This window comes from Phragmites australis, chromosome 10 (assembly GCF_958298935.1).
Source record: "Phragmites australis chromosome 10, lpPhrAust1.1, whole genome shotgun sequence".
NCBI classification, from domain to species: Eukaryota; Viridiplantae; Streptophyta; class Magnoliopsida; order Poales; family Poaceae; genus Phragmites; species Phragmites australis.
The window spans coordinates 28312480-28384302 of NC_084930.1; the positions used below are offsets into that span (position 1 = coordinate 28312480).

The 71823-nt window shown below is 43.4% G+C and overlaps 3 protein-coding genes and 2 long non-coding RNA genes across 8 annotated transcripts; 2 read left to right on the forward strand and 3 right to left on the reverse strand.

The window, feature by feature from the left end:
- Positions 1-19602: 19602 nt before the first annotated feature.
- On the reverse strand, positions 19603-22693 carry LOC133930571 (probable auxin efflux carrier component 1c). The gene is made up of 6 exons (XM_062377240.1): positions 21368-22693; positions 20997-21279; positions 20789-20874; positions 20504-20661; positions 20166-20242; positions 19603-20048 (listed from the first exon to the last, which is right to left on the reverse strand). Exons 1-6 carry the CDS (start codon positions 22488-22490, stop codon positions 19982-19984), a joined length of 1794 nt encoding a protein of 597 aa, XP_062233224.1. The 5' UTR covers positions 22491-22693; the 3' UTR covers positions 19603-19981.
- Positions 22694-34605: 11912 nt separating this feature from the next.
- Positions 34606-39533, forward strand: LOC133930769 (uncharacterized). 2 transcript variants are annotated; one of them, XR_009911800.1, is made up of 5 exons: positions 34606-35217; positions 36096-36160; positions 36311-36377; positions 38961-39070; positions 39168-39533. It is a non-coding gene; the product is annotated as an uncharacterized LOC133930769 (long non-coding RNA). The 2 variants fall into 2 exon arrangements; XR_009911801.1 differs by lacking the exon at positions 38961-39070.
- A 2450-nt stretch (positions 39534-41983) lies between these two features.
- Positions 41984-44527, forward strand: LOC133930750 (uncharacterized). 2 transcript variants are annotated; one of them, XR_009911797.1, is made up of 3 exons: positions 41984-42932; positions 43015-44285; positions 44359-44527. XR_009911797.1 is itself a non-coding variant. In XM_062377473.1 (2 exons), exons 1-2 carry the CDS (start codon positions 42061-42063, stop codon positions 43706-43708), a joined length of 1566 nt encoding a protein of 521 aa, XP_062233457.1. In that variant the 5' UTR covers positions 41984-42060; the 3' UTR covers positions 43709-44323. The 2 variants fall into 2 exon arrangements, 1 of the variants encoding a protein (XP_062233457.1); XM_062377473.1 differs by lacking the exon at positions 44359-44527 and having other exon boundaries at positions 43015-44323.
- A 2108-nt stretch (positions 44528-46635) lies between these two features.
- On the reverse strand, positions 46636-47922 carry LOC133883458 (uncharacterized). Its single transcript, XR_009902882.1, has 3 exons — positions 47678-47922; positions 46955-47053; positions 46636-46875 (listed from the first exon to the last, which is right to left on the reverse strand). It is a non-coding gene; the product is annotated as an uncharacterized LOC133883458 (long non-coding RNA).
- A 19173-nt stretch (positions 47923-67095) lies between these two features.
- LOC133930572 (probable fructokinase-6, chloroplastic) lies at positions 67096-71790 on the reverse strand. Of its 2 annotated transcripts, none has more exons than XM_062377242.1 (7): positions 71485-71790; positions 70064-70281; positions 69568-69780; positions 69247-69444; positions 69039-69176; positions 68638-68754; positions 67096-67521 (listed from the first exon to the last, which is right to left on the reverse strand). In XM_062377242.1, exons 1-7 carry the CDS (start codon positions 71642-71644, stop codon positions 67387-67389), a joined length of 1179 nt encoding a protein of 392 aa, XP_062233226.1. In that variant the 5' UTR covers positions 71645-71790; the 3' UTR covers positions 67096-67386. The 2 variants fall into 2 exon arrangements, with proteins under 2 accessions (XP_062233226.1, XP_062233227.1); XM_062377243.1 differs by having other exon boundaries at positions 71478-71608.
- Positions 71791-71823: the final 33 nt, after the last annotated feature.

The window sequence follows — 71823 nt, forward strand, 5'->3', positions numbered from 1 at the left end:
GTCCGTCACTTTCTGTGGGCGGGAGCTCTCAACACACCCGCACGGAGAATCCATCTCACATGTCGGCCTCGACAGCCCCACGGCCGATGTGGCTGGTGCGGCGCCCGTATTTCTCTGCTCCACAAGGGCAGCTTGCAAGACCCGTTGGCTCTCAAGTGAGCGTGACAGGTGACACCGGCGACCCGTGCTACAACTGTGGCCAAGTTGGTCACTATGCTCAGGATTGCCCATATCCGAAGCCGGGAATCATGGTGACTGCTCCAAGGTCACCACCTGCTCAGTCTGCACCGCAGTCCTCTCAGGCTACGCACGTTCCCAAGTGTAGCCGAGCACGTCACACCACTGCTGAAGGAGTTCACGAGGGTGATAACGTACTGATGGGTACATTGAATATGAATTTTAATTCTGTCATCATTTTTGCATTTGTTCTATTTGATTCTGGGGCTTCACACTCCTTCATTGCTACGAGTTATGTTTAGCAACATGGGCTAAAAGTTAGTACCACTTCTACGGTGTATGTTATAGATGCCCTCAGAGCCAAGGTTCTAGTTAACCAGTGTGTGACCAAGGCATCAATGATCATCAATGAAATGTCATTTGTTGCAAATCTGTTGGTGATTGACTCGAAGGGGATAGACATCATATTGGGGATGAACTGACTCTCTAAGAATAAGGCTGTCATGGATTGTGTTCAGCGGACAATTACTCTAAATGGTTCGTCCGGCACCCGAATTCAATTGAAGCTTGAGGGTGTCGATTCTTGTCTTTTTGCCTTGAAGCATGTCCCCACTATAGATCTGTTGAGTATTCCTGTAGTGTAGGAATTCCCGGATGTCATCCCGGATGAATTGCCAGGGATGCCACCCGACCGTGCAGTGGAGTTCTCGATTGATCTCATGCCCGATGTGGCCCCAATTTTGAAGAAGTCGTATAAGATGTCGTCAGTGGAACTAGCTAAGTTGAAGAAGCAATTAGAAGAGTTGCATGTGAAGGGATTCATTCATCCAAGCTCCTCACCCTAGGGATGCTCGGCACTCTTTGTGAAGAAGAAGGATGACACTCTACGGATGCGTGTTGATTACCGTCTATTGAATGAGGTCACTATCAAGAACAAATATCCTCTCCCTAGGATTGACATCTTGTTCGGTCAGCTAACCAGAGCCCGGGTCTTCTCGAAGATCGACTTGAGACTGGGCTATCACCAGATTAAGGTCCGGTCGAAGGGTATTCCAAAGACGGCTTTCTCGACCCGCTACAGGCTATATGAATTCACCGTCATGTCCTTCGGATTAACGAATTCACCAGCATTTTTCATGTATTTGATGAACACGGTGTTCATGGAGGAATTGGATAAGTGTGTCGTGGTTTTCATTGATGACATTCTCATATACTCCAAGACCGATGCAGAGCATGTAGAGCACCTCCGTATTGTTCTTGGCCGGCTTAGAGATTACCAGCTTTATGCCAAGTTTAGCAAGTGTGAGTTCTGGCTTAGGGAGGTAGCTTTTCTAGGTCATGTACTGTCAGAAAACAGTGTTGCAGTTGACCCAAGCAAGGTGCAAGATTTGCTTAAATGGGTACAACCCAAGAATGTCATGGACATCCAGAGTTTTCTCGAACTTGCGGGCTATTACCGCCGGTTCATCGAGAATTTCTCCAAGGTTGCCAAGCCAATGACCGAGTTACTGAAGCAAGGCAACAAGTTCGAGTGGTCAAGTGAGTGTGAGTCCGCTTTCCAGACTTTGAAGAAGTTGCTCACGACCGCTCTAGTTCTCACTCAGCCAGATATGAGAAAGGGTTTTGATGTCTATTGCGATGCTTCTCGCATGGGCCTCGGATGTGTCCTTATGCAAGAAGGCAAGGTTGTCGTTTATGCCTCACGACAGTTGAAGCGCCACGAGGAGAATTATCCGACACATGACTTAGAGCTGAATGCAGTCGTGCACGCTCTAAAGATCTGATGTCATTATCTGATGGGAACTTGTGTCGTATCTATACAGATCACAAAAGTTTGAAGTACATTTTACCTCAAGCCGATCTGAATATGAGGCAGCGAAGATGACTCGAGTTGATCAAAGATTATGAACTGGAGGTTCATTATCATCCAGGCAAAGCGAATTTGGTCGCCGATGCACTAATCCGGAAGGCGCATTGTCATTGCCTTAGAGTCGAGCCCGGGAATGCCACACTTTGTGATGATTTTCGCCGGCTTGGGCTCAAAATGGTTCTGGATGGCTTCCTTGATAATTTGGAAATAAAATCCACTCTCCTGGACGATATCAAAGCACCTCAAAAGGATGATAAAGGCTAAGTTAGAATAGTGGCTAAGCGAGAGCCTTCACCGGAGGATGGTTCGGATACTCCAAAATCCGGATATTCTGGATTCACCCGGATACTCCGGGCCAGTCAAATAAAAAGGCAGCAACCGAGCGCCTCTTTCGGAGGTTCACGTGGAGGGTCCGAGCCCGGATACTCCGAACCAATCTGTATACTCCGGATGGCTGTTATTTTCAGGTTTTTATTTAGATCATTTAGTATTGTATTGGTTCACATATCTTATACTTCTAGCATGTTGTTAAGCGTTGTGGCATGTCTTGTTGCAATCATTCATGCTCATCATTGCACGCATTCTTGTTTAGCTAACAAGGAGCCGGAGTGGGAGGCGACCGTGGTCGAAGACAACTCCGATCTTCCGGATTTCAGCGAGTGTTGCGTGGGTAGCTATAGGCAGCTACCTGAGCAGCAAGGCAAGCATCTATCATATTGCACCTTTGTCAAATTGAATGAAATCTAAATATTGATAAACTATGCTTATGTATAGGTTTGCATGTATTGGGAGTCGATGTCGGGTTTTTATGGGTAGAACCGATGTTGATTGCATAATCCCTACCTTGAATTGTTCATCTATATCTTTTTTGCCTTGGTAACGTGGTAAATGTCTAAGAGTCGATCGAAATGCTTAGCAATGCATAGGTCCTCGGTAGATGACGAGCAATGGTTCGACCGTTGTTCGCGAGCTTAAGGCTTACTATTTGTTCACGTATATGGTTATGTGGATGTTGGTTGGATGAGTGGTGAGTATGAGACGAGATGTGAGCGCTGTTAGGGGTGACGTCTGCCTCGAAGGAAAGTCCTGGGGGCAGTTCAGGAGAGGAACCCAGGCACCGTAGAACGCTTGCATCGTTTAAGGCCGATCGTCAGGGTAGTTGGCTTTAGCACTTACCTTACTCACCACATGCTGATCTAATGGTAAGGCGAGCTGAATACCTTCGCAGTTGTGGCTTTGTGGGCCTGAACATCGATGGTGTGAGCAGATGGGCTTGTAAGTGGTACTAGTTTGCTCCGGGAGTAGTTGTAGTACCACCGCGCCGAGCGATGCACGATCCACACGGTTGGGGATGGTTGGCAAAGGTTGTCACGAGTACCCCTTATATGCTCTTTAGCGGGTGGCACAAGCCGTATGGTCCTCGTGTCGTGTGGGTCCAGGAGTATCCCCTGTAGGGTGTATAAACAGTTCGAACTGCCACGCTCTCGGTCATAAGCATGCTATTGTTTCGGATATGTGATTGATGGTTCGGATATGTGGTTGTTGGTTCGGTTATTATGGTGATGGTTGAGTTGGTTCAGTTTTCTTATACGTTCAAATACTTATGTTACATTTATGTTACAATTTCGCTTGTGTTCAGTTGGTCATTGCAGGGTAGAACGGCATGTTTGGTTAAGTATAGGTGCTCACACATATATTTTTGGGTTGCCTACCGCATATGTTTGTCTGTCCTTGCTAACAGCTCAATGCATAATCCTTGGAGTCAGAATATTATATATCCATATTGTGTAAGTCTTGCGAGTATCTTCGTACTCAGGGTGCTACCCTTAAGTTGTTGCAGGTATTGCTACTTCCGAGGAAAAGGCTGTCTTTGGCTACTTCATGCCCGCCGATCAGGGTGGCGGGCAAGAGTAGTGCATCCTACTCTAAAGGTGGCATGTTGAGACGGTGCCTACGGGCATGTGGCGCCGTTCTCTTTTGTTGTTCATAAGTTTAACTTTCCGCTGCGTAGTTCTTTTGTGGTTAGGAGTTGAGGGGTTTTGTCTTCTTCTAGCTCGTTTTTGTTGTAAATTTTTGTAATCAGTTGCATGCTTAATACTTGTAATATAAATGTTTGTTACTCGCTCTTTATTACGCTACGTTGTGATGTATACGTTGGAAGGCATGTGTTCCGATCCTTGGGCACAAAACACGTGTCGGGACTACCGGAGCGGTATTCGGGTTAATTGTTGAAGTTGTGATTAAGTAAATAATCGACTTAATGATTAATTCAAATACTGTTTGGACGGTTCCTCACAATTAGATAGAGAGCTTCATAAATCATGATTCGGTAACAAATGGTACCATTTGTAGAAATGCAATTGAAAAGGTTATGTGAATACCAATTGAAGATAAAAATAATGGATCAAAATTTATGAAACTCATATAACATGATCTAAACTCCCTCTATATGTATGCATATATATGATAAGGATGTAACATATATATAACTAGACAATATATCAAGGTATGAAGTTTAAGTCATATTATGCATGAGGTAGCTTAGAAATACAAATTAATTGATAATAATACTAATTGAAGCTTTTAAGCATTGTATACCTCTAGAGACTTGAGGATTACTCTATAAGACTACAAAAGATACAACTTGCAAGACATGTTAGTCTCAAAATCATAACCTATAGGCAATGCTCCCTTTAAGTATGTGCATACAAGTGTTGAATACTTATGAGAGACATGCATATGTCATTGATAACAATAAAGGTACCATATTGGTTGATTCAAGACATATAAAAGATAATAATTGTAAAACTAGTGCCATTATAAAAAGCCTACAATTAATAAACCATACAAGTTGCTCATGAATTAGAAAAAAACACAAGCAACCTAACATATGATAAACCTACACTAGGTAATGCAATAAATTGAAATGTGCAAATGCAATCCTAGACAAGGTAAATGTGTATCAATTGAAAATATTTTGCATCTAGTACCATTACCTCATTTATCTTTGGATGGGGATTTGGGTATATGATGTTCAAGGTCTCCATCAATGCGTCCAATCTTGTACACTTGACTTCTTTTCTTGAAACCTCTCTATCTTGTGAGCCAAGTCTCCAAATACCCAATACCGACTCGGGGCCTTCAAGTATTCTTTGAAATCCAAACCGATTGGAGACCCTTCATGTTGGTGATGACTTTCTTGGACACTCAAATAGGTTTGTTCCACTTCTGGTCCTTTCTCCCAACCATGTGTGCAACCACTTTTCCATTGCCCTTCTTCTTGAGCTTATAGTGATTGCTCTTGATCTTGATCTTATAGTTGGGCTTGGTGTAAAGGTTGGAGATTTTATTGGAGAGATTCGTCATCTTCTTCTTCGTCTCTTTGGTCTCCTTCTTGACTTGTTTGCAATTGAAGGACTTGTGGCCTTCTTGATAACACTTGAAGCATGTCACGGTAGACCCCTCTGTAAGTTTATTCACTATAGTAGTACGGTTATCTTGAGAATATTGAACATGTTCTTTGCTTTTAATCCTACCAATTCCTTCTTGAGCCTCTTCATTTCTTACTTGTGCTCATTGTTTTCTTGTGCAATGAGATTATTAGATGGTTCTACGATAACGTTCTCAATATATGTCTCATTGCAAAGGAGTGAGCTAGATAAATTAATTCAATTATCACAAGAAGTGGAAGGATCTATCTTAAGATCAAAATTATATAGAGATGTAGATTGCTTCAAAGGAACCTTAGATTGAGATTCATTGCACTCAAATTTTGCCTTAAGCTCTTCATGCTTCTTATTTAGCAATTCAAATTTGCTCAATGATTGTTCATAATTGAAAAAAAAAGTAGCATGAATGTTATTGAGAGTATTGAATTTCTTAAGTTCTTTATATTGTTTCTTTAAGACCCTTTATTGCTCATTGATCAAATCAAGGAGATCTCCTTGAGAGGGTGAATCCTCATCAAGTTTATCATCACTTAATTATTTTTCATACCTTTGGCCATAAGACACTTGTGAGATGACTTGTGTGACGACTTTCATGATGCGTCCTTGAGGAAGAGCTTCTCTTAGAGGAGCAAATGGTGAAGCTCAAGTGATAAGAGCTTGAATCATCTTCACTCACCTATCTTCCTATGCTTGCGAAAGTTTTACCTTTTTCCCTTGTCCCCCTCTTGTTCTTGGTCTTCTTATCCTTCTTGATACGATCAATTGTATTAACTAAGTATTTTATGGAGATTAGATGATCAATCTTGGTATTAATCCTCTTGATGTTTTCCTCCACTTGTGAGATGAGCTTGGTGACCTTATGGTCAATCTCTTTATCACTTGAGATATTTTGTTCATCTTCTTCATTGCTCTCTTCATCTTGATCACCATCATCTTCGCATGAGCTTGACTCTTGCTCTTACCTCCTCATTTTTGCCTTCATATGTGGGCATGTAGCTTGCTTGCTTGTGAGATCAAAGTTCTTGATGTCGGATGAGGAAGAAGCTTCAACCCCAATATTCATGGTCATCTCATGGGCGGTGATCTTGCCGAGAACTTGACTTGGAGTCATCTTCTTAATATCGGTATTATCGTAGATGATGAATACTATCAACTTGTACTTTGGAAGAAGAGCTTGAAGTATTCTTCTTACTATTTGGTCATATTCAATTGGCATTAAACCTAGCCCATTAATCTCATTGACAAGATTATTCAAATGTGAGTGCATATCATTAACACTTTCATGGGGAAGTTATTTGATGTCATTGAGTTTAGTAACTAGCACATGATATTTTTCATTACGTATATCCTTTGTGTCTTCATTTATTTGAATGAGACTAGTCCAAATATCATGTGTATTGGTGAGAGAATAAACATGATTAAATGTATCAATATTTAAAGATCATAAAAGGATACACTTCGCTAATGAATCGAATCGTCTCTCTTTGTTGGTGATGCGTTGTCTCGTCCCCTCCTCGGTGACTCTAAACATCTAAACCTCGGACTTACAAATAATAAGACATCTAGTGTGTCTACTTTACCGTTTAAAAACTTTGCAACCAACTCTAGAAAGGTAAATTGTAAGTATGTAAATGTAGAAACGTAAATAAGGTAGAGAGAGCAAACTCGACACAAGAAATTTTTATCTTATGGTATCGATGGCATGAATATCACCCCTAGTCCACGTCATAGCTCTTGAGTCACCAAACCACAAAGGCGAGGTCTCACCACTAGTCTATATTCTTGACACTTGTCTCTGTCTTCACTTCGGAGCTTAAACTATCAAGGTAAGGGTCTCTGTATCCCTATACAAGCTTATTGTCGTCGCTCCACACCAAGTCAGAGTGCCAACAAGCTTGATCCAGCAAAGCCCAAGGTGTTGACAAGTCACCAGAACTCCAAGATGCCTTGACTATGAGGAACATTTGAAATAGATTATGGCGTTGTAACTGTTCCGCTTGCTCCATTTGAGTACTTAACACTTGCTGCACAATGAGTGTTCTATAATTCTCTGTAGCAACTGCACTCAATTCTTCCTCATGATCGTTATCCGTCTCAAATTCGTCCTGTTTACCTGCAAGGTTAGCTGTAAGAGCATATTCATCCTCAACATCACTAGCACTTACATATCAACCGTCCTCTATTGCAATGCATGCTCACTGACTTGGGCAATCCTTCATGACGTGGCCCATTCCCTTGCATCAGTGGCATACAATCCCAGTCGACCGGCCTGTAGAGACAACCGAAGAAGAGCTCTTGGCTGGACCCTGCACACTTACGAATTTGCTTACCTCATGAGTGTGTGACAATGTTGAGGGTACTGCTGAATGCACCCTACTCAAGAAGGGGTAGCAGACCGTGAAGCTGAATGTGGGGCTATTTTGTCGTGACCCGGCGTTGATTCTAAAGAAGTCGAGCTTCCAAAATTGTTCCTTGACCTCTGTTGTCGTCCTTGTAATTCTTTTTCTGCCAAACATGCAAGTTGGAACAATCTAGGAACACTATCGTATTCTTTGTAATCAACTATATCCTGAATTTCACGTCTTAACCTTCCATAAAAGTGTGCCATTATAGCCTCTTCATCCTCAATAATATCACAACACAACATACTAATTTGTAGTTCCAGATAATGTTCTTCTACAGATCTATCATCTTGGTTTAAGCGCTGTAATTTCTTATGCAAATCACGTTTAAAAGAGGGTGGAACAAATCTGTTATGCATATCAACCTTTAAAGCATTCCATGTCGTAGGTGCTAATCCATCGATGCAAACTCTATTCCATCAGATGATTGCAAAATCTTTAAATTCACTAGTGACTTGCCTAACTCTATGCACTTCAGGAACTAAATAAGCATTAAATTTCTGTTTGACCGTCATCTCCCAATCTAAATACTTTTTAGCATCATAAGCACCCGCAAAAGATGGTATAGTAAACTTCACCTTAGCAAATAGATTATCATTAACACGTGGGTTATGTTGCTGAAAATCATTACCTCTCATACCTTGACGGTTGAAGTTCAATCGATTTTGTTGTCGTGCATCAAAGGCGTCATGTTCTTGCCTCAAATTTTCTTCATCCGCAACGGACTCCTCTTGTTCATGAACTGCAACATGAGGATCCAGTCGACCATTGTTCGGTGGCAGATTAACTAATCGATCAAAGCGTGTATTGAGTCGTTGCAATGCTTTCATTGTTCTTCATCCAACAACATTGTGAGTTCTTCTCTCAAAACACACTCTTTCGCATCCGATGTTTCACCTGCCATGGTTAGTATTAGACAGAAGATAACAAAAGATATTATCCCTATCGACTACTAGGTGGTGGAGGTAAAGTCACACACTCTCAAGCATCTTACCACGCTCTTTCAAGTGTTCTTACCATACACAGCAGTTGGTACAACCGGTGGCTGGTTCATGATACCTTATCGGGTGTGAGTGAGGTAGTTGCAAGGGAAGAAACCGTTCTGATTGAGAGAAGGTATATCTTGGACAGATAATATTTAGTAACAAGGAATAACAATAATTAAAATCAGATTAGCAAAACTGAATAAAAGTCCACAGTACTCGTTACAGTTACTGACTCGAACACGTTCCTAGAACTAGCTCAAGCAAGCCGAAAACTATAACAGACAAAAGCACAATGGAACAAAATTTGCAATGCAAACTGTTTCCTTCTTCTTCTTCTTTTTTAATTCTCTCTTCTTCTTTTTTGCACTCTTTTCTTCTTCTCTTTTTTTTTCTTTGCTTTTGCTTTCTTTTCTTTTCTTTCTTTTTTTTTGCGAATGTGACACAAACTCAAAACTCTTCTACTGACTTTTCTAAGTCGAAAGAGGTATATGGGTCACAAACTTTTTCCGAAGAGCAGTGGTATAAAGGTAATAAAAAGATATTCTCTCTCTCTGAACTCTGGCTACCTCTGTTTCGGCTATGGTGGTCAAACCCGAAGGGTGGTCGGAGTGACTGGTAGGGATCCCGAATGGGTGGTCGGAGTGAGTGGTCGGGACCCGAGGGTTGGTCGGGACCTCGAGTGAGTGGTCAGAGTGAGTGATCGGGACTCGAGGGGTAGTCGGAGTGAGTGGTCAGGGCCCCGAGTGAGTGGTCGGAGTGAGTGGTCAGGACCCGAGGGGATACAAACTCGGCTATAGCAGACTAGGCAAGCCGAGTAACTCGACGACTAAAAAGTAGAATACAATGACTCGACCAGCAACAAGACACCGATGATGGACTCAAACTCAACAATGCGAAAACTGAAAAGAAAATTGCGAAAGACACAAAGTAGTTTGGACAGCGGAAAACTAAGATCTAAATCCTTTTTTGTGGGGTAATTTTCTGGACTCTGGGTAAAGGAACTCGACGAAACAAAAAGAGATAACTGAGATTATCTAACGGGCAACCGAGGCTCTGATACCACTTGATGCGCGTTTGCCCGATCTTTCGAAGATAATATGATAAATCGATTAGTGGAGTTTCGACGTTGATGATCCAAAGGCTCCGATCAGAACAGATCAAAAACCCTCGCAACCATTACATCACTACTCTGTGGTTATCAACCGTGCCAAGATGTGGTTGACCTTGCCAAGAAGGCTTTTCCTGTAAGCGAATCGAGAACACAAGCAAGAACAGGTATATACAATCTGAATATTGCTAATTACCAATGAAGCACTCGAGTTTGGGGTTCCACAAACCAATAAACGGCGAAACTGCATTAAACAGAATAATCTAAGCTAAATCCAAGCCTAAACTACGACGGCTACTGTGTATTTATAGGGGGGCGTGAGGAGGTCGACCTAGGGTTATGCAACTATGGAGTGAGGCGTGCACAACCTGGACTCAGACTCCGACACGATTACAAAACCCGACAGGGTTCAAAACACTAACGCAACATCTTATTCCTTTGACTCTGACTAAACTATAAGAAATATTTGGTCAAACTCATATCCATTGAAAAGGGCTTGTCGTAAGCTTTCCAGAATGTCCAAGGTTGCCTAAAACAGACTTTGTATGAGAGAGTTATGCCCGTTTTACTAACGTGCTGTCCTGGAACTCGACCACGACCACGACTAGAGCTCAGCCTTGAGTCCGAGTAGATTTGGCCTTCGAGGAGTGACATCCGAGTGAGGTTGTGGTGCTTCTCCCACGTTTCTATGCAATAAAACATCACAAGAATTTAGTGGTAATCCATCCAAGGAAACACGAACAGCGAGGAACAAGTTCACCTGGTGGTCTAAAGTCGTGCACGTGCTCTTGTAATTGGACCTTGTATGATTTGAGGATTATTGGTGGTATTAATCGTATCCTAAGGAGCAATGGGCTCATCAGTTAGTCTCATTAACTATGTTGTCATTAATCACTAAAATCACATACATGCCCAAAAGGGGTCATGTTCGCTACAAGCGGCGACACGTCCTACTGCCCAGCCAAATAAGAAATCAGTTATTCTCAAATCTAGTACCCCAGTCGATGGAAACAAGCATCAAAATTGAAGCAGGAAGAGTTGGGGTGATACGCAGCTCAGATTCAGCTGCGTAACTAAAAAAATAGTCTAGCAGCACGTGTGGGCAAGCGTGGGGAGGACTGCAGTGTGAGTGCGGAACCAAGGGCGGCATGAGTGCAGCGGCCGGTGAACTCCCCCTCCGGTATGTCTCTCCCCCTCAGATCCGGCAAGCCTAGGCAGATTCGGCGAGCCTCCCTCAAATTGACGCATATGACCACAAATCAGGAAGAGGGAAAGAGGATGAGATGGAAACGGACTTAGCAGGCGGTGGCGCAAAGGGAGGATTTTGTAGCGGCGGTCGGTCGATAGCGAGGATGCGTCGTTTGCCAGATGTGGCGACCAAAGCCACGAGGATGAAGAGCAAAAAAAAGCGACGTTGGTAGCGAGTCAGTTCGAGGCCGTTTTTATCACTATTAAAAAAATAGAATAAAAAGCCGAGTAGCAAATCGGTTGAAGTTACTCTTAGCCGGCCACCACCATAGCCGTAGAGAATAAAGCTAGTTAAGCTACGTTGAGGTTGCCTTGGTTCCGATTCGATTCGCTACACTGCACTCATTATGGGCAAGCGCTGGAAAGATTCAGGCAGGTGCTCGATTGCTGATGGCCCCGTCAGGTCAGGGCAAGCATGTGAAAGATGCGGTGGTAAAGTGGCCGCCCTTTACCACCATGCGATGCAAAGGTTGCGTCGTGCATGCATCGCCGTTGCCATTGGTTCGTGAGCTTGCTGTATCGTTCCAACTTCTTGGAAGGTTGAAGGCAATATATACTTGCGTACATCTCATATAACGGCTCCCCAGTATCACAGGGGTCGATACGGACCCTCTATATTTATATTCCTATGTGCACTGCCGGACAAGAATCTCCCGTTTCTTCACTGCATCTTAACAGTAGTAGCACCGTGAAATCGACACCATTTTAGAGACTGTTCAAGAGTCTCCAGTTTCTTGATCACCTAGCAACGAGACTCGCAGCATTGCCCAGTATCTGACCTTTCCAGTTGTACCTCCACTAATGGGACTCCAGCTTGGCCTCTCGGTATTGGTACGTACGTGCCCATCCTTCCAACTTGGCATGATGGATGCGCTATACACCACTCAGATGCTCTTTCAAGTTTGATTCGAGTTATCTACAGAAAAATTGACCGGTACGACAACAAGCCGTTGATGCGTCGATTGTGTCACCAAGGCATCAGGTTCAGATCTTCCTTGTCCAAGTCCCATCCCATGGTGTCGAGACTCGAGCGTGACAGTGGAGCGAGCATGCCGGAGCTCTGAGACGTGATGGCAGCCATCGCAGCATCGCTTATCGACAACGGACGATCGAAAGGAAAAGAGGAGAGAATGGCAAAAAAATCTTCAGTTTAACGAGGAGCCGTACACCGGAGGTAGCTTTAGCGAGCCAGCCCCGTCGCGACACGCCCAGCATGGCGGCAGCATCTGTGACGTGCCGTGGCAGCGTGCGGCCGGCGCGAGCGCGACACCCCACACGCGCGCCACTGGCAGGCAGACAAGGCCCAGCGCGCCAACTCAGATGCCGGCCCGGCCTGTAGGCGCCTTTGGGCGCCGCGCGAGGACCACCCGGCGCGCCGGGGGCCACGACCGCACGGCGCACGCACCCCTCGCACTCCCACCACCCCGCGCGCGGCAAGGCAAAGGCTGGTGCCAACCAAAAAGCCGCTGCCCCCACGTACCTCGGTGCACGTACGCGCGCGCCGTGCCGAACTGAACTGCGGCTAGTGCTCGGCCGCCCGGCGCGGCCCCGTGCCCGCCCCCACCCTGCCCGGCTGCCTCGCCCGGGTGGACGCTCGGCTGGTTCGGGAGCCGCGCGCGAGGGGTGAGAGGGCGCGCTTGGCCCCGCGCCTTTTGCGTTGTTTATTGGCTGGCTCCCGTGGCTTTTCGCGGTGTGTGTGGCCCGTGGCCGTCATGAGTGGCCGGCCATCCCGCCGTGCTCCTCCGTGCGCCATGATGCCGGTGCCTACCGCCCCCGCCCCCCCCCCCCCCCACCGACGCCGCCATGCATGCCGCTGGGAGCTCCAAAGCGGCGAGGCGATCATTGCAGTGTTTGCCGCATCGATCGGCCGGGGGTACGAGAGTACGAGTACGCTCGCGTTATTTTACTCTGCCCTGGCTAGCTAACCCCGGCTGTCACGTCCTGATCATCGCGTTCTTTCTCTCGTTGGTGGACCGGACCAGCATGGCATGGCGTTGTTATGATGTTATCGCTTTTGTTGCTTATGGCATCCCGATCGACCGGTCGACTTGTCACTGTGATGTCGATGCTGCGCCTGGGGCTGGGATACTATCACTGCATGATACTAACGTCTATCACTCATGCATTGTAGCAAAAATCCACCCAACATAACACAACCGAAACTGTTCATATCACCGCAGAATGAAAAAACTTGCATGTTCGATCAGACGTGTAGGCTACCTTTCTTTGGAGGCTGGAGTTGGCAAGGAGTTTCGCTAAAGTGGTTAAGGTACATGTTTCAGCATCCTGTGTTTGCCCTCCACTGAGGATCTGAAAGGTGTTGCAATTTCGTAAAATCATAAACAATGAGTGCGCGAATGGCCGCCTTTTTTAAAATCTTGCTCCATATACCAGATAAAAAAGTTATAAAACATTTCGGCTAGGCTGGTGGAAAGTACCTCGTGTCGTCATTATTGTGAAATCATTTTTTTTTTTTGTGGCATGGATTTAACACGAGAAGAAGCTGAGGTGATCTGATGTCTGTGTTGAAACCCTGACGAATCTGCGGGTACTTTTGCTCCAACGTGCTAGTGCAAAAGCTTTTCCCGGCCGGTCTCATGAGAAATCATCACCCGCTTTTCCTTTCCCATTTTCTCTTTGGAGAAGTGATCATTAGACCGGTTAGGCTACGTCCTGTACATACATGTGTTTCCTCACTCCTGAGTCCTCATCGTACAGCCCGACAGTGCTCCAAGAATTGCTGCGAATCTCCTCTGCAAATTTTTTTAGGGAACCTAATGAAGATTTGCTAACCTAAATTATGAGCCCAACAGCAATACTTAATACGGAGGGCGACGGCCCCTGAAAAACGTATATAAGTCCAGGGAAAACATATTGGTTAGTACATCGATTTGTTATACCAACCGTCCTCGAATTGCATGGTTTGGACTTTGGACTAGACACTACCAAGAAGAATTATGAGTGCTGCCGTGATACCATACTACATGCCATTATATTGTAGGCCCCGTGAACTCGGCTTCGGAAATGTTATACTGCATGATGCGTACTCGTTTAAGAAAGGGATTAGGAGGAGGAGGAGGAAGAGGGGAGCACAGGAAGTCCGGCAACGAGGGTCGGCTTGTCGCTGGATATGCCTGATCGTCCACGTCATATCCCACAATACATAATACCGTGTAGTGGCCGGGTATAGAATGTGGGTCCCACACGCCCTGGAGCTAGAGGCTTGGTCGTTCCTAAACTGCTACATACACCACCAGTTCAGGCACGAGGTGGATACAAGTACATGTGTTGACTGCGCACAGTAGAATCGTGTAGTTACTTGCAGAACATTTTTTTACTAGTTTACAGAACCACTCGGGTGTTTCTCAGCATCAAGCACTCGATTTTTTAGGCCCTTCGATTAAGATCAATCACTCCTTTCTTCAACCTCTGACCGTTCCCTGACCTCCCTGTCCGCAAGCTGCTCGCCTCCTGCGAGCCTCTGTTGCACCCTCGCCTTAGTCCTGCCCTCCTCTGTTTTCTCCGGCAGCCCACGATCAGCTCCCGTCGCTACGCTAGTCCGTCTCCAACGTATCATCCCTTAATCTTTTCTGCCGCTGGCATCACTCACCGCTCTCTTGCCACCCGCAGCTCCAGCAAGGCCCTATCACCTCGTCACCGCAGAGTCATTATCCACCGCCAGTTCAACCGTCACTGTTGACCTTCTCTCTAAGTCCACCCCCACCACCACAAATCCTAACCCTCAAATCCTAATCCTAGCCACCGCAGAGCCACACCAGAGCGTTGTCAGAGGTGGAGGAAACCTTCCTCAGCACGAATCAGAGCAAGGATTGGGCAGCTAGAAATTCAGGTGTGGAGGAGGGACAGAACACTCAAGCAAATTATAGCTTCTCCGGTTTAATAAGATTTTGCTGTTATAGTTCCACGTTTCTTTCAACTCTTCGTCACATTATAAATACAAATGGATAAGTGATATTTAAAACGGAGCTTAGCAAGGTTACGAAGAGAGCCATTTGGTCATGTCATTTCATTCTTCTTTGCAAATGGTGTGATGAAGTATCAGTGTATCACTATCATGATTAAGCGTGTGCAACTGTGTCTGAGCACATTGATGCATTGCAAGTCCAATTTTTATCTAGTTTTCCAATATCATCAATCAAGAAGAAATTTAATTGAAGACATTGCAACCACCACATTAGGCGATCCTTATTTTACTCCTTTTATTGAATATATAGCAGTAGTTTCGTTTGGGAACAAAAAAAAAATAACTGTAATTGAAACATAAAATATTGCCATCTTGAGACTTTTGGCGATTCAACAATTTGGTGAAAACATCTCGAAGAGAAAGAAACTAAGAAAACGAACAACCAATTAATTGAAATATTCAATTATAAAATGACGTTGGTTAGGTACTTGTGATGGAATATGTTCAGCTACGTTAGAGTCTCAGACTCGATACGGATGCTCACATTTATAAAACTAGTCCATCAAACTTTGTATTTGTACGGGCTAGAAATAGTTTTAGAAAATACATGAATAATAGAATTTTATGAATACCTATAATTTAAGATTTAGAGATGATTAATGTGTGTATATTAACCATGTTTCCTAATTATATTCCGGAGTAAATTTCAAAAACTTATAACTATTTTAACATATGTTGTAAAAAACTATAACTTCTGATGCTCATTTAAAAAAACTACAACTATTTTGACACATGTTATAAAAAAACTATAACTTCCTCACCGTGGGCTCACCTACTATCCTCTGGCAGTAGGTGGACCTACGATTAATCTTTCTATTACATGATAGAGAGGATGACAGGTGGACCAACAGTGAGAAAGTTGTAGTTTTTGCAACATGTGTTAAAATAGTTGTAGGTTTTTTAAATGGACATCAAAAGTTGTAGATTTCTACAACATATGTCAAAATAGTTGTAGTTTTTTAAATTTACTCTATATTTCACCATTGAATCAGAGTCTTACACAAAGTTATTTTTTCTCACATTCTTGGTATTCGGTAATATGTTTGTGGACATCAATGGTATAATATTTTCTTTATTTTTTAGTGTCTCCGGATTACATGATATAATTGGGAGAGAGGTCTAAATTAATGTTTAGGTGAAAAGTATATCGAACGTTGCAAGATAGCAACACTTTGGGTTAATTTTGTTATAATGGTATATGTGAGTAATTTAAAATTAGATATTTGGGTTTGTTTGGTTAGTTTTCATAATGGCAAAGCTGAGTAATTTAGAAGTAGGTATTAGGGGTACTTTGTGTTAATTTTTTATAATGGTAGAGGTGGGTAATTTAAAAAGCATGTATTAAGGTATTTTGAGTTACTTTTCATAGTGGCAGAGGTGGAAAATTTAAATCATGCGTTGTGAGTACTTTGTGTTGATATTTTCATAATGACAAATACTAATTCAGAACGGGTTATTACATATGAATTTTAAACTCTATCACAGATGAATTTAGGTTCTATCTCTATAAAATTGTATGTAATATCGATCTTGTTACAGATAGTTTCTGCTCCGTCTGTAATAAAATTACACATAGATAGATTTTCTATAATACTGTTTGTGCGTAATAAGGATCATAGACGGTTTTTGTTGAACCTGTCTGTGTTAATTAACACAGACGGGGGTTTTTAAAAAAATAGTCTGTGTGACACTTTCTTCCTTATAAGCAAATTTACTTCTTGGTTATCTTCATGATATAGCATACATACTTTACGAGTCACAAATTAAATAACACATGGACACATTATTCAGAACATCGATCACATATTGATTATAACATCCATCACGCATTATTCATAACACAAAACACAAGTATTTGCATATCACAAGGGGTAAGAACATCATACATTGTTCAGAACACATAAACATAGCTAGCTATACATCATTGACGATGCTATCTTCAAAAAGATGAGATGATGGACATCATGGCAACGCCGTCTTACATAAGGACCAAATGTGATCGATATCATTGGTCAATCGACATTGTCTTCTAAGAATATGAAATAATTGACATCATCTCAGCCACTTGCGTTTCAGCACAATATCAACCTAAGTATCATCTTCAATGAGTAGCTCGCAATCATCCGGATTAGGCTCCATCTTGACTAGCTCATGCATGATCCAAAACCAGACTGCATTGCTGATAAACAGCCAGCCGTAGTTACGCAAGAAATGCTGGTTCGAACATATTTTGCAGTTGACGAAAATGTCTCAGTTGTGACGAACAACAATGGAGAAATTTCCATATGGAAAAACAGAATAGAGAACGCGATTCATAGAAAATACAAGATCCATGGAGAGGGCCATCACAATAGCGAAGAACACAAATTCCACCCGACCGAAGTCGATGCCAAGCATCCGCACCATGGAAGCAGCCATAGGGACAACTCCATCCTGCCACCGTCTGATTAGCATGAACTTAGCCATTACAGATTTACGACGAAAACAAGACATTGCCCTCGATTACAAAGATTGAAGCAAAACCTAACAAACCCTAACTAAACTGCAATGGAAAACCTATGATACTCACCTCAGTGCAGTGAAAGTGATTCAGACTCCAGATCTCACTTCTCCGGCGAAAAAACCTGTAGTAGAAGATATGAACACAAGGATAGTGACTGAGGAAGATGGACACTCCTCGTCGCTTTATATCGAGGGGAGACGAGCGGGTTGTGGGGGGAGGGGGGAAGCCAAAGATCCAGGGGAGACGAGTGTGTTGTGTGTGGGAAGCAAAAAACTTAGAGAAGATGAGCGGGTTATGTGGGGGGAGGCCAAAAGAGTTAGGGTAAATGAGCGAGTTGTGTGGGAAGCCAAAAGAGACAAGGAAACAAGCGGTCAAATTTGAAATAGTTCGCGGGTCTTTAAATACGGACGGGTTTTCATAAAATCCACCTGTGTCTATTGTACAGACATATACGTATCTTAAAAAAACCATCTACGACAATATCACAGATGAGTTTTTTCTAAACATCGTTTGTGTCTGTATAATAGAAGTTTATGGATTTGTAAAAATCATATGTGAGTTCAGGCACAGCCAGACAACAGTCTTGTTAGAGGCACACATATCTTAGCAACCGTCTAAAGGTATTTTATCAATAACGGGTCCTAAGAAACCATCTGTGACATACCGTCTATTTTTACTGATTCTACGGAAATGAAATGTGGGTAATTTAAAAATATGTTAGATCCAATGACAATTGTTGTCAATAATAATTAGAGTCTATCAAAATCGATGGTCGAATGTTTTGCTTTTTATAAGAATTTCTAATATTTCTCTCTTTTTTTCTAGCACGTCTCATCAGAGGTTAATTTGGAGCCTTTAAAAGGAACCTCTAATTAGTAATAGTAAGATAAGATGGATGTATATATTTTTGACGTCTTATTGATATAGAGATCGAAAGTTATACTCCTGTCATTTGAAAACTATTTGAGTTATTGTTATGTGGTTTGACCCTTTTGTTATGACGTGGTGCATGATCCCTTCTTTCACATTTCTAAACAGCACCAGTCACACACACGTTCACATTAAGATAACGAATAACAATTGGCCTCACTCAAGTGAAGCCATGTCTTATCAAACGAGCCAATATAGTTTTAGCATGATTAAGACTGCTGTGAGCCACAATTTAGACCTTTAATTCCGTTTTTAATGATATTAACCAGCAGTGTTAGAATCCAACGTAATGAAGTGTGGAACCCAATGTGTGGTCAAATTCTCATTGACATGAAACTTGAAACATAGTTCAGTGTGCCTGTGCTTTCTTCCACTATCCACATGATGTTTATTTTTAAGCTTGTTAATATTCTGAGCCGAGCCTGGGTATGAAAAATTCTTATTAGGAAACTCAGGCCTAAGCCCAGCCTAACTAGGACGTGTTCCAAGTAACTAGCCAAACAGTCTGCGCAAACATACGGCTATAGTACTCTAAATACAGGTACCCCCTAAAGATTGGCACATGGAATTGCAAGATGAAGCATTACGAAACCTAACTCATTTATCTGCATTGCCAAGAACAAGGCTGTTGAGTTAGGGCTTGTTTATTTGGTAACTAGCTTTGCCGTAAAATTTTACGTAAGTTTAGTCTTGCTATACTTATATGGCAAGAAAAATGACCGACTAATCTTAGACAAGTTTTGGTAAAAAATTGTTTCTACAACAACTAAAAAGTTAGGTAAGCTGAAATTATAACAATCAAACACTAAGTATTATTAACTAACTTTAGACGTGGCAAACTTAGTTGATAACCAAACATGTCCTTAATTGCCACAAAGTCCATGTCAAATGCTGTTACTGAAGCTAAATCGATCGTGTCATGCCAAGTAGTTGGTACCCTAAGATGAACAAGAACTCTAGCATTCCATCAAAGTGACATCCATCCATTGTACAAGACGAGCCCAACCATCCATGGCAAACTCCCCATCACAACCTCCTAAAACCTCAAATCAACCTTACAGCCTGAACAACCGGAAGCTCTGTACCTCTGTCAACTCCCGGGCCCTCCTTCAACCCAAGTACCCGACTCTTGTCCTGAACATTTTTCTTCTCTAATCGCCTTCCATGATCTCTACACCTAAGAATAGTAATCCTAGTTAACCTCCTCCGTGTCCTCCCCTGCACGCACTTGCAGTCGCTGCAGCTCCCATGCCCCCTCCTGTCACCTAACCCATCCGGCATGGCTAGCTGTGACCTGCAGCAACAGCTTGGCTTGTTGTTTCTTTACAGCCCCAGCAGGATGTAGTACACCAGCGTGATGGGCAGCGCGATGAGCATGCCGAAGATGACTCTGCAAGAACGCAAGCAAACGGCAGGTGAGACAAATCCCTGAGGCTCGGGGGGGATGAGAATCTCGGCGTCGCGAGACGGATGGAACACAAAGCTGGGCATGGGGGCAAGCGCTTACGCCGTGCTGAGGATGTCAGGGTGCACGCCGTACTCCTTGGCGAAGACGAAGGGGACAATGCCCTGCGGCAGCGCTGCCTGCACATCCACCGTGGAGTCATCGAGTAAACAAAACGAACGTCCAAAAAATGTTCGAGCATTTGTGCGTGCAAAGTCTAAAGCGAAAGCGAGCGGTGCTGCGCTTTAGCGGCACAGGGGGGCATATCGATCGGCATGCCCGGCCAGCCACTTGACCGCTGTTTTCTTTTTTTCAAAAGGCGGTTCTTGTCAGTGGCATGCATGAGCTTGTGCCGGTTTGTTTGTGCGGTTGGTTGGTTGGGTTGCGAGGTTTTTTTTTACCTGCACGATGGCGACGTGGAGGAGCGTCCCGCGGAGGCCGACGGCGAAGGAGGCGGCGGCCATGACGGCCGGGCCGGTCAGAAACCGCACGGCCATGGCGAACGTCGCCACCCTGTTCCCGCACGCGATGATCCGCGGCTGCAGCGCCATGAACAGCCCTGCATTTCGCAACGCATTTCGCAACGCACGGAGAGAACGCATGTGTCAGTACAAGATTCACTGTTCCATCGGAGGAGGCTAGGAGAGTTCGCGCGCGCTGGGAGAGGAGAGCGGAGAGGCACGAACCGAGGCTGAACATGGCCATGCCGAGGCCAGCGTCCGACAGGATTGAGATGGACTTCAGGATGATCGCCGGCATCTCGAAGTTCCACCTGCGTGCCGAGCAAGGCGGCGAGAAACGGAGCGGATTAGTGAACGATCGAATCGATTGCCCATTGATGTATGGAACCTTGCCGGCGACGTGAGGATGGCCATGGGGGAGGGGAGTGGTTACCGGAAGCAGACAAGTGACCAGATGAGTCCAATGAGGCTGGAGTAGGTGTTGGGGTTGCGGATGAGCTTGCGCCACACCATGATCAGGATGAGCCGCGTCATCACGCTCGTCGGCGGCATCGCCGCGGGCGCTGCCACGCCGGCCCTCCCCTGCTCGATCGCCGCAGCCGCCGCCTTCTCGCTGCCGGCCTCCGCGTCCCTCTCCCCCATGCCCCTGTTCCCGAAGCTGAAGTCGTCGCGCTCTGCGTACTCCTCGCCCCTCTCCTTCCTCCCGTCCGTTGCAACTGACCATCCAAGAACAGACCAAGTTAGAGCAGCGCTGCAATCACTAAGTAGGAGCTCAACTGGAACGATGGAGCGGAAAGCTGCTACCTTTGCGCGGGGAGGCGACGGCCATGCGGACCTCCTTGACAGCGGCGGCGTCATTGTACTCGGTGGCGCCGTTCGCGAACACGTCGGACACGGGCGACGCGCTGGAGCTCCAGACGAACATGTGCAGGTCCTTGCCGTCCTCGCCCTTGGCCTGCCCATTCGCGGTCTTCTTGGTCTTGGGCGGCGCCGCCATGGCCGGGTTGGGCGCCGGGTACTGGCCGTACTTGTTGGCCTTGCCTGGCGCGTCCTCCTCGTAGTTGGACGGCCTGGGTGTGGCGCCGGTGCGCACGCCGAACGCGTCCCCGGCGGCGAAGTTGGAGCTGCGTCCGACCATGGAGTAGAAGTCGGTGTGGTTGAAGCTGGAGCCCCGCGGCGTGGGATTCCGCGACGACTGCAGCGAGTAGATCTCGGCGTTGGTCAGGTTGCTAGGCCGCGGCGTGGTGCTGGAGAACCCCATGGACCGGCGCGAGTAGATGTCCGAGCGCGACGCGTTGGAGCGGCGCACGGTGACGTGTATCTTGCCGTCCTCCTTCACTTCGGCCTCCGTCTCGATGGCGTCGTTCCGCCCGTCGAGCGACACCACGTCGGGGTCCACGACGATGGACGCGATGGCGCCCGCCGTGTCCGGGAACTGCTCGGTGATGAGGATCCTGGCGCCGCGGTACTCAAACATAAAGAGCATGAGCGTGTACCAGATGATGCACTGGAGCACGACGATCTGCACCATGAGGCTGCCGGAGAAGTCACCGTACATGCCCTTGAGCAGCGGGATGCCCATGACGAGCGTGTTGGGCAGCGTGGAGAGGGAGAAGAGCGTGATGGTCCACTCGAGGCAGCCCCGGCGGGAGAGGTAGCTCCACACGGTGAGCAGCGCAAGGACGATGAGCTTCTGCAGCGTGTCAGCGGCGATGAAGCGGAGGTTCATGGTGTAAGGGTTGTTGGTGGAGATGAAGTGGAAGGAGAGCAGCGGCACAGCGAAGAGCGCCACGAAGCGGTTGATCCCCGAGCACTGGTCCGGCGTGAAGATGCGCCACCACTTGACGGAGCCGTACGCCAGGATCATGGCGACATACAGCGGCACCATGGCCGTCATCACGTGGTAGAAGTCCGTGCCGGTGATCATCTTGCCGTCGACGCGTCGCCGCCGCCGCCGCTTTGCCAAGAAACGCTTGCGAGCTGGTTTTAGACGCGCGTGTGGCCAAGAACACACTTTTATGGGGCGGTGGTGGCGGTGCGGCGAGGTGTGGTGCCCCGGTGTGGTGGGGGGAGTGTGATACTGTTGAGTAGGTGAAGCCGTGGAGGGGAGGCAGGCGAGGGAGCCAATGAGGGGAGGGAGGAGTGGGCTGTGGGCATAGGTGCGTGCGATTATTTATACACATCAGATGGGCACTGCACACTCCCGATATTAGAGGCAAGATAATAAGAAAATAAATTTTATAGTATGTATTTCACGAAAGATACTTTATCATGTGATGATATATGTTTATTCTTTTTTTCTATTTTTCAGCTCAAGCCATTAAACTGAGAGATAAATGATGTGGATAAGCTCTTTCTAGATGAAGCATTGTTTGGTCTTAACAACCCTTAGCCTTAAGATAGGTCTTTTATACGTGGGTTTAGTTTAAGATCTGTTTGTATTACATTTGAGATTTAGATTTAAAAATAGATTTTACTTGAAAAAATTGTATGAGAGTTTCGATTGATGATAGTTGGTAGGTGGTGAAGCGAGGAGAGAAGAATGAATGTAGAGATAATAATTTTTTTTACACACTGCGGATGCCTAAGCAATGTAAAAAATTGGTGCTCACATGTCCTCAAATATAAAGAAATTGAAATTGCTATTTTTTCTGGTGTGACTAAAAAAATCCCCAAATGATCACTTTATTATCTCACCACACGATCACACCTTGTGATTCATGCATCGTCTGGGATTTACCAAGGGACCAAGGGTAATGGAAAATTTCCAAATTTTAGTGATTTTTTTCAAAAAAATTCAAATTTTTGAAACTCTTTTTATGCTTTAAAAATTACTAGAAGTTCTAAAGTAGTCATCTTTGGAGTTTTAGGTGAATTCTTTTAAAATGGATTCATCATGAATTATAGGATATACTGAAAAAGTTTTATAAATTTTAGAGCACGGTAACCCACTGTTCAAATAGAGAAAGTGTGATCGAGAAAAATTCAAAAAACAGGTGGGTTACTGTTCATTCGAGGAGGTTTGGTTAATCCTCCTGTTACTGTAGTAAAAATATTAAAAATGTTCGCTCACTTTTTTTTCACCATGCGGTTTGACGAAAATATATTTTCGCCTACCATAGAGCGAAAAACCTATTTTCGCTAAGCCGTTTGACGATTAGATAACATTTTTAGAATTTTTTCATTTTCTATACTATTTTTGTAATTTATATAAAAAAACTAATATTAAAATAATTCTGCAAATTCGACCAATGTGAGCCACTTGAGATAGGGGACGAAAAAATGGGAGGTAGGTAGGGGGCGGGACAGTAGAGGAGGAGGATATCCATAGCAAGTGTCATTTCAAATATTGATGCAGTTCTTGAAATGACGCATTCAACTAAAATTAGAAAATGAAATACACTGAGTTTGAACATCCACGCATGAAGGCTGAAATGCAAATGTGTATCTTTTTCTCTTCTTTAAAACGGGACTAAAGTGGCAGAGATGCCAACTAGCTGGGTGGCAGGCAAGACGGAACGTCCCCAGTGCAAGTGTGAAGTGTTGCATGATGGCACATCTATGTTTCTCTCAACCTCACATTTGAAGATAGCTTAAAGATGTGTTTGTTTAGTGTCTGTTTTTATTTTTCTGAAACATTGTGCTTTTGATTTTTTTAAAAATTGTTTTTGAATTTTAGTTGTTAGGTTTTATAATAAATTTTTAATTTCTCAGCATATCGCTTTTTAAAAAAGTTACTTTTAGCTTCCAGTTAATTTCCTTAAAAGACGAGAAATTATTTTTTAATAATCCTCTCAATTTAGATTTCTAACTTCTAATAACAGAAAAAATCAAAAATAGAAACTCAAATATTCAGACACTAAATATGCTTAGCAGCTACATCTTTACCACACTAGCCTGCACTAGTTAATCTGCATCAGCGCTTCAGATCTTACGGTGAACCAAGCTCCACGCAGTAATCCGCGAAAAGAATTCGCGACCGAGGAGCAAAACTCCCGTACGGCTCCCACGCCGCAACGCCGACAGGGCAACCAAAAAGCTGCGGAGCAACCTCCAAAGACGCCCGAATAATCAAAGCGCCCAGTCGCCCGCCTGCCGTCGGGTCGAGCCCCGCGTCGGGCGCCGCACCGCCTGCTCCCTCCGCACAGTGGCCGTGGCCGTCGCGTCACGCTATTCCTCGCGGGTGCGCGCGGTGGAAAAGAAAGAGGACGCCGGGGAACAGGAGGGTTGGGAGGGGTGATTAGGGAACATGCATTCATGGCTTGCAAAAGCTAGCGGCAGGCCGGGCGGACGAAAAGCGGGGCCGTTTATCACATCCGCGCTAGCTGCATGGGCGTCCGGGCGCCGGCGAATATGTTCATTTGAGTTGACATTTATATTAAAAATATAGATAAAAATATAAAAAATATTAAGATTTAGTACATGAAAATATAGTAATAAATTTGTCATTAAAAATACTTTGATATCATCTAATTTTTATCAAATTTTATTAAAAGATATTGTTTTAGAATACGTATAGTTGTTAAAAGTAATAGTCAAATATGCTTGTTAGGAACCGTATCGATTATCATTTATGATAAATAAAAAAAAATATTAAATATAAAAAATAGACGAACAACATACATTATATATGTATTTTCCCGACGCTAGCTGTGGCTCGGCTAGCGCCGTAACTCCTTTCCCGTTCCCGTCCCCGCGTGCGCCTCACGGCCATCATATCCTGGTGCGCGACGCATGGAAAGAACGGAGAAAGGGAGAGGCGGCTGGGCGAGCAGGGGGGAATGTATCATGTGTACTGTGCTATCTGGTGCTCTGGCGTGGTGCACCGTTAGAAACCTTTTGGTATACTTCGGCTCCATCCATGCAGCTACAAAAGCTGGCTAGACCTCGGCAGACACAAATGCACGGGCAGATGGGTTTACTATTGTATGTTGGTGGCCCTGCTGAGTATGCGGCAGTTGTTTATTGTGGGTTTGAGCTTCATTCTAGTTTTAGCCGTGCTTTTTTCTTGCTCTGTGATTCATGCTACTGGATGTAGCACATATAGCTGAAAGAAAAAGAGGGAGGGATAAGATAAGCGATGCAAAGTAGGTCCTCGAATATAGTAATATACCCACCAAAAGTAAGAATTGTGTGGCAGGCTTTGTGCTTGCATGTCTGCATAAATCTCATCTTAAATCTTTTGTGATGTCTCTTCGTACATGAGAATATGGTTGAAAATCGTTAGTCACGACATCCAACGCACATTTTCGTCTTGAGATATTTCGGCATCATACACTCTTTTTCAGTGAGAGGGCATGGGATAAAAGTATACATCATCAGCTTGTGTTAGAGTATCATAGGACGTGTTTGGATGGGTGGTTCAGCTTGTGTATGCATCCGTCGATGTAGTATGTTTACGGAGACGTTCGTTTAGATGCCTGGATCAGTGCTCAAGGTCTGCACCTGCTCATGCAGCTGTATCCGCCCAACTAGGCTCGGGGAAACACCGGAATCGGCCGTTTCCGTCGAGTCTGGTTGGGGAGATGCAAAATACTGTGCATACAATTTTTTTTATTTAACTTTTGATTTTATTTAGAGGTCCAAAAATTCTAAATATTTTCGTGAGCAAATTAGAGGTCACTACCAACCTATTTTAATTAGTTTGATCTAAAAAGTCTAAGTCAATATTTAATTAAAATTCTCCAAAAATCATAAAAAAATTCACTAATATTTTTATCCGGTGATGTACTAATTTATAAAAATATTTTCAACCTAGGTTATTTGGTAAAAAAAATGAGTTCCTTTGTAATACAATATATACTCATACAGACAACCAAACACAATCTCTTCTCAACCAGACTGAACACATGCAGCCAACCAAACAAACCCTACTGCATCTCCCCAGCCTGTCTCAACTCAGCCTGTATGACTCATACAGCCAGGCTGAGGGCATGCGTGCAACCAAACAGGCCCATAGTGGCAAGTCTTTAGCTTGTCATCGCACGCTCTCTCGCCGGTTGCTGACCCCGCACGCCCCCGACCGCCGCGTTCCTAGTGCTTTCCACATATTGGGTCTCGCCGCCAAGCAAATTCTAGAGATGGTCTAGTGATATCTGGCCCTAATCTCAACCCTAAGTCTAATCTGTTGTCGTCACCAAAGAAGAAGCCTGCTGCAAAGATTAGCCAGTAATCTAGAAGGAAAATTTAAAGTTGAGGATTTCGAATGACTTGTTAATACAAGAAATTACTTTAGTGATGTAAATCTACGGTGCAAACTAACAAATGAGTGTAAATGTGTAAACAATAAATAACGTCTGTCCGATCTCCATCCAAAGATTGCGTTTGATGCCATCATTATATCAATAGAGTGGTTATTTCACGATATTTTATAGTCACACAAGGTTTTATGCAAATCAACCCCTCCACTAGTGGGATGATGAGAATAACCGCAGCCTTCGGATGATGATTGGACGGGATCAATAGAGTGATTATTTCAGCTTGTGGTAGAGTACCATAATGGCAAGCCTTACTTGTAATCGCACACTCTCTCGTCGGTTGCTAACCCCGCACGCCTCGACCGCTATGTTCCTAGTGCTTCCCGCATACAGGGTCCTGCCGCAAAGCAAATTCTAGGGATGGTCTAGTGATACCCGGCCCTGTTGTCGTCACCAAAGATGAAGCCTGCTGCAAAGATTAGCCAGTAATCTTGAAGGAAAATTTAAAGTTGAGGATTTTGAATGACTTGTTAATACAAGAAATTACTTCAGTGATGTAAATCTATGGTGCAAACTAACAAATGAGTGCAAATGTGTAAACAATAAATAACGTTCGTCCGATCTCCATCCAAAGATTGCATTTGATCCCATCATTATATCAATAGAGTGGTTATTTCACGATATTTTATAGTCACACAGGGTTTTATGTAAATCAACCCCTCCACTAGTGGGAAGATGAGAACAACTGCAGCCTTCGGATGATGATTGGATGGATGTCTTTTGTTGTTTGCACCAAAGATTTTTCCCTAAATCCAAATGTCTAGGCTTAGGATGGCAATGGGTACCCGTTACCCACTACCCGACTAGTAATTACTCTATTAGGGGGCGGGTATTGAGTATTTTTCGTACCTACGGGTCTCATGGTACCCGAAGTCATTTACCCATGGATCCAGGGTCCCTCACCAATCCACTAGCCCAGCTCCCTCTTCCCGCCCAAACGACCCACGAAATGTAACCTTAACCTTGTGACCCGTCGCCTAGAGCCCCAAATGCCCACTCATGACTCCCCAGTCGCCCTCACCCAGTAGCCGCATGTTGCCACGTCTACATCGCAACGAGCCAGTGATGAATCCCACATCACGGGGACGCTCTCGCTGCTGAAGGCATTGCACACCACGCCCCAGACGCCCATCGGCCTCTAACCTCCTCCAGCTCATCGAGATCGCCAGCTACTCCGTGCCAGTGTTCATCCTGCACAAGCTCTATCGCATGACCCCTCGGGGTCTTCCATTGGCGGCAACAGTCGCTTAACAAGCGGCATCGGGTTACATGCAGCCGTTGTGGTCTTCTTCTTTGATGGTGGTGATGACCAAGAAGACCTAGCTTACGCAGCATGCATGGCGCACCACCCTATAAGGACAATGATGTCATCTAGAAAGGGATGAATAGATATTTTTAAAAACTTCATCCCCTTATTCAATAGTTGGTCTAAACTTACAGTGGAAATAAACTAACAAATTTTTCACAAGTGAAAAACATAAATATGCTGACTCAACTAGTGTAGCATCTAGGCTGCTAGATAAGTGGTAAGTGTTTCGGTGATTAATGATAACTATATCATTGTGACTAATAATTTATTTTGAAGGGAATCAAAAATTTAGTTCGTAATGATAATTGGGTATGCTTGGTCTCTAAAGCGATTAAATGGATGATCAAAAGACATATGTGTCAAGATTAAGGATCTTCTAGTTCTAAGTGTCACAAAGAAGATTAATGATACTTAGAGTAGTATATAGATCTATTTTCTTAGTCTTTTGATCGTACTATAATGATGTGCTAAGAGTAGTAGCTTGATCTAGTGAGTCTAGATTTAGTTTGATACACACTTATAAAATTCTTGTACTAGGTAGCTCAGAGAAGCCCATACTTGAGATGTTGAGAAGTTGAAGCTCAAGAAAGTTTGAATTGGACGAGCTCAGAGTCTTTTTAGTTCATTGGATGATCCAATCTTGTGAAGCTTGTTCTCACCGGATCATGTTTGGTTATCAAGTCAGAAAACACATTTCATACACAGGATGGTTCGGTGATTAAAGTTGTGGAATCACCAAATGCTTTTCTAGGTGACACGTGTCCAGAAATATTAGAAGTGTTACACCAGATAATCTGATGTTAGTTTACCGGATTATCCGGTGATGCAATGATAAAATCACCATACTATTTATTCTAGAGGCGATTCCAAGTGATGAAGTATGAGTTTCAGTTCACCGGATGGTCCGGTGATCATGATGTATACACCGGACTGTCATCACCAGAGCAATATTTTCAGAGAGGGTTCCTTTAGATGGTGTGAAGGAGTTCTACTCACCGGATAGTCCGGTGATGGACAAGAATGTACACTAGAGTATTTCATGCAGAGAAATTTTTTAAGTGCAGAAGAAGTTCAACTCACCGGATAGTCCGATGATGGAAATAAAATCATCATCAGAGCATATTTTCCAAAGAAGGTTGCAAAAGGGTAGTTTTGCTATGTTGTACTCACAAGATGGTCTGGTGTTAAGTGTGTGCTCATCGGATAATAACATCGGACTATTTCTCAGCAGTAACGGCTAATGATAGCTGGCATAGTGGGGATTGAAATTTGTACTCACCGAATTATTCGATGTCAGCAAGAAGATACTCACTGGATCATCTGGTGTTAACAGAAAAAGTGGGTGGTTAGACAACGGCTAAAATTTAGATCTCTAGCCTCTATGTCGGAGGGTGAACTCCTGTCGCAGGGATCCTGGGGGATCCCTTTTTAGAGATTCGGCCGGGGGGGGGGATGATCCTGAATATGTTCGCCGGAGAAATAAATGGGTATGAATGTGATGGCCGGTGGTGCGGAGTGATCTAATGCGGAAATGAGTAAATGCGCTGGTGTTTAGACAGGTTCGGGCCGCACAGGGGCGTAACACCCTACTCCTGTATGGATACTATAAATGCCCTGAGAAAGTCCCTCAAGGATGTTGCTGGTTACAAGAATTTTTATCTATCTTAGAGCCTAGGGCTCTTTGTTCTTCGGCCTGTGATCTTCTCTTCTCTGCTTATGAGCAATTGTTTCCTCTTTCGAAGCTTGTCTTTTTTCTCTCTCTTTTTTCCCCTTCTTCTCCTTCGCATTGCCGGCTACTTTTAAATACCCACCGGCAGCAGCGTGCCCCGAATGGGAGGGGGAGCACGAGTTCCGAGACACCATAAATGGAAAGGGCGTCATCATTTTCTCTGGGCGAAGTGACCGGGGGTGAAAAATGCGTCCCACGCCCGGTCATCCGTCACCATAAATGCACTGGCAACGGACGCCGTGGGGAGGGCCCACCGGGTAGCCGCAGAGCGGCTCGGCGTGCCCGCCCTGTCTTGTTCCCCTGCCACAGCAGCGCGGCAGACGGAACGTCTCGGCCCTTACGACGTTATCCCGAGACGGGCCGGATGGCACGGGATGGGACCCGTGCATTCAATGACCCCACGCCCTTCTGCCAGAACGTGGCAGGAACTGACACCAAGCGCAGCGGGAGCAGTTGGAGGTGACAGGCCACGCACGCTCTTTAAATGCGACCTTGGGCCTTTTTACTGGCTGACACCTCATCGGTGGGCCCCTCGGGGGCCACTGTCAGGGGCTCCCTGAGTCGTCGGGGAACCGAGTGCTCAGGGGTCACTGTCCACCTTCCCGAGCACTCTCTCCCGAGAATACCCTTTCTTGTCCTCGGGGAACCGAGTGCTCAGGGGTACTGTTCACCTCCTCGAGCGCTCTCTCCCGGGCACACTTGTACGGCTCCTCGGGGGACCGAGTGCTCGGGGGCTGCTGCACGCAACCTCGAGCACTCTCTCCCGGAACTTCCTTCAGTGGGTCCTCGGGATACTTGCGTGCCCAGGGGGCACGTTTCTCCCGGTACTTAGTTTTCTTGACCGTCGGGGGACTTGGGTGCTCGGGGGCCACCGCATACCTTCCCGAGCACTTTCTTCCCGGCACTTAGACTTCGTAGGTCATCAGGGAACTTGGGTGTTCGGGGACCACCGATCGTGGCCCCGAGCGCCCTCTCCCGGGACTTAATCTTTTCTACCTTGCGGAGAGACTCCGCGGAATGGTGCCACATGGCGGACTGCTGGCCTGGCCTCGGGATTCGGGGACCCCCGGTTCCTGATACACCAACACTCTAAATACCCCTACACTTGGTTTCATTTGGCTCTCTTACGACCCAGAGGAGTTCATATACTGTGTGTATCATCAAGAAGTAAGAGAGAACACTTGAGTTGATTTCTAAATCCCTAATTGAAGATTAAGGACACAATTAGTGCTATGAGAATAGCAAGTATGCATCTAGCTGTAATCTAGGCTCGATCTTGGTCAAGTGAAGCTATTAGCTTGTTACTCTTAGCGGTTGGTAACACCTAACCAGTCTTTGGTGATTGGAGGTGTCTCAGTGAGCTCTTAGAGTTCTTGTGGGAGTCTCAGAACGAGCTATGTACTTGGTTTGATACTCACAAATATGAAAATGGAGAAGTGACAATCATGAGGGAGCACTTGAGTCTTGGTGACTCAAGAGGGAGCGATATCCATTGTGGATGCTCTAATGAGTACTAAGGGGAGTGCCAACTCCTCGATACCTCAGGAAAAAAAAATTTGATGTTCTCTTATCCATCTCTTTACTATTCCGTAATTTAATTTGAGCATCTACATTCTTGCAAGCTTTCAATTTCATATTTTCTTAGTATCTTTGCTTGCTTATTTTGTTGCCTTCTCCTAGCTTGATCGTGTAGTCGCATTTTCTTTCTTCTAGGCTAATGTTGCTATTTATTCTAGATTACGGTAGAAGTTTTAATTGCCCAATTCACTCTTTTCTTGGGCCATTCGATCCTTTCAACTAATGCACAATTACCCTAAATAAATGTGAATGTTACAACCCTAGGGTGATAAAGATTGTTCAAATCTAGCAAGATATACAAGAAACTCTAATCGAAAGGTCCGAACCTACTGATCAGATGTTCTGATACTATTCATCAGATGTTGCTACTGTTCATCAAATGTTCCATATATATATATATATATGCTTATTTGTATGCGGGTTGAGTTAATTTTGTGAGATTCAATATATATATATATATATATAGTATCAGAACATCAGATGTAATGCACACGAGTAAAGAAATACAAAAACAAATGATCTATTATCGAAGTTTGGATATCCACCGATATCTTACTTCTCCATTGAGAAAGCTCAATCACATTTGAGACGGATCTCTTTCAACCATTTTCCTCACGATCAATACCGAGTGCTCAAATACATACAACTAATGCGCCAACCATGGGCTTAGTGAGTAAAGAGAAAGAGGTATGAGAGGTGTGGTGCTTTGATAGCCCTCAAAGGTGGAACACTAAGTTCCAACACCTCTCATGTCTTTGCAAGCACCAGAAAAATACTTTCAAACCCCTCCAAAGACTCACCCTCACGCAAGGAGCCAAATGAGTATTTATACCCAACTCTGAAAAACTAGCCAATGGACAGTTTCTGCACTAATCGAAACATTCAATCCTTTGAATCCCAATAGTTAGATCTGAAAAAAACAATACATCAGAACATTCGATCCAAAAAACAACTCAAACCCAATAGCCCTATGTTTCTTAAAACCGGACGTTCCGATACATCGGAACATCCAAAATCAACACAGTTGACCCTCTAAAAAACACCGATAACTTTTGATCCCGATGTTCGATTTCGGTGATCTCGGACTCTATAAAAAGCTTATTCAAAGGGCTACACATCCCTACTGAATTTATATTCTCAACCACATTGTGTCAAAACTAGGAACACTTCAAATACTAATTTGATCACTTCTATTAATTGTACAAAGCTTAATCCCCCAATATTATACTAGTTACCATATAGAACATGCCAAACACTACTAAGGCTTGACCACAACTATTTTTCGCCACTAAGACCGACAACAACAAAAGGGTTAAATCTTCAAGGCTCTTCATCAACTTATCTTCTCTTGATGATGGTGATCATTCTTGTTTCCATCTTGATCTTCACTCGATCTCTGGAAGCTCAATGAAGCTCTTTTATAGCTTCCCATGTACCAAACATAGTAGACTTCACTCTTCTCATAGCTCTTCAAGGCTCGTCATCAACTCATCTTCTCTTGATGATGGTGATCATCTTTGCTTCCATCTTGATCTTCACTCGATCTCTGGAAGCTTAATGAAGCTCTTTTATAGCTTTCCATGCACCAAACATAGTAGATTTCACTCTTCGCGTCATCTTCATTTGGTTCACCACCAAAGTAGGAACCACGAGCATCAAGCATATGAGTTGTCCACTAAGCTTATCTTACTTTTACTTTTCCAACTTAGTATATTGAATATTTTAATTCAACTCATATCTTCTTACCTAATCTAACCCTAACTCGCTCTCAAGCACAAAGCACATGAGTTAGTCCATAAATACTTAATTGACAATCTCACATATTTAATCCCTTAATCTTCACAAGTGATTTAGCCTTCACGCTTATCGTCAATCTTCTTGAGCTTCTCCTTCATCTCATGAGTATCGCCCAGAGCTCAATGACATTAATGAATTTCTTTTATCTCATGACATTTCTCAACGAATTCATACTTTATCGCTTATGCATCTCCAATGTAAGAACCTACTAACAATTCTAAACATAATTGTTAGTCTATAGATATTGTCATCACTTATCTGAGCATCATGTAGAGCTCGTTCATCTTGATGCATATCCCTTGAACACATGACATTCCTTAATGAATCTATGTTCAATCTTTTATACATCACATATAGAACAACCTACAAACAATTCTCAATATAATTGTTAATCCATATGTGTTATTTTTAATTATCAAAATTACGCTTAGGAGCTAGATAAATCTTCACACCCAGACATGACAGTGGTTGTCATGCGTTTCCTGCCAGCTCAAGGTATCAAGGACGATGCAACAGATAGGCGAGTGGACAGCCTCACCATCGAGGAGGTGAAGGCACTCGTGGCAAAGAGCAGAAACATGAAAGTCCAGGAGGAGCTCGTCAGCGAGGAGCGAGGCCGCCTGCTATTATTGTGATGTTGTCTGCTGAAGCGGGTGCAGGTAACCAGTTGAGTACATGTTACCCGTTCGAGTATAGGTATAGGTAAAAAATATATCTTTAGAGAGAGATGGATATTATAGAGGTTATGTATTTGAGACGTCTACATATATAAAGTGCTATTACCTGACGGATCCGAACCTATTACCATCCCTATATAGGCTTTGCATCTAAGTACAACTTCACACCAAATGTCCCGTACTTCATTCTGGTAGCACGTCTATGCGTTCATCTAGCACTTGCACAACGGCATCTAGGAGAAATCATTAAAGCAGGGAACGGAAAGGGCGGGACAAAGATGATGAGAGAAAATTACTAGTATTTGTCAAGATTCCAAATGTTCTCTTCCTCACCCAGCTTTATGAGGGCAACAGATCATTAAGCCATGTTCTTTCCCTAAGTAGACGAGAAAAGTAAGCCTTTGTGCAAAGCAAATGCCTAATGGCGCATTTTGGTGCATGCATTGCAAATTGTTCCATGAAATGAGGGATTTGGCTTCTAAGCTAAGCCCCCATCCAAGCCTGTTTCCCGGAATTAACTGTTTCAGCTCTTTCGAAGCAGAATTCGGTGGGGCTATAGGGAATGGGGTCTTTCAGTGCTGCAAATAAGAGCATTGATCGCTGGCCCACATGATGGTATATTCTGCGAGCGCATGGCGTGGCCATGGCTGCATGCAGTTTGAGAACAAGCGAGTTGAGATGAGTGTTTTTTTTTTTTTTGAAACAAGGTGAGATGAGTGTTGGTGGTGGGTGCCATGCGTCACGAGACCGTGCTCGAGTCTAGGGGCGGATCCGCCATGGTGGCTCAAGCCCTCTATAAGCCCCTATTCAATTTATCCTACCATCATTTATCCTAATCCACTACGTTTTCCTTCCTCCGGGCGGGATTCACGCACGGGGGCGCGATCTGCGGGCGGGATTCGCGCGGCGGGCGCGATCTGCGGGCGGGGTGCAACAGGCATCGCGCGACGGCGCGACGGCGGCGGGCCTCAGCGCGACGCGGATGGCGGTGCTAGGAAAAAACAGGACGGCGAGCAAGCAAGCGGCGGCTCCATCAACCACGGCTTCACCTCATGCATGCCGACGCTGACCTCCTCGGTGTCTCCCACACCTCCTATGCTCGGTTACAGCCCAGGTAGCCGTTCTCGCCGTCACAATCGCCACCACCGAGCACGCGCCAATGACGCATGCAATGATGCAAGGTGTTCGACGTTTGGTCGCGACCTGGACGCCCGTGTTCTGACATCTACGACCACTTCCTCTGCATCGCCCACGGCTTCCTCGACATCTCCTTCAGCCCAGGACGCCATCCTCGCCATCCCCATCAGGTATCTCTTTTGTAAGTAGCCTATGCCATTTGCCGTACTTTTAATTCCAGAGAGATACCCATAAATCTTCAATATGTTCTTGTTGCTTTTTAAGCACCTGTAACAATGAAAGTTACAGAGTTGCTAATTAATCTGCATCTTCTCCACTCCCTCTTTGCTATTAATCGCTGATGTCTTTGCGGTTCAACATCCTCCGCTCTACCTGTTGATCCTATTGGATCATAAGAACTTTGCTTTGCATTGCCTCTTGTAATTAGTAGACTGATTTGGACTTGTACTTCTAATAAACAATTTCATATTTTAAAGTTGGCTATCTTTAAAGTTCGTACTGAGTATCATTTCAATACGGTTTACCACTATCCATTATATTTAGTATTTATCTGTTTATTTTGACCAAACTGTGTGCTACCCTTTTTTATTTTACAGACCACAGGATTCTCTTGACTTGCCATCATATCAATTTTGGCTTTGTTCTTGTCATTTCCTGAAATATGGCATGAAGAAGAACCACAAATACCTCATATCTAATTCCTTGGGTTCTCATGATAAAATTAAATTTATCGTTAACCACGGCGTGCCGCTGTAAGCCTGCACCTGTGGTGTGGTAGGCCAAAAAGATCTAAAGTGAGAAGAGAAGTTAAACAAATATGCTGATTTTATTTTTCTCCATTTGTAAATTTCAGTGTGCAATCTCGTACCAATATTATAGAAAAACTAACTCTTTTGGTTTTTTCAATATGATAGCAAGTGAAAGTGCTCACCATGCTTACAGAGTTTGTTTGGCCATGGCTTTCCTTTTGGTCACAGCAAGTCATGAGAAATTATACCACTGGAACACTTGTTGAGTTCGATTTCTGAATTTCTGATCACATGTGCAGTTGCAGACACGCAGTTGCAGGTTCTACGTCGAGCTGCCCAGTGACTGCCTGAACATTACCTGCAGGTAAAAAATGCTTCTTTTCGAGAAATTTGAGACTGCTACGTAAGCCCTACGTTTAGAGTGCGGAAGTTTAACCTAATCAATTATTGCCGTTGTAACTTAGATAACGATTGGCATTACATAGTACATTTCCGTTGATCTATTCGATTGCAGGTGTGGATTTGAGTTCTGCTAAGCGATGGGAGCTGATAGATGACGGCTGTCCTGGGGCATGAAGTAGGTACGGATGATGCTAATTAGTATACTTTCTCTGGTTTCTCATGTGAACCATCAATTGTGTTTCTTTGTCTCCTCTCTGATCTAGAGATTGTTGGGAGGTTCTCCTGACTTGGTCTTAATTAACAAGTAATGTCTGGTGATTGTACGTATTGTCTGCTTTGATTTAAGCTAAGTATGATGCCCTTAAAGTTTTGTAATGTGTTACACCGTTGCTTGTGTGGTCCAATTGCCTCAAAGCAAGTATTGTGTGGGGCTTGAATTAGATGTACTTCGTTTGATGCTGAAATAAGGAATTATTGGGTAAACATGCTACTGCTTACGTAGAAATGTTTCTCTTGGTGAAATTTGTGCTTGTGGGTTGTTGATACTTTGATGTTACTTTTTTTTGGTTGCATGGCATTGCCTATTAATCTTCTCTTCCGATGTATTGCCTATCCTAGTTCTACATATTGATTCTGAAGTAGCCATTGGATCCAAAGCTGTAGCGAAGATGGTCTCCTGCACACGAGAGCGGTGTAGCGAATATGGTCCTCTTAGGGTATGTATATGATTTTAGTGATTAATGACAACATAGTCAATAAGATTAACATGTTTGTCAAGTATATACTTTAGTAGGTCTCACGGATGCAACAAAAAAAGGTTACTCGAAGCTAGGACAATAAGAGGAATGAAATAGACTTGTCCCATGAATTTTTATGTGATCAATTGTGATGGTTTTCTGTACAATCTTGTAGAGCTCTTTACAAGCTTTCTATAGAGTCCAAGTTCAGTAAAATCGGAGTTTGGAGCGAAAAGTTATATCCAAAATACGTATTGTTGTTTCGGATGAAATTGTATACACCGGATATTCCGACGCTCACAAAAAAAGCTTTGGTGTTCAAAAAAAAAATACTCCAACATTCACAAAAAGTTTGCAGCGAAGTCTAATACACGTTGGATGTTCTGGCGTTCACAAAATGAACACGTCAGACCATTTTTTTCAGAGATGTTGCAAATGGCTCGGTTAGCATAGTATGCACGCCGGGTGTTCCGGCTTGAACATTATGCTGGACCTTTCGGTGTTCACAAGAAAGAAAGTGGAGTTCTAACGACTAGTTTGTAGTGAGTACACGCCGAATGTTCCAATGCTTGTAATGTTGCACACGCCGGACCATTCGTTGAGTATAATAAAATATGACCGTTGGGGCAACGGTTAGTCCGTAGGGTTGAGGCTATAAATACCCCTGCACTCGGTCATTTGAAGGTGCTGAAGTCCAGTGAAGCTCACATACATTTGAGAAAACATCTAAGCCACCAAAGTGTTTAAAGTGATCATTTAAGACAATTAATCACATAATTAGAGAGTGATTAGTGCTAATACGTCTAGAGAGAGTTGTGTCTAGGCATTACTGTCTAGAGATGGGATCAAGTAGTGATCCTACCAAGTGGTACGCTAGCACCAAGTGGTACGCTAGCACCTTAGAGTCTTAGTGACTCGCCGGCATCTTGGGCTTTGGTGGTTCAAGCTTGTTGACCCTTTAACTTGGTGTGGAGAGGCGACAAGACTTTTGTACGGGGATAATAAGACTCTTGCCTTGTTGGCTCAAGCTCCGAAGTGAAGACAGCGACAAGTGACTGGAAGAGAGGTTTGTGATGAGGTCTTACCTTGGTAACTCAAGGGCCGTGACCGAGTGCTGTACAGGAGCTATAGTGCCGTCCGGGAGCTATAGCCTAGGTGTCTACTCCAACGTGGACTAACGTTTATACTATCAATAACACGGGATAAATTTCTTGTGCTGAGTTTGCTATCTCTATCATCTTTACATTTTCGCATTTAATTTTTGCAATCTATCATTACATATTTACCTTCATAGAGTAGTGTTCTAGGTTTGGCTATATGTTGTAAATCTTTGAACGGTAGAGTAGACACACTAAATGAACTTAGAGTGTATTTAGATAAAAATTGATATAGATTTATCTTGTGAAATTTTTAGAGTCAATTAGTTTTAAGTATCCTAATTCATCCTCATCTTAAGACGTCACAGATCCCTTCAGACAGCCCGCTAGGTTAGTTAGGGCATAGCCATAGAGACGAACCTATAGGAACAATTCAGCAACATGTCTACAATGGTGCGTGTTTTTCCTGAAGCTTCCTTCTTCTATTCATAATATTGGAATTGATTGGTCCTTTATAAATTAAAAATTAGCTTGAACTGAAGTCAAGAAGTATCTAATATTGGTTTAGAACTCTTCTTTTTGGGGGAAACAACTAAATGATATTTTTTTTTCCCATGGGCTATATATAGGTCATGGGACAGTGCGATCATCTGCCCACTGGAGGACAACACAGATGCTTGATAGTTAGACTACAATAAAAAGCCACAACGAAGCACTCTTTTTCAAGAAATGATAAAGTGGCTTTGAATATGCAGCACATAGCTCTATCTGCTTCTGAAATCACTTCTCTGGTCATACAATGTGATGCTTCCATTGTGAAATCACTTACTGGCCATACAATGTGATGCTTCCATTGTGAAATCACTTATACGGTCACTCGTTGCAACATATATTCACTGTGAAATTTTTTGTGTTATGGTAATTTCAGATTTCATTCATATGTATACTCATTGCAATATATATACATTTCTGGGAAAATTGCAAATTTTAGAAGACAACAGATGACCAAAGCATGCATCACATTATCCACTACAACAGGTTTTCACATACACATCCATGGCCAACATTTATGTCATGTCCTTAAGGTTTGCAACTACCTAGACATGGCTAACATACTACTGCATGTACATTGCAGTGATCAATACATGGAATCCCGTGGGACATACAACGCAAAAGACTTTCCCAGCTGAGTCACCATCTGAGTTCAAGTTCTCCCTTCTTCCTGTGATCCTTGCAGCTGTGAGAAATTTCTGCATTTTTTCCTTCTTACGCAGCAGCTGTGAGAAAGCAACAATTGCTCTGTGATCCTTGCGGCTCTATCCAAAGGAAAAAAATCGCACTGTGGCTGCATTACACAACAATGTCATCAGGCAGCTGAAAAAAAATGAGCTCCTGCGATGCACAAAAAGACCTTTTGTGTGCTGATATACAAATATGCTATAAGTTTTTGTTTTGTATACAAGGAAGATAATGATCAAATATAAAAACCTTGCCCCTTGATACCTGGTAATCGTATTTGTTCAATCCAGTTATCAGTGTTGAGCTACAATAAATAGCATTGGAAAGATCATATATATGCTCTGCATTTTTGTCCGTGTCTGAGTTCAGGCAGTATATTAATGGCAATGGAGGGAAACCGTGCTATCTAAAAGATAATCATGGAACTAAAGCAAGGAAAAGTAGCACAAATTTCATAAAAAAAGGAGCTCAGTTTTGATATAGAACAACTCAGCATCTCAATTAAGACGAACGGATGGTGTCTCTGAGCCGGGGAAGCAGAGGAGGAGAGAACGCAAGGCCAAATTGTGGCAAATTTGGAAATTTAGACAACATACGCGACCGTATTTGCGAAAATAGACAACATGTCGACGTATTTGCAAATCTAGCACTCGTATTCGGTATCTCAAATACCGAAATTTGAATTTCGGAAACTGAAAATCCGAAAACACCGTATTCGGCAACTGAGGTACCGAATACGGCACTGTGGGCTGTATTCGGCACCTCAGTTGCCGAATACACCCTGTACTCTGCTGTATTCGGCAACTGAGGTGCCGAATACAGCCCACAGTGCCGTATTCGGCACCTCAGTTGCCGAATTCAGTACATCATGTCACTTCCACGTCCTATCGATGCTTTCGGTGTGTGCGTGCCAGCGGGATGCTGCTTTTGCGCTTAATAAAAGCCCTGGCTCGCAGAAGAGAGAAGGGAGAAGAGAAGAGAGCAGCAAAGGAGAGAAGGGAGAAGAGAAGAGAGCAGCAAAGGAGAGAAGGGAGAAGAAAAGAGAGCAGCAACGGAGCAACGCTAGGAGAAGCAGCTCGAGCAGAGGGGGCAGCTGGAGAGGATCAACGTGAGCAGTAGCCGCGCTCAATTTCCTTAAGGTAAGTTTTTAGATTACGTAGTTAATTAGTAATTATAATTAGATTTTTCTTAGTTCGTTCGGAAGTATATTAATCATTTCGTCAGTATATTGTTAAATTCATTCAAGTACATTTGATTAATTATATTATTTTGGTAAATTAGAGTATTTAAATTAATGATTTAGTTGGGTTATATAATTTTTATTAGTAAGTGTGATTAGATTCTTTACTTAATATAGTAACATGAATTTACGGGATTTAATCTAGGTAATTAGTTTTATTAAAGTAATATAATTACGTAGTTAATTAGTAATTATAATTAGATTTTTCTTAGTTCGTTTAGAAGTATATTAGTCATTTCGTCAGTATATTGTTAAATTCATTCAAGTACATTTGATTAATTATATTATTTTGGTAAATTAGAGTATTTAAATTAATGATTTAGTTGGGTTATATAAGTTTTATTAGTAAGTGTGATTAGATTCTTTACTTAATATAGTAACATGAATTTACGTGATTTAATCTAGGTAATTAGTTTTATTAAAGTAATATAATTAATCAATTAACTTGATTAATTAGTTTAATCACTTAGGTTTGGTAGAACCATAGAAGATAGTGTCCAGTAGCAACAAAGATGCATATTAGTTGTATATTGCACTATTTAATTAGTATTATTTTTGTACTTATTATTTATTACATGTATATTTATTTAGGAGATACGGTATGATTTTTCATATTTATTATGGAGAACGTCCCACAGTTTTGCACGGGAGACTTGTAACAATTCTGAACTGCCAGCACATAGAGAGTTCGGTTGAGGTACCTATTGATCTAGATGGCCTGAAATCACATATTATGCGCCTTTTGCGTGTGAACCAGCAGTCCCATACTGTTGTCTTAGAGGGTGTACGGCCGCGGCTTGTTCCAAATAGCTCGGTCATTGTCCATACGTTGTTTGAGATGAGTAGGAACAACGCATGGGCTTTGTACTCACGCAAGGCATTGGAGGAGAACTTTGATATGGCGGTGTACGTAAACATAGTGTCACGACTGGTGCAAGGTGATGCAGTGACCACTGTGGAAGGCTCAAGCCAGGAGGTGATGCATGAAGAGGATGGAGGGCATGTCGGGGAGGGCAGTTCCAGTAGAGAGGGAGGTAGAGTGGACCCTGGTGAGGTCGATGCAGGATGCATGGATAATGAAGACGGTGGTAGCGGGGATGAAGAAGCTACTGACAATGATGACCCGGTCCCGGCGATCCAGTACTTTTGTGGTACTGGGCTCCTGGAGTGTGTCGTCGTTGAGTATAACACCTTATTTAACTGGGGATACCAGAATAGCGACATTCAGGTCGGGCAACAGTTTCGTAACAGAGGGGAGGTCATCCACTTTATTAGCAACTATGCTGTAATAACAAGAAGGGACCACAAGTGCGCCCGGTCTAACCCTACGGAGTATGAGGTCAGGTGTACGAAGCACCCGAATTGCCCTTACTTCGTAGGAGCACATCAGCCGAAATATGAGAACTATTTTGTGATTAGTAGACACACCCCACATACATGCAGCGAAGAGGCTATTAGGAATGTCAGCCACGCCGTTGATGCGAGGTTCGTAGCCCAACTCCTCATCACGCTTATTGGCACAGAAATTTGTTTGTCGCCAAAATCGATTATGGGGGAGGTGCACACTAAGACTGGCATGCTTATCAATTACCACACCGCGTGGCGAGCGAAGCAGAAGGCGTTGAAGATGCTGTTTGGAAGCTTCGAAGAGTCATACAACAATGCTCCGAGACTGCTGCAGAAGATTGCCATGACGAATCCAGGGACTCAGTGGGCCATGGCGGATGAGCCGATCAGGCTAGATGATGGGTCATATAGCACCACTGACCGATACCTCATTAGGTTATTCTGGTCCTTTGGACAATGCATCGAAGCATTCAGGCATTGTAGGCCGGTTGTATGCGTGGATGCCACATTTCTAAGCGGCAAGTTCCATGGTACCCTTATGACAGCAATGGCGGCGGATGCAAATAATCAGATCATTCCTCTCGCCTTTGCAATGGTTGAGAGTGAAAACAATGATAGTTGGTTGTGGTTCCTCACCTTGGTAAGGACACGTGTCGTGGGAAATAGGGAACGAGTTTGCGTCATCTCAGACCGCAACAAGGGTCTTCTGCATGCGTTGGACGTGCTGCATAATAGCACAAACTGCTCCATTGCATGGCCTGATGTGGAGAGAAGATGGTGCATGCGACACTTGGGCGCGAACCTGTACACAAGGTACCGCAGCAAGTCGCTTGTAAAGAGATTCAAAGAGCTATGTCTTCAGAACCAGCAGGCGAAGTTCAACGAGATATGGAGAGAGTTAAATGAGACCACTCGCAAGATGATGGCAGACCAGCAAGCAGGGGAGGATCAACTGCGGGCGCAAATGGTTGGGGGCCAAACTATCGTTAGTCGTTCACGTGGTACATTTAGCCAGTGGATAGCGGGGAAGCCGGCGGAGCGTTGGGCCCTTATCCATGACACTCATGGTGCCAGGTTAGCGCATAGAATTGTAATGATCATATTGTACCGATTCTTATGCAAATAGCCATTCTAAAATTATTGTATCCCATGTTAGGTACTCCATCATGACAACGAACAAAGCGGAGGCGTTCAACAATGTCCTGAAGGGAGTACGGGGCCTCCCGTTGTGTGCCATTATTGAGCTCACATTCTACAGAACGGCGGACTACTTTCGAGACCGTGGTAATGCTGCTATGAAGTGCAGCACACGGTTTTCACCTAAGGTGGAGCAAATCATATCAAGAAGGAGGAGCAAGGCACACTTTCATCGGTCGAGGATCTACGACTTGGCCAACAATGACTTTGAGGTCATGTGCCGCCGTAGGTATGCTTCAGGGTATAGCGCTGGGGACACCGTGCAGCAATGTCAACTTGGACCTAACGAGGTGAAGTGCACATGCAATAAGCCAAAACTGCACCATATCCCGTGCTCGCATGTCTTAGCCGCTTGCAGGGACATAGGTGGCAATGACGGATCACAGTACGTATCACCGTACTTCACGATCGATGCATTGAGGAGCACATGGCTTCCAAAGATGCGATCCTTTAACATCGGAACCAACTACAAATCGATCGAGGGCCCTAAGTGGGTACCTTATCCACGAGCACGACGCACAGATCCTGGAAGGCCTAGATCTACGAGGCTGCAAGGTGACATGGATGAAGCAGATGCTGTTGATGGCCTTCGCAGGTGCAAACTTTGCAAACAACCTGGACATGACAGGAGGACTTGCACGACCCGTCAGTAAACTATCAGCCCACTGTCAAACTGAACTGTCTTAGAGACTTTGTATTGTAAAATGTTATTCACCTGTTAGTTGTACTACTTATTGTGCATTATGTGGTTTGCACTGTACCCCTTTAGACAAGAAGTGACCATTGTATTGTAAATGTAATTTTATTTATTTATTTCGTGTTTCTTAAATATTCATGGATCCGTGTTTTGATGCAGAGACAGAGCGTAGGTAGTCAGTGAGCAAGAAATCTATGGCGGGATCCTCTAGTACAGGCTTTCCATGGACACCTGCAACGATCGCTATAGCACTTAATGCCTCCTTACAGGTTGTGCGCGAAGGAAACGATGATCCGTTAAAGGAGAACAACATAATCCAAGCCGTGGTGAAATTGCATGCAAGACCCATATGTTCTAGGTTAACCGCGCCACTCCAATGTGTAACCACCGAGGACCTTAGGGCCCTCTTGTATCACCGGCGTCAAATGTATCTGAGGGTCCGCGAACTGGCCGACCATCCTTCTGTGATAGGTTTCTCTAGGAGGCAAAGAACGATAGTAATGTCGCCAGACCAGTATGCATCCCATATTCAGGTATGTCATATAAACATTTGGTCACCCTACTTATCTTATTTCCATTGATTCGAACGGCCCTATTCTACGTCAGGCTTTCCCGGAAGACGAACAGTTGATCAACAAAGAAATCTCACACTTCTTGACGATGTGTATGCTCTTCGGCGGGGGTGTGATGCCTGGTTCGCGTAGAAGACGACGACAGTCAGCGAATCAAAGGGGTACAGAGGCGACCTCTACGAATCATCCAGATAATGACGAGGACGAAGATGATGACGATTTCATGCCCCCCATGCCTAGACGTTCGAACAGAAATACAGGAGAAAGTTCTAGGAACACTGCAAGAGGACGTTCATGCACAACATCGAGATGCCATACAACTGATAGGGAAATAGGACGTGGTACCACCTCGGAGAAACCTCAAGATGACGACGACGACGACAATTTCATGCCACAACGACCCCGCCCTCCGAGGCTTCCATCTCCGAAGGACACCGATGACCCTGAAAATGATGATGGATTTGCTCGTACTCATTTTTACAACTTCCCAGAACCACCTCGGAGACGACAACCATCTTACCCGGATAGCTTTGACCATCGCACCTGGAATTCTTACGCTAATTTGCGTCGCCACTTTCCTTCGCCCTAAGCATCTATTGTAACCCTATATATTTTATTCCCTTAAGGCATGATATTATGTTCTTTAGGCGTATCGTACATGATAATGTTTGTTGTTGTTTGTTCTTTATGTGTAACCTCTATACCGGGTTCCATGCTACTTATGCTTTACAACTACTATTGTTTCCTCTGTACTGAGAATTTCTTAAATTAATAATACAGTGAATAAGACATAATAGGGATGACCTCGACATTAAAATCAATAATACATGTGTCATGACAAATTATCCTGGCTACTCAACGGCGACGATGCCTCACACAATCTCCAGGCGTGTAAGCGTCTGGCGGGTGTGTGGCTCTCATCCCAGCATGTTGGTCGTACCCCCTCCATTGCGGGGCACACCCACCTAGACCACGTATAGCGTTTAGGAAGCGGGATCCTCTTGTCCTCATGTACTCCCGGAGAGGGTTACGATCCCTCTGCGATGATGACCTGCTTGGTTCCCCAAAAGGTTGATCCGCTTGCGTATGCATCTCATACGCCTCTTCAGTCTGTATAAGATGAGGGACATGTCAGTAATACACAGATTTTCCAAAGAAAACCAATATAAGTAACGCATCACTTACCACAACATGAAGTAGGCGGGCACGATCCTCGGGGAAGGGTCTGGGGCCCGGCTGTACAGGTCCGCTGAGTAAGGTGGCACGCGTGCGCGGACGGTACCAAGCAAGGTAGTCCCAGTACGTGGCCTTGTCGTATTGTCCAGCAGTAATGATGACATCCACCGCAGCTGATTCTGTCCACCTCCGTATGTACTTGGCATTCTTGGATGCCCAGTCCTGCGTGCCTCCGCCCCCCTTTGAGCTCTACCTGTACGTGACATAAACAGTTATAATTTGTTAACATGGATAACCAATGTACTAAGGCAACATACAATAACACACTTACTCGTGCGCCCGTCCGGCGTCTCGTGGTGCTGGAACAGGCACCACCTGTCGGTACCCGAACTGCCTCTGTACACGTTCTGGAGAATATACTTCCACGCAGTTCATGTACAACAAGAAGCATGTGGTCAACCATAAGTCTGCGTCACGGCTACAAGAGGATGCCAGGAGTCCACCATCTGCAATTTCTTTTACTCGTGCCATACGCCATGGATCCCAATCCACTAGATCAGCGCTAAGGATGTCCAGGTCACTTATCACCCTGGAGTAGTTACCATGGTCTTGCTGCTGACTCCATCTTAGCCTGGCATGAATCCACCGATACCCCATCGTTGGCCTTATGTCATCTGCAATGCCATCAGAGATGTGAACTGGGTAGTAGCACTTGAGCACCCAAGGTCTGGAAACCGGGAGGTACTCCCAACTCCATAACTGTAAGAGATGTAAGCACCCTGTAATGGTTGCCTTCCTCTTTGTTCGCTGGGTTGCATCACACAATCCTCTGTAGGTTGCAGCCAACACTGCAAATCCCCAACTGTAAGATGTAGGCTCATAAGGATGTGACGCGAGGTGGGCTGCTAACCATACAATATGTGGGACGAGCATCCTTCCCGTCGTATTGCACACCAAACCTATAAGATGCAGATGGTCAATGACGCTTTAATAGCACTGTAATATTTTAAATGCATTACATAACAAATAATTACCTATCTGCAACATAACCCTTCCACTGCTCCCTTGCGGGTCGCGAAACTATTAACGGGGCACCCCTTATTGGCAGCCCGGTCAGCATGGCTACGCCCCGCAGTGTTACTGCCATCTCACCAAAAGGAAAGTGGAAAGTGTGTGTCTCAGGACGCCAGCGGTCGACGAGACCTGTGAGCAGTGCCTCATCAATTGCCGGGAGAGGTGTCCTACCACCGACCTCCATGGGAGCTCCGGCCATCATGAGAGCGAAAGGTAGTAGTCCCGCCCGTGCGAGTGGCTCGTGGAATCGAGGGTCCAACTCCTTAATCTTGTGCACACTCCGGGCTCGTAACGGACCCAACTGCATGAGTTATCCAATACATGTACAACGTTAGTTCAAAATTCTCGTACCAATGAAATAGCACATATAAACGTGGTACCTGTTGTCCTGTGAATATCATCCTTCCCCTATGGTTCTCGTCGTACCGCTGCTGAAGAAGCTCGGGAAGACCACCATGAGCCATGATAATGATTTAAGGCTTCATGGTTCAACAAATAGGTGAACAACAAATTAGAATATATTACAAGCTTCATAATATTGTATCTGCTAAACAAAGGTACACGTAATTTTTTCTAATTTTATCGGATAAGGACATTCATATAATTATACTAAAGACACAATCTAATTACAATGTTGAAAGAAATTCACGATATCAAACTAATTAAATAATATAATTATATAGACTAATCAAATTCATATAATCAAACTAAGCATCGTAATTAATTAATCTAAGTACTCTAATTTATCAAATAATTTAATTCATTTAATCTAATTAAATAAACTAAGTACTCTAATTAATTAATCTAAGTAATCTAATAACGTAATTAAATAATCTAATTTGTATAATCTAAGTACTCTAATTAAATAAACTAAGTACTCTAATTAAACTCTAAGTACTCTAATAACGTAATTAAATAATCTAATTTATATAATCAAAGTACTCTAATTTATCAAATTAATATAATTAAAAAAATGTAATTGAACGGATTAAACAATCTACTCTTGAAAAACTAATCTACTTCGAAACGGACTAACCAAATAAGCTAATTACTCTAAATAATATTACTAACCTAAGTATTAAATAGGTAATATAAGGACTAACCGGTACGAAAGCTAATTAAGTGCTTGCGTTGCTCCTCTTCTGCTGATGCTTCTCGCGTTCCTCTGCTCCCTTCTCTTCTCCCTTCTCTGCTCTGCTGCTGCTGCGACCTCAATTTATTCAGCAGAGCAGCGATCTCTCCGCGTGTGGCGCCAAAACAACAAATGCATGCACCGGCCGAAAGCATCACGGGAGGGAAGGGAAAAATGATTGATGTGACGTAAAAGAGATTGATGCGACGCAGCAAAATCGGTGGCAAATCGGTCGGCCGGCGTATTCGGCAACTGAGGTGCCGAATACGGCCCACAGTGCCGTATTCGGCACCTCAGTTGCCGAATACGGTGTTTTCGGATTTTCAGTTTCCGAAATTCAAATTTCGGTATTTGAGATACCGAATACGAGTGCTAGATTTGCAAATACGTCGATATGTTGTCTATTTTCGCAAATACGGTCACGTATGTTGTCTAAATTCCCAAATTTGCCCCAAATTGTTCACGTCCGTAGCCACGAGTCGACGAGCCGAGTCGAAGCCACGTTGGATGAGCTGAGCCAGGTTGGAGCCCACGTCCACACTTGCAAGTGTTTTTTTTTTTGCAATATTTTCTTTTTAAAAATTTATTTGGCATGGACTATTTTTGTAATATTAATTTATAAAAATTTAATTGGTATGGGTTTATTTTAATAATATTAGTTTCTGATGGGTTAAAAAATAAAAAAAGTCACAAATTGGAGTGGGTATTGGTATCTGACACATGGTTCTTCAATTGGTTACACTATTTTCATCGGCTGTAACTAGTTATTATTTAATTATCTTATACTATTTAATAGATTGTGCCGTTACACATATGTTACACATGCATATGTACTAGTAAAAGAAAAAGAAGGGAAAAAGAAGGAAAAGGAAGAGGGAGAGTCCCTTATTTTGTGGCCCTGATCTGTCGTTGCTCGAGTCAGTTGCTCCATCCCAGAGCCGGCTGTGACGCGGGAGACGGGGAGAGAGATCCCGGCATGGGCTTTCGGTGCCGGGGACCCCTAGCCTTGGTTGATTCTGCACCGCTGCTCATATGTCGTTAAAGAGATGGATTACACGCATGCGTGTGTCAATGATTTGCACAGATGGAAGAGCTTGCTTAAGAGATGAGATATCAAGACTCTCAAGAGCTAGCTGTCCAGTCCGGAAAGGTGATTGGTCCACATATAGCATTATCACTCACAGTGGTCCACGCAATCTCTTTGAGGATGTGTGTAGATCATTTTAACTTGGCATCATTCCAAGATCACGCTACATAATCTTGGATACATGAATTAAGGTAACCTTTTTCCGGATAGCACTTCACAAGCCGACCGTGCCACTTCTCGCAGTTCTACATTCTGTTGTTAAAATCTTTTGACAAGATCTTTCTCAGTCCTCGTAATCCGATTGTTTACGCGTGCATACTCGACACGTACTGCCTAGACGTCGGCAACAAGCAAAATAAAAATTGCCCTAAAAAATAAGTAAAATAAAAAAATAAGGCCCACATGGACCCTTCTGTTCCCAAAAGCACAACACGGCAGCATCGGAGGGAGGCCCAGCTGGGGAAAGGGAGCTTGGCCCAAAGGCGACGCACGGGAGGGCAGCTGCGACGAGCCCGTCGATGCGTTGGCAGTTGGGTGCACCGCAAAGAGGTGAGGTGGGCGATCGGGGCCACGTGGGTGCGGATGTCGGAGATAAAGGCGTTGTTTGGTTGTAAACTCGAGCGCCAAATTAAATATTGATCATGGTAAAAATTAAGGTAACGTTAAAATTTGGTTCAAAAATAGTCATTTAGTTCGTGATCAAATCGAAATTTGGCAACCTGTCCAAAACACAAATGGACAAATCAGTTGTCCAAAACTTGTCCCCGTTGCTAGTTGATTGTAGATGGGCACGGCTAAAAAATTTTAGGCGCAACTAAATTTTGGCTTCGAACCAAATGTTAGCCAAATCAACTGAGCATGACCATCCTAAAAATATGGAAGATTTCTTGGAGAGCTCGGTCTTCCTCTAGGGGGGCTTTGCCGACGTTTTGCCACTCGGCCCTACGATGCGGAAGTTCACCTAGCATAGAGGCAAGGTGGATGGCGAGCCAGGCCTCGATTGGGTCCCGGTGTTCATAGAACCGCCAAACGATGCCGAAGAGCGTCAACATGGGACACACAGGGATGCCTCCACTGAAAGGATCGAATAGCCCAAGAGGGGGGGTGAATTGGGATATTAATTTTTTTTAATTAACTACCGCTTGACCAAATAAAACTTAAAAGAAACGCAAGTAAGGAATTTTAACTAGCACAAGATAGCTAACCAAGCAAGTATTAACTAAGAAAGATAATTCCTAAGAAGAACTTGCAATAATAACAAAGCTCAAAATAAGATGCAAGATAGTAAAGAGTTGGAGAAGACAACACCGATTTTTTCCCGAGGTTTCGAGAAGTTGGCACTTCCCCCTAGTCCTTGTTGGAGCATCCACCAAGGATGTCGCTCCCCCTTGAGTCACCAAGGCTAAAGTGCTCTCTCTTGATTACCTCTTCTCTATCTCCGGATTGGCGGGTATCAAACCAAGTACACCCTCTTTTCCCGGGGCTCCCACAATTCCTCCAAGAGCTCACCGAGAAATCCTCCGATCACCAAGACCGTCTAGGTGTTGCTAACCACCAACAGTAACAAGCCTCAAGCTTCACTTGACAAAGACCAAGCCTAGACAACAGCTAGATGCACACTTATTACTCTTCAAGCACTCAAGGAAGTCCTTAATCCTCAACTAAGAACTTAGAATGGACACAAGTGCTCTCTCTCTCTTGCTTCTAAATGACACACCAAGTGTATGAGCTGCTACCGGGTCGCAAGAGCACAAGAGAGGTCCAAATGAGTGGGTATTTATAGGCAAAGGATCGAAAATTAGCCGTTACCTAACAACCCAGAATTTTTCTTAACGCCGGAAGGTCCGGTGTGAATAACACCCTTCACACCGGAATATCCGGTGCTAATACATCTGACAAAATAGCCGTTAACTGTTCTATTAGCCGTTAAACCTCCGGTGATTAATCCTGGCCTACAGCGGATCATCTGGTGCATTAAAATGGGCCAGATGATAGTTTACAACCTCTCTGTAAAAATTCATCCGGTGATCATCTTTGCTACGTCGGACTATCCGGTGTGTAGAATTACTTCTGGACTTCATAGCCATCTATTTATCCGGTGATTTCGCCTTTAGAACGCCGGACTATCCGGTGTGCTCTTCATCAATTTTTCAAGTCAGAACTCTTAGGAATTTGCTCCAGCGTACTCACTTTGACATCAGAGGATCATCTGGTGAACTAAAATTTTGCTGATTTTATCTATTTCAGAGCAATTTTGAGTTCTACCTTCGAGATTCGGAACCAATGATTTTCTGAGGTTAACCTAGTAATGGAAAGTCCATCGACTATGTCTAGACTCTCCTAAGTCAAGCTACAACTCTTAGCCCCTCTTTATAGTACGGTCAAAAGACTAAGAATAAAAAGAACCTATACTACTCTAAGTGTCCTTCATCTCCTTGTGACACTTAGATCTAGAAGATCCTTATCCTTCACGTTCCGGTCCTTTGATTATCACATAACTCTTTTAATGGGCAAGAATGTAAAGTCACCATTGACAATTAAGTCTTTCTTTGTTTCTTAAAAGCTAAAATGTTAGTCACAATGATATGGTTGTCATTAATCACCGAAACCCTTACCTTTTTCTTAGGGGCCTAGATGCTACACTCCACTGAGCATCGCAGATGCCATTTCCACAGCTCCCGTTCCTCTCATGACTACGGCTCTCATTCCCGGTCCTCACGAGATGACCACCCACATCCCGAGCACCATCGCCGCCAGCATGACGACTATGATGATGACGATGGCTCCTTGTGGTGGGATGGTGATCACGACGGCTTCCATGATGCTTGACGTGACAACAGGCACACCACCAACTGGTGTTATGAGGTTCGAAGGCAACGCTCTCACACTCCCCTTGGTGCCATGGGTGGGCTTGTAGCTAGCCGTCGTAACTGCCTTGGCACCAGCGCCGGTGTAGACCGCGCCTCTCACATCCGCCGTGTAGGGTGAGGTGTGCGCCAACGACGTCCACCTACCTTGGGCGCAACCGGAAGCGCACATGGAGCCGGTAGCACCTGTGGATCTGTGAATGCCTCTTGGAGGTTGCCCAACAATGGGTTCGTCGTGCCAGGCTCCACCACACATGTGCCTTGGCCTCTACAGTGACGCTCAACAAGCCCATGCCATGAATGCGACAAAGTCTTCTTTTGTGTTCCTTGCGGCGGCGCATGGCCTCGTCAATATTTTCATTTTGCATCCATTTGTGAGTGCTACCACATCTATCGTGCAGTTGTGGTCATCCTCCTTGCAAGGTAGGAGCTCCCTCATTTTGAAAGCAATGCGAGACATGGTATCTAGTGCGAAACCAGCTTGCTGGGGCCCTTGCTGTCAAGACCCCGATCTTGGGTTCCCTTGTGCCTTCTGTATCAGTCCCTAGATCAAGTAGCCGATATGCATAGAATTCAACTGAATGAATTAAATACATACTTCGAATAAAATAAGGTAAAATAATTACCTGAAAGGCTCAAAAGATAGTCTGGTGGACAAGGATCCATAGCAGACCAGCTAAGCAGAAGAGACTACAGTACATCGGAGCAAAACGAACGATGTAACCAAAGCCATAGGCAACTCGTGTGTGGACGCGACCTTAGAATGATTCTCTTCAACTTCATCTGAGTTGAGGTTGATCTCCGTCTCAACAATCTAAAAGCAACGAGACTGAGTACGGAATATACTCAACAAGTCCTATACTACTTCAAGGGATTGATAGATGTATAATTGGTATTTCAAGGATAAAGCTTTATAGTATAGTTTTAAGCATAAAGAAAGGTTTATACAGGTATCTAGTTATATTGTCTACTCTTAACCTTTTGAAACAAGGTAACGTGGTAACAAAGCTTTTGAAATAGTTTAAAATAAGGTAACCTGGTAACAAAGCTTTTGAAATAGTTTTAAAGCTAGAAAAAAAATAACAAGTTAGATATGGGGGTTTTTCAGTTCAGGAATGGGCTACACCACAATCCGCAGTCCCATTCAGCATATCTGGTGTACCTCTAATACCACACAAATCCTGACGGATTTAGCCAGCAACCTCATCATACGGACATCTAGTCCACACATTCACTCATCAAGACACACGCACCGAGAGTTTAGTCAACGCGATTGCGGCTTTCGCATGTCCATGACCGTAGACATAGCTACTCGAATAGATTTACACTCTGCAGAGTTTGTACAGCTTTACCCAAGCGATATGCTTAGCCTCCAACAGTTGCAAGTGGAGGAGCGAATCATACTGAGACCCTCCAAACACCTTTCCTGCCAGGTTTTTCTACGAGGCACCCATGTCCCAGAGGCCATGTACTAAATGTCAGCTCCCTTTTTAAGCCTAGGACGGTTCTTGAAGCATTCAAATAGAGGGACAGATAGACACCTGACTTCTCGTTGCTCTTAGCCTCCTAGTATTATACCCAACTCAGTCCGATGAAGGAGAAATCAAGTCCTGCCCGTTCAGGACGTATGGTTGCATGGGGTAGTTAAGCCAGACAATCCAATGACTCGGTCCTTAGCGACCAGGGCATGGTATCTTCCAGCAATGAACACCACAGAGGTTACTCAAGCTCCCAAGAGCATCCTCATCTAGAGTACTACTCCACCTGCTCCTGTCAAAATAGTTTTCACCAATTTTTACACAACACCCTCCATATGCCACACGACATTAAGGATTTCACAACCATCAAGGATTCATGGTATATGAGTTAATATTGATAATGATCAAGAGATATCTCCGAGGAGGAGACATACTTTGAAAGCGATGTCTCTGGAGAGACGTATTCAAACCTAAGCATGCTATATATCAAGGTATCATCTATGGTTAATATAAATAATAATAGGTAATCCTAGGGTGATATGTATTCTGAATGATGATATTCAAAGAATGACATGTGTTTGATAGGATTTAACTACTACAAGCAGTTTGTAAAAGAGCAATACATAGCACATGCGATAATAAGTTCAGTTTTAGTTAATTATGTAGATTATTTAAAAACATTGGTTTAGTATGATCAAGGAGATAGGACTTGACTTTATGAAAGTCAATTCACTATTGGTCTTGTCGTTCGAGTCTCCTGAGTTCTTCATCATCGGAGCTCGCTTTCAGTTCCGTCCTCACGTCCTTGCTTAGATCCTTGACTTCAAGCCTACGCAGATTAATGACGAAAGCACAAAATGACTAAGCGATAGAACACCAAAACAAAACCAAGAGAAACACCAAAGCAAAAGAAGAATGACGGAGAAAATGGCGAATCCTAACCTAGCGAAAAGACGATCGACAACTCTTAGCTTATGAGAATTAACACAGAGTCTAGTGAGAATTATCTAGCGAAACTAGGTCAAGTTGCTTACCTATTGCTTTATTAATTTAAGAGAAAACCTAATCAAGATATTAACGACTAGGTGAGTAGGTGAGTGTTTATTAGCTTAACTGCCGAAGGGCGACGGTTAGGATTAATACGTGTAGGTGAGTGAACGTGTATTGATATATACGTATGTGTGATATTTACATCTATATGTATGTAAGCGTGTATACATATATACATAAGTAGAACTCTAGGTGATTAAAATTATAAGTGCTCAAGATTAATATCCTAATTTATAGCACTAAACTAAGTTTATCTAATAATTAACCTTTATATTACCTAGTGTTACTTAAATGCCACTCTAATTAAGCTATATACTATTGCTATTGCAAAAGCATACCTGTAATTAATTAGCTAGGTTAACTAATTGCATTAATCTAATTAATTGATTATTAATAGGGTAATTAATTACCAAAGTTAAATTATTCTTTCATATTCTAATGATTGATATTTATTTAACAGGTACACTAGTTAATATTATTACTTTAATTAAACTAATATTAATCTATAACCTATAGCATGAAATGACAATATATGTCTAAACATTTAATTAAAAGATTAATTATTCAGTTTATTCTAAAGATTATTCTTTAAATAATATAATGATTAAAGATATACTTATGCTAGATTAACATAAGAAACTAATCTACGATTATAAACTAAACATGGTTATCGAAGTAACTAACTCAACTTTATTTATTTAAAGATAAAATTAAATCTAGGTTAAACGCTGCAACACGAATTAAATACCGAATGAGAAAATTAAATGAGCTCCAAAAATTACCAGACTTGGCAGGGAAGAAGATCATGATTTTAGAGGAATATCAATGAAGAATCACCAAAATCGGAGTTAAAACCGAGGAGTTATGGTCGTCGAAAGATTTGACAGAAATAGAAATACTGGAAATTAGAAAAGGGCACTATGCTGTGAACTTGGTCCACGAGACTTGTGAACTGAGGGAGTTTTTGAGTGGAGTCCACGGTGGACCAGATTTGATGGATCAGGTCTGTGGCTTTGGTGGACTCGGTGGACCGAAGCCGGCCCGGGTGGGTGGACCACCATGGGCCCATGGCCATGGACTGGTGGGGCCCACACACTAAACGGGGATAAGGCCAGTCGGGTGCTTTTGGCTTGTGCGAGTGGATCACTGAGGAAGAGAGGACGACAAAGGGCGATGGGGCTCACAGAGAGGGAGAGAGCGGAGGGGAGCTAGAGTGGAGGAGTCGGTGCCCGAAGGGGACGGAAAGAGCTCACAGGTGGTGGGCTCCGGCTAAGAGATTGGATCCAGGGATGGGGCACCAGGAGAGGGGGAGATGGCCGGAGAGGAGGCCAGCCGGGGGAGGGACTTTGGTGACGAGAGCTCGCTGATCAAGCGGGGTGGTTAGCATGACGCGGCGAGCTATGGCTGTGCGCGACCAAGCGACGGCAAGGTGCACGCATGGATGTGCGTGCTGGTAGCGCATGGGCGAGCAACTATCGCGGCGGCTCAGCGGCACACGCACGGTGAGGAGGAGGCGGCACACGCGTGGCCAAGCGGCGACATGGGATATCACGGTGGTGCACGGGACAGCGGCGTGAGCCTGCGACGCGGTGGACAGAGGATGCACGGTGGCAACGACGCACTGGCAGGATGCATGACACGGCGTGGGCCAGCAGGCTGGGTGGCATGCACGGCATGGCGCGATGCGTGCAGTGCAGAATAGGCGCTAGAGAGGAAGAGGGAAAGCTCATCATGGGCTGTTAGTCACGGGACAACACAGCTAGAGGCGGCAACGACGACGCGGACTCAGCTTGGTGACGACCTTCTGGGCTGAGTAGCCGACAGAACTTACCGACGTATCAGAGTTGAACGGGTTCGGCGGTGACACGTGGGGCGGCGCGGCTGCGCTCACGTAGTGCATGAGTTCAGACGGGGCGGACATGAGCTCTACTGTGCAGTGCTCCATCGATGGCAAAAGGACGTGTGGATGCAACGACATCAGCACGCATGGAGGCTGCACGCGTAGTGACTATGGCTTGGATAGCTCAGGCCAGCAACGTAGAACGGCTGGAGCACACACGAGCGGCTGCATAGGCAGGGAGGAGTAGAGCACAACGGCTGTGCGGCTACAACATTGAGGAAGGGCGCGTCAATGGGCCCAGCTAAGCAGAAGGCCACGTGGATGAGCAGCGAGGGAGTAGGAAGCAGAGGAGTAGGTGTGGCTACTGTGTGATGTGCTCCGTGTGCTTGTGTGTGTATGTGATGTTGTATGCATGGTGGGGGTGACCTTTTGTAGGGAGGATGAGGGAAGGAGAAGGTGGCTTTGCATTTAGGATTTAAGTTGAAAAAAATTTAAGAATCAGATTTGGAATTGGGAGAGGTTCAATTCCAAAACTCCACTCAAAGAATCAAAAAAACAATTAAACCCAAATGCATACGATCAATTTATTGTAACGATTCATTTAGAAATTAATTTAGTGATCTCTGGAATACTTAGCCAAAATAATATATTTGAATATATACATACGAGTATATATATATATATTCAAATATATATTTCCTTGATTTTATATTGGTTTAAATAATTAGAATTTTTTAATTTTGAGTGAATTTTACTATTTTCTAAAATGCTAAAACTTATGGTGTTACAAATCTACTCCACTTAAAGTGAATCTCGTCCCCGAGATACGAAAGGTTTCGAGAAAAGAGAGGGGAAAACTATCTTCCATCAGATCTTCTTTATCAACTGTTACTTTATCCCTCGTGCAAATACTGCATGAAGTTGTCAAACATAACTGTTGTCCTTTTTAGCTACACAAGCTGCCATATCCAAAATATCCTAGAGCTGACTTTCCCTGGGTCTAAAGTCTTGGTGCACCTGAGAGAATTTTCCAGGTGCCTTTATCCTCCGACATCAAAACGGGTTCATGTCCTGCGGGTGTTCCTATAGCTTTGCTAACAAAACTGACCATTTTATGATTCTTTCCAATCTTAGTCACTTGTCATTCTGTATCTTTAATTAATTGTGGGTTGGGAAGGTTCCATAAAAGATAAGCACTATTATCCATATAGTTCTCGCTCTTATTTTAACTTGGGTAGTGTTCCATATTTCAATTGCGTGCACTATCATTGTTATCTTCCAAATCATAAGCTAGGTAAGCTCGTCCATATAGCTTCAGCTACCTTGATGCAGAAACCATTATTTTTCCTTCTTGTATGGGTATACATCAAAAATTTTGATATGACGTATCTTAAAGTTTAGGTTCTTGACTTGTCCAAGATACTTCTTGAGTCATCCATTTCCATTGGATTCCACGTTATATCCTCATTAATCTACAGTAAACCCTAAATTTATTCCAATTATAACATTTACCCAGGGTATCTTTCGTTGCTTAATCACTCTATCATCAATAACCTTAATTTGTCATGACATACAATTCGTATTGGTTTCCATCGAATATTTTCATGACTCCAAGTGATTCCAATATTTCCAATCTCAGGACTTCATTCCGAGTATATCTAATTAAATATGCTTGATACCCAATAATCAATTTTAGTCCAATGATAAATCATGGGATGATCCAACTTTAGGTGTTATTCTCTTCAGAACACCAATATTATCATCTATAATCCCACTGATAACTTTGATTATCTATGGGTTGTCTGGCATCCACTGAAACCTTGTCGATGATTTCCTTTAATCTATTAGATATACCAATAACTCTTGGGTTCTGCTTCCATAATCCTTACCAGTCAGTGGTGGTTTAGATGTCCTTGTCCGGCAGTTATCCTTGATTCAAACATATTCTCACGGCTGCATCCTTTAAACGGTATGGTTTCCATGATACCGAAGGGGCTACCCTACTTAAAGTGGTTCTAACTTCAGGTGTTCCATAGGGTATGCGACACTATAGTCCCTTATCCATTCATGGATTATCACTTTGCCCTCTGTTAAGATCTGGTTGTAGTTCTCATACTAAACTGATGTTGCTCCAAAACACCATTTACACTTTTTTAGTTCCTTAGTCCAAGAATGTTGATTGACTTCTTGGTTCCTTTATGATACTACACAACTAGATCCTTTGCTATCATCTGATAGGGTCTTCTGGCTATCGGGTCCTTCATCCATGAGTACTTCCGGTTACAGTCATTTCCATACTATAAGTACTTCCTTTTGGGAGAAGTTCTGCAAACTTCTTTGAGTTAGGGTTTTAGGTCATTGACGAAGATTTTTCTTCAATTTTTTTTCATAGGGTTACCGAGTTAAACTTCCAATTTTCTAGCCTGTATTGCCTTGGTCAATTACTTAATTCTAAGATTACAACTTGTCATTTCTTTCTAGGGCAATAGGGTTTGCTTAAAACACTACCCCACTTAAAGTGTTCCCAGCATAAAGGTTTCTAAAAGATATCTGATACTTATTCTGAACACACGGATTCCAATGACCTTTACAACTATTGGTGTTTCCATGACAGGAGATACCCTCCGAAGGATGAACACAAGTACAATTCCAAGGTAAAACTGAACAACAACTCAAGTTGAACTAGCTGTAGTATCCGCTGGGATTGGTATCCATTGCTTCATGGCTTTCCGGTTATGGGTATCCTTTCCAAGGGTCTACATGATCTTCCATAGTTGTTCCGTTTATTGATAGTAATACTTCGATGATGTAGACTGGCGCGATAGTCAGTTACTTCTAGAGATAATTTCTTGCAAAGTGTCATGGATCCTAGCAAATATAGAAGAGTTTCAGTGTGCCTAGAGTATTGCACTGAGTCACTTCTGGACAACTTGCTATGAAAATGCCAGGTTGCCTACACTTGTAGCAGACCTTGTTGGGGTCTGGCATCTTCAAAGTTCCTTCTTGATGCAGGTTTCCATTATCTTGGTTGCAGGAATGGGATTTGCTTGTTTAGAGGTGAATCATGGTGTTTAATTCTGCATAGAATGTTGGTTTTCTAGCTTCCATCTCTTGTAACTAGCCCTTTGGCGTTGACAGAGTCTAGATTTCCTTTTTTTTGGTGTTTTTGTGGTCTTGTCCAACATTTTCTATACCAAGAGTTTGACTGATGTTATTGAGTTCTTGAGAAACTGTTTGCATCAGTTTGGTCTGATTAGCCATTATTGCTAGAAGGGCACTAGCAATGGGTGCCAGTGTCATGTGTTGTAACCTGTATCTCTAGATTGCTTTCATTGTCTTGAGTGTCTCCTTTAATTGGTTTGACATTATCGCTTGTCTGATTGTTGTTGTCTTGTACGGACTTTCTTGATGAGCTACATCCAACTTTCAGTTCTGTGGCTTGGGTTTATACCCTAGGTGTTGATCATCTTCGCTTGATTTCTCTAACAACATATCCGATAGCTTCTTGTTCTTCGGGATAAGGTAGCAAACATAAGATGAGTTAAGATTCAATTTTTGGTAGACGTGTAACAAGAGCACACAACCAAAAATACGCAACGATCAACCAACAAGAACTAGCACTGCAATGTGAACAATCACAATTAATTTTTTTCACCTCTATGATTTGATGACGAATAGGGGTTAGGGTTCATGCTTGACACAACACCTTATGTAAGCCTTAATCTTATCAGGGTTCTCCACGTTAAGTTTTGAGAAGAGGTGGGTAAAGAGAAATCAACAAGTTTTGCAACAGAATGCTAAGATAAGGTAAGAGCAATAGGATGTAGATATGGTAAGAAAGAGTTTTTCTTTAAATCGGCTATAATAAAACTAAGTATAAGTAATGTCCATGTTAAGGCTATGACCTACAGCTAAGTATGGCTCTGGTACCATCCTGTCAGGACCTTGATCTCGGGTTTCCCTGTGCCTCTTGTATCAGTCATTGAATCAAGTAGCTGATATACATAGAATTTAACGTAATGAATCAAATAGATACTACGAATAAAATAAGGTAAAATAATTACCTAAAAGGCGTAAAAGATTGTCTGATGGACAAAGATCCATAGCAGACCAGCTAAGCAGAAGAGCCTACAGCACAGCGGAGCGAAACGAACGATTCAATCCAAAGCAACAGGAAACTCGGGTGCAGACATGACCTTAGACTGCTAAAATCTCAACAATCTGAAAACAACAAGATTGAGTACGGAAGGTACTCAACAAGTCCTATACTGCTTCAAGGGGTTGATAGATGCATAATGAGTATTTCAAGGATAAGGCTTTATGGTATAGTTTCAAGCGTAAAGCAGGTATTCAGTTATATTATCTACTGTAACCTTTTTAAAAAATGGTAACCTCATAACAAAGCTTTTGAAACAGTTTAAAATAAGGTAACCTGGTAACAAAGCTTTTGAAACGGTTTAAAACAAGGTAACCTGGTAATTGTACTTGTGTTCATCCTTCGAAGGGTATCTCCTGTAACCTGGTAATTGTACTTGTGTTCATCCTTCGGAGGGTATCAGATTTGAAATTAAAAGAGGTTCAATTCCAAAACTCCACTCAAAGAACCATAAAAATAATTAAACCCAAATGCATATGATCAATTTATTGCAACAATTAATTTAGAAATTAATTTAGTGATCTTTGGAATACTTAGACAAAATAAAATATTTGAATATATACATACGAGTTTATATACATATTCAAATATATATTTCCTTAATTTTATATTGGTTTAAATAATTAGAATTTTTTTAACTTAGAGTGAACTTTTACTATTTTCTAAAATGCTAAAACTCAGGGTGTTCCACTTGTTGATCCTTCCCTGGCCATGACCACCGCTTGGCAACCGGATTTCATGGTCACCGACATCATCAATGGATGTGAGCACCTGTTGCTCTCTCCACAAGAGGGGGCCAGTGCAGTTTGCTCCAATCACATGGGCCAAGACGCATCACGTAAGCCTGTTGCAGCTGTGACGACCTCCTCCTTCCACGTCCTCGTGTAGAGGGATTTTGAGCATCTGCTTCATGCCCTAGAGTCGCCTCCAACAGGAACCTCCTTTGATACCGAGAGAATGATGCGAGCAGCTGCCCCCAGCCCAACAAGAACCTCCCTGAGGTGGCTCCTCTCTTTTCAATGCTGCCTGCACCATTGCTAAAGGATCCTGTCTCTCCGGTGCAAGCGAGGGTGCATGAAAAAAGACACGTCTCTGATAATGAGATCTTTAAAGCAATCTGCAACATTCCACTAGACAAAGCCCCAGGCCCGAATGGCTTCACCAGACTTTTATTCCGTTAGTGCTAGCATATTATCAAAGAGGATGACATCTGGGCCATCCATGCCTTCTTCAATGAAGGTGGCAGCAGGGGTTACCACCTCATCAACTCGGCAAATATTGTGCTCCTTCCAAGGAGGGGTGGGGTAAAAAAGATCACAGATTTCAGGCTCATCAGCCTCATCCATTCGGTGGCTAAGATTGTCTCAAAAATATTAGTTTTGTCTAGCCCCGCATATGCACTCCATTGTATCTAGATGCCAGAGTGTCTTCATTAAAGTGAGGTCCATTCATGACAACTACATGGTAGTGCGAAACGCTGTCAGGCAACTCCATAGATCAAGAACTCCAGCCCTTCAATTCAAACTGGACATTGTGAAAGCCTTCAACTTGGTAAGCTGGGAGTACCTTCTAAACCTTCTTTTGTATCTGGGTTTTCCTCACCAATGGCATTCTTGGATCTCTGCATCCCTAGTCTCTTCATCATCTAGGGTACTCCTCAATGGCTTACGTAACCCACCGATCAAACATGGTCATGGCCTTAGGAAAGGAAATCCTCTCTCTCTCTCTCTCTCTCCGCTCCTATTCGTCCTGGCCATCGACCCGCTACAGCGCATCCTGTCTCAGGATATGGATCAGGGTCACTTGTCACCCTTGTGGGGCTAGCAACCTGACTTGCGGATTTCTCTGTATATGGATGTCGCAGTTGTTTCTGTTTCCCCAATAGTGAGGGATGTCTCTACCCTTGCTTCCATCCTAAACTCCTTTGCAGAGGTGACGGGCCTTAAAACAAACTTTGCCAAAACAATGATGACAAAGATAAGGTGCTCCAGGCAAACCTACGCGGAGTGCTTGCGGGCCTTCTAGTTCTTCGGGCCGATCTCCTAATCACATACCTTGGCCTTCCGCTCTCCATGAGGCAACTCAGAAGGGCTGGCCTGCTACTACTGGTAGACAAAGCTACTACAAAAATGGCCTCCTGGAAGGGAAAGTACATCAATCATAGCAACTGGTTGACCTTGGTAAAATTGGTTCTCTCCTTGCAGCCAATCTACTTCCTTACAGCTATTAAAGCCCCACCGACAATGCTTAAGGAAATCGATGTGGCTCGGCGTCGTTTCCTCTAGTCGAGTTGCCAGAGGATCACGGGTGGGAGCTGCAAGGTGAATTGGGACCATGTTTGCTGGCCTAAAGGAAAGGGTGTCTTGGGCTTCCTTCACTTGGATGCATTTGGGTCAGCGTTTTGGGAGCATTGGCTTTGGCACGAGTGGAAGAGCTCGCAGAAGCTGTGGGTTGGCTCCGAGATTCCTTGCGGCAAAGCTGAGCAACTCCTCTTCACAGCTACCACCGAGATCGTGGTTGGCAATGGGGAATCTACCTCTTTCTAGCTTTTGATATGCACTCGTGGGGCAACATCCCATGGATTTTCCCCCACTCCTTTTCAATGCATGTAAGGCCAAACAGAAAAGTCTATGCAAGGCCCTGCACAACAATTATTGGGTAAGGGACCTCGACCTTTCCCAGATGTCATCCCACCAACATGTTAGCTGGGTTATCCTCCTGTGGATGGCCTCACGCGAGGTCAACTTGCAGCCCCATGTTACGGATGACATTGTTTGGAGGATGAACACTGATTTGGAGTAGTCCACATCTTCAGCCTACCATATGCACTTCTGGGCTTGCATCGACACAGACTACATGGCCATCTTCTGGAAAGCCTAGGCACCGCCAAAGTGCAAGTTTTTTGCTTAGATGACTATCCAGAATAGGCTATGGACTATGGATCGCCTGTCAAATAGAGGGTGGCCTTCCAACTCTATTTGCACCTTGTGCCAACGATTTCCAGAGACCTCCCACCATCTTCTGGTTGATTGCCGCTTCACCCGATGCATATGGGGACTTGTCGCATCCTGGATTGTCCAGCCGGCTATAGACCCCTCCAATTGGTTGCCATTGGTTTCGGTGCATGATTGGTGGTCGGCTATGGCGACCACACCTTAGACTCCACGAACGAAATCATGGGAGATTTGGAACGAACGAAATCAGTACACTTTTGACCACAGAGAGCAATCTTCGACCTAGATCATCCACCTTATTCCGGATGAAGCCTCCCTATGGGCTTTTGCGGGAGCACACCACTTGGGGCGCCTTATAGTATGAGAGTAGGTCTTTGGACATACTGGGGGACGCTCGGGCTCTCCAATCTTTATTTGTTCCAGCATGTAAATTTTTTTGAGCCATCAAGTCTTCTTCTTATTAATATAATGGACAGTTCTCCCGCCGGTTACATTCAAAGCTCTCACAATAAAGGGGAAAACATATGCTATCCATGATCTATTACACGGGCCAAGCGAGATCAATTGTAATGTAGGTGCTCCGTGCACATCTAATGGTGCACTTAGAGATGCTGTCCTCAAACAATCAGTTTCTATGAGCTGACAATGGAAGCCAATTGTGGAGCTAGAGGTCCACTAGATGTACTCCCTCCAATTCAAAATATAAGTCCATTTAGATCCGTCCTACTCAGTTAAACTTTGTTATCTTCAACTATCAATAATTAAAAGAATTGTATAAATTTAAAACATAAGGTTGATATTACTAGAATCATCATAAAAATGCATTCATAATAACTCTTTATATTGAACTAATATATTTTTGTAAATATTATTAGTCAAAGTGTCATATTGGAGACCGTGTCTAAATCCTAAGAGATTTAAATTTGGGATCAGATAGAGTAATTTTTAGGTAATCCCTCTGTAGCTACGCTAAAGATGTCTGGGAGCTAGTTCGTTTTTGGACGGAAGATATGATTAAGGCCCTAGCATCAGACCAAACTATCAGTCAATGGTGGAATGCAAACATAGAAAAGCATTCAAAGAATCAAAGGCGTTCGGTAGCGGAGGTCATCATATACACAGCTTGGAATATTTGCAAGGAGAGAAACCGATAAATTTTTGAACACAAGTCGGCGCTGCCGATACAAGTGCTTCACATGATCAAGGAGGAGATGAGTGTGAGGAGATTGGCTGATGGTCAACCAGTGATCGGATAGTTTCTGCTATGGAATTCACTATAAGGTGTTATTCTATTTTCTTATGTAATCACAGCATATGTAATTTGTCAAACTATTCTTTTTCTTAAATGAAAGAGCAGTGCTCCTGCTAAAAAAAACAGGTAATCCCTCTGTAAGATAATGGCCATGCTAGAATTCGTGCGATTAAACAATCCCAAGTTTGGATAGCATTGCCTTATCGAATATAGACATATCACATGAAAAATGATACGAGAGTACATTTGTGAATCATGCGAGCATGGTGTGGCAACAAAATGTAATGGTTACGGTTTGGAGACCGTAGCGATATGCAAAACACGCTAATTTGTGGCTGCAGGAAGTGGTACATAGGTAGGAATATTCCTTATATTGAATGGTACAAACTGAGCAGTATTGTTGCCAATTTGCAGTTGCAAAACCGAATGCTGTATACCACGTAGGCCATCTTTGGTACAACTGCTGCTTGTTTAGAATCTAGCTCGTGTGAGAAGCTGGTGGGAGAAAGGTTTTGCTCCTTAATTCAATCTCAGTTCCCGCTACTCATGAACTGCTGCAGAATCCAGCTATTTGGTACTAGCACTTTCGCTTTTATTTTACGAAAAAGATAAAACAGAAGCTATGCCAAACAAAATCTTGATAGTCCAATATTATTAGCAAGAGTTCTGTGTTTGTGCACGTAGCACTTTTGTTTAATCTTTACCCACTAGAATGTATTGCTATCCTCTTAGCTCGATCTGCTCGATGAAAAACTGTTTATGGTTCCCTTCCCTAAAAAATATATTTATGGTTCCCTTCCTAAAAAAACTGTTTATGGTTCCCAATGGCCATTAGCATGTGCTTCAGGGCTTTGACCGGTTTGACCTGAATTCGCCAATAAGCTTGACCAGTCAAACCTCGGCCACCACTCATCATCCGGGATCTTTTTTTCCCCTGCGTTGCTTGGGAAAATGGTGCATGAAAACACACGTCAATGGATTATCAAGTCCTTAGGACCACGGTCCACGGTGCAGAGATGAGATAAGATAAGATATGCTTGTGAAGCTATGAACCGAGCTGTGCAGCTTGCGGTTTGTGGAATGGCGTGCGTGTGTCGGCGGCCGGCTTCCCTTGCGCGGATCATCGCCAGCCCCACGCCCAAATTGCAAGATCCGCGCTTCCGCGAACGAGAGATTGGGTTGTTGGGTGAATGGGGCCGAACGGCTCTGTCGTTCTCGCCTCCAACTTGCCCTCGGCGAACACCGATTCTCATGTCGGGAATCATGCGCGCGTGATCCCTGGGAAGCTGGCCTCCTGCATTGGCTGCTCAATGCTCATCCCCTCGGCGTCTACGCACACCAGCCGCTGCTTCGAACCAGCTGCAGCCTGCTCTCGCCAGTGGACCATGGTTTGGGCGTGGGAAGCTTGCTGAACACTGCAGTGTACAGCTTCAGTGCCCGTCGGGGCTCGATGGTGACGATGGCGACGATGTGTGAGCTCGGTCTGGCGCAGTGGTGCTGAATCGGCTTCGTTGTTTCTGGTGCAGGTCAAAGCAGAGCAACACGTGAAACATGGAGCACCAGACAGAGGAGAGGTTAGGGAGTCCATCAGTCCAGGGCATGGACGGTTGGTGCTAAAGGTTTGACCTACTAGGCGTAGGGAGATAGCTAGGCTAGCCGTCGTCGCCTAGGTGGACAGGATCGCGTGATTTGGGCCAACATTCTTCGGAGTGGACTTAAGCTTGGCACTACCTAGCGTGATTCGGGCCAACATTCTTCGGAGTGCAACTCAAGCTCGGTACTACTCAGTTAGTTTTTACTTGTTATTTAGGATATTGATATGGTTTTCAACAAAAATATTTAACTATTATTTTTTATAACTATTTTTTGATAAAAATTAATAAAAATTAGATGGTGTTAAAATATTTTTATAATAAATTCACTACTATTATTTTTATATATTAAATTCTAATAATTTTGTATATATTAATGATAAAAAATTTAAAATTTAATTATATGTATTTTAAGACGATATCTATTTAAGAACAAAGCTAGTATCTTTTGGAAGGTCGTCCTCAATTTCAGGGATGATGTCCACAAAGTGAGGTGCCCAGGTTTTCATTCTCCTCCCCTTAAAAATTAAAATGCACCAGGGCGTACAGACAGAATATAAAAAGGAAACGAATCTAGTTGCTCATGTATGTTGCAAAACTTGGACTGTCCTCCAGCTGTTGACTGATGATATTGGAGCGAGAGACAGCGTGAGGGCAAGTACATTGTCTCATGCAATGTTACATATAATTTTATGGGTAGAATAAAAAGAGATGAGAGAAATGTCGTTGTTTTGCAAAGCAATAGTATTATAAGATAAAATTTAGAATTATAAGACTATTCTTACACCATTATATAAGTTATCATTGCTATACAACTCACAATATTTATTTATTCTATATAAAGTTAACAGATTATTATAAGACAACTGAAAAAATAAATAATTGTAGGAGTCATATGTTAAAAAACAAACCATTGTAGGAGTCATGTTAAATTGTTTTAAAATTACGTGCCAATACATGAGGCTAATAGCATGATGCTAAGGGAGCAGCCAAAATTGGGACAGAATGGAACACATAGAGCAAGTACAACCACCAGAAAATTTGAGAGCATCCTCTTGAAAAAAATAAAGAAAGAAAAACTGAGCAGGAACATCTAGTATGGCTCCTGCTTCGGATGGCAAACTGCATCGTGGTATTATTTAGAATGATTTTTCAGCAACATTACAATACCAGCACATAATTGCTGGACAGATACATAGCACACCAAGTAGTAACTTGATGACTCAAAATCCAACTTCACACGTCAAAAATGGACAGGAAACTGCCTCTTGCACCTGATTATTTGGTTTGGCTGGGGGCTTGGGATACACCACCAAAACGCCAAGTGGTATGCAAACGAAATTACACCTAATCTAACTGCATGGTGCTCGTGCCAGTTCATATTAATACACACAACAGGTACAGTTAAGCAACAACACTGGTCAGGGCGTCAAGCACTTGCTGTTGGGTGGGCAACGCAGGAATTGCACCTCTCTCTGTCACAGTAAGAGCTCCACAGACATTTGCGAACTTCAGGGCTTCTCTCAATCTACCTTCGTCCTGTTTAAGCCACATAAGAAAAATATGAGTATCTATTAAGCGCTGTTGCATAGCTCACTTTGTGTGGAAAACAAGAAATTACAGGGTATCCTGACGAATAAGGATGTCCAAACAAGCAACAACAGTGTTGCTGTTAATTTATGTTTGTGTACGTGTGAGGTGCCAACTGAAGATGTACCTGGACATTAGCTAATTGCATATCTCAGTAGAGAAGTACTGAAACTTAATATATTTTTGGAATAGCCCATAGCGAAATAAGGATGTCCAAACAAGAAACAAGTCACATATTTTACTTTTTTGTGTACGTGTGAGGCACCAACTGAAGATTTGCCCAGACATTAGGTTATTGCATATCTCAGTAGAGGAGGACTGATACTATGTTCTCGGAATAGTCTATAGTGAACCACTAAATCAGCTAGCACTAATGACTAGAGAGCATGGCTCTCCTGGTGGTAAATGTAACCACCATTGACAACATATGCAAGGAATGCTGTTGAGAATCTTGCCACTAGGGCATATCCCTTTCAACCACTGGTGATACTGCTCACTAGTTTCAGATGTAAATTGTAAAATAGATAATTTGAATGAAAAAAGCTTCCAAAATGGCAAAGCCAATTCAATTTTCCTGTGCTAGTGAGGTTGCTTTCAGTACGCAAAAAGATGGATTTCCCTATTGGCACCCTGGGGTATACATGATCCTACTCTTACTTTCGATCTCGAAGCTCCAGGTAAAGGTATAGTTTAACAAATATTTATTACAAAATCTGCAAGAGATGACAATTCATAGCATCTGGACTTGATTTGAATATGGAAACCTGAGTAGGATTTGGAAATGACAAATTTGCTATTCCAGCAGATAGGATATATCGGTATCTACAGACATCCAAAACTAAAGTCTTGGAATCTATATAAAGAACTAAATATACCAAAGATATGTATCACTTTAGTTCATTTAACAATCTTTTCATGCATCTGTCTGCCATAAAAACATGGAGGAAGGTGCTACAGCCAAACTGCAGGACAGGCCGAACAGAGTTTCACATGCATGTTCTTTGACTTCCTGATAGAAGAAAACAAAGTGCGTGCAGGCTCATAATCTGTAAGTTCTAGTCATACCTGGAGCAGTGTAAAATCTGTGACCAATTGAGATAGCATTCCAGCAACAAAAGCATCTCCAGCACCAGTTGTATCGACAGCAGTTACCTTCAGTCCACTTACTCTCCCACTGAATTCCTGTTAATTTATGAGAAGAATTTTGAACAATAACTTACAGACCTAGTTACGTAAGACAGGGTTACCAAGTGAACACAAGAAACAACAGAAGAGGTAGTAATATTCAGGTCTGAGCATGTAAGTTGAATAAAAAGTTTATTACTTCATGAAAGGATTATATAACATGCCATGTGACTTTTATCGGGCAACCAAGTGTGTTAAAGGAGGAACAAAAAACAAATAACATATCAATGTGAGAATAATAAAAGAAACAGTGGTCTCCGGATCACAAGTCGTACAATTACCTTAGAATAATATCTACAGCCGTCTGGACCTTCAGTGACAAGAAGCAACTTCAGTTTTGGGTGGATAAGTTTCTTAACAACAGCATCATCATATGGATCCTCCCCATTTGTCAGAAAGGAAACCTCCTCTTCACTTATCTGTTTCATAACAGGCGCACAGTCAACATAATTAAGTTTTGCATTCAACATAAATTAACATGCTTGTTACCTTGATAACATCAGCACTTTCCCATATGCTCAGGATACCATCTCTAGCATCCTCAGCCGATGACCACAATGGGAGCCTCAAATTCGGATCATATGAAACAAGTACTCCAGCATCTTTAGCTGCTTTAGCAGCTGCAATATGAGCAGTTTTACAGGGCTCAGTTATAAGACTTATTGAGCCATGGTGGAATATTTTTGCCTAGCATAAATAACATGATTAAGTTACATTCAGTTTGTCACAAATATGTCTACATAATTAAAGAAAACAGATAGTAGTGGAGAAGCACAACTAATGAAATAGCAACATAACACCTTTTTATACCTTCCTTATAAGATCAAGGTCAAGTTCTTTTTCTTCAAGTAGCATATCAGCACTTGGATTACGGTAGAACATAAATTCACGTTCACCATCACTTCGGAGTGTCACAAAAGCCAAAGCTGTTCTAGCATGGGGATCAAACAGTAATCCTTGATTGTTTACATTATTCTGCTTCAATATATCGGATAGCATATAGCCAAATTCATCATCACCAACCTACATGTGTAAAGCATAAAATCCGAGAAGATTGGAAATTGCGTAATTACAAAAAACAAGTCTCGGGCCAATTTCAAACATGAAAGGGATAAGCTGCAAATAATTATCAGGAATACAAATGAATGCATCGTGCAACGAAAGATTGTTAAGGACATATCAGGGAGTATGAACATGTAAAAAGATTATAAATTTATACCACATAAACTCCATGTATTTTCCTTTTTTCTAGGTTCCAAAAGGAAAAGTGGATTTGTAACGATAAACAAGATGAAGACAAATATACCTTTCCAATGAAAGCTGATGACCCACCAAGACGAGCTATTCCAACCGCAACATTGGCAGGCGCACCCCCTGGAGCCTTCTTGAAGGCTGATGCTTCCGCCAATGACACACCATTGACAGTTGGAACGAAGTCGATTAGCAATTCTCCAAAACACACCACATGTGGAGAATCGCTCATTCCAGGGGCACCATCACTGCTTAAGGCCGCTCTCATTCCAACTAAGGTTCAGAATTGAATGAAACAAGAAGAAAATCAAGTTGTCTGGCTTTCACACCATCATATCTAAATTCATAAAATGTTAGCTCAAAAGTTAAACATCATTCCATTTATCCAAAAACATTTTATTGTAAAGTGAGTGACCAATCCACAATAATTCACAAGATGACTACCAATGCATATGATAACAGAGTAAAATCCAATTTAGTAAGCAGAACTCCATTGTGGGATTCAAACCTAACCATTAAAGGAGAAGCTGTGGGGATGGCAAAACCTATGACTGCATAGGTTTTTATTGAAAAGAATCCTAATACGTCATTGGGTGGGATGGCAGAACAAACCAAAAAATGTTTTATTAAATCTAAATAATCACCAAAGGCTGATAGGGCGACCAAGAAACTAGTGCTATGCTGCTACATGTTTCAGGAAACATAATCGTGGCAAAAGGAGTTACTTAACACTGGAAATGCCAACCAGCCACCACAAGTGGGCTCATTGCTGGACAGCATTGACACTTCCAATTGCTGGTCAACCAAAATAGAAGCCACCCTGGTTAATATAGCTTATTTAAAGCAATCTATTGCAATCATCCAAACTCATGACTCATGTTGATGCCAAACTCATGTGTGACTTCAGGATCCGGATTCGGGCATAACTTGCTATACCCCAACATGAGCGCAGCAATTTTGCACACATGATGCCCATCATGCCTAAACCCTCGGTACTGCACATTGTGCTCGGGCACACACACATCCAGCTCACATTTCAGTTACAGAACAATGTCCTCACTCTCCCCACCCCAAGTCCCCGGGGGAAATTGATTATATGTCCCAAACGTTATCAACCTTTGATAATATGTTTGAAGTTGATCATTTTTTGATCATATGTCCCACACGGACTAGTTTGTAACAAAATTTTGCATTGAGTAAGAGAGGTGAAGGATAAAATTTGTTACAAACTGGTCCTGTAGGACATATTATTATCACTTCGGATATATTATTAAAGGTTGATCAACTTTAGAACATATAATCAAATTTTCAAGGCCCGGACGCCCATTTCTTAGCGCCCTCGGCTACCAAAATAGCGTAAACTCGTAAAGCATAACCTCAATCATGGGCAAGTAGTAGTAGCAACTAACAGTATCAGCATATGCTAGCCGAGCACACTGCTAACAGAGAGCGTAGAAACATACACGCACCCAGTACCTGCGGCCTTCCGGAGCGCCGCGGGGGAGGCAACGCAGCGGGGCCTCGATATGGCGGCGGCGGGGGAGCGGAGGAAGCGCCTCCCGCCGGCGCGAGGGGGTGAGGAGGACGGGAGGCGGCCGCCGGCGGACAAGGGCGGCGCCGCGGCGTGGAGAGCCATGCCGAGGCCGCGAGGCGGGGTTATATTATATGGTCGGGCGGCGGCCGGAGGCAGCGGAGGAAGTCAGGAAGCGATGGCGAGGGGAGCGAGCGAGCGAGCGCCGCGGGCTTCCGGGTGGATTCTGGCTTTGCAACAAGTCCAATTCTGGTCTTTCAACTCTCGCTGCGATTGAAAAAGGT

What these genes read in the sequence shown, in the direction of transcription:
- LOC133930571 (XM_062377240.1), bottom strand. Translation starts at nt 22,490, where the DNA reads ATGATCACCGGCACGGACTTCTACCACGTGATGACGGCCATGGTGCCG. An exon ending in TGGTCACTTGTCTGCTTCCG is followed by an intron (nt 20,875 to 20,996) that starts GTAACCACTCCC and finishes CTCGGCACGCAG; the next exon opens with GTGGAACTTCGAGATGCCGG. An exon ending in CCTGACATCCTCAGCACGGC is followed by an intron (nt 20,049 to 20,165) that starts GTAAGCGCTTGC and finishes GCGTTCTTGCAG; the next exon opens with AGTCATCTTCGGCATGCTCA.
- LOC133930750 (XM_062377473.1), top strand. Translation starts at nt 42,061, where the DNA reads ATGGGGGAGGTGCACACTAAGACTGGCATGCTTATCAATTACCACACC. An exon ending in CATGACACTCATGGTGCCAG is followed by an intron (nt 42,933 to 43,014) that starts GTTAGCGCATAG and finishes ATCCCATGTTAG; the next exon opens with GTACTCCATCATGACAACGA.
- LOC133930572 (XM_062377242.1), bottom strand. Translation starts at nt 71,644, where the DNA reads ATGGCTCTCCACGCCGCGGCGCCGCCCTTGTCCGCCGGCGGCCGCCTC. An exon ending in GCTGTAGATATTATTCTAAG is followed by an intron (nt 68,755 to 69,038) that starts GTAATTGTACGA and finishes ATAAATTAACAG; the next exon opens with GAATTCAGTGGGAGAGTAAG. An exon ending in CAGATTTTACACTGCTCCAG is followed by an intron (nt 67,522 to 68,637) that starts GTATGACTAGAA and finishes TGGCTTAAACAG; the next exon opens with GACGAAGGTAGATTGAGAGA.